Source organism: Thalia democratica, chromosome 1 (genome assembly GCF_965202585.1).
Source record: "Thalia democratica chromosome 1, ktThaDemo2.hap1.1, whole genome shotgun sequence".
Taxonomy (NCBI): Eukaryota; Metazoa; Chordata; class Thaliacea; order Salpida; family Salpidae; genus Thalia; species Thalia democratica.
In genome coordinates, this window is record NC_139165.1 from 42309077 (window position 1) to 42381165 (window position 72089).

The 72089-nt window shown below is 28.7% G+C and overlaps 3 protein-coding genes across 6 annotated transcripts in view; all 3 read right to left on the reverse strand.

Moving 5' to 3' along the window:
• Positions 1–794, reverse strand: part of LOC145849243 (uncharacterized) — a 2357-nt gene extending 1563 nt beyond the window's left edge. The window contains exons 1-4 of the mRNA XM_082954382.1: positions 747–794; positions 452–574; positions 246–332; positions 9–160 (exon numbers count right to left, since the gene is read on the reverse strand). Of these exons, the coding sequence (XP_082810508.1) occupies positions 9–160; positions 246–332; positions 452–545 (333 nt within the window). The 5' untranslated portion in view covers positions 546–574; positions 747–794. The remainder of the gene's footprint in view (positions 1–8; positions 161–245; positions 333–451; positions 575–746) is intronic.
• Positions 795–17275: 16481 nt separating this feature from the next.
• On the reverse strand, positions 17276–52682 carry LOC145849235 (uncharacterized). 4 transcript variants are annotated; one of them, XM_082954376.1, is made up of 24 exons: positions 52530–52682; positions 52217–52274; positions 51656–51823; positions 51272–51450; positions 50701–50774; positions 49072–49212; positions 48008–48116; positions 47462–47529; positions 46886–46983; positions 44169–44329; positions 43458–43506; positions 40440–40565; positions 38319–38951; positions 37875–37991; positions 37587–37691; positions 36400–36505; positions 34585–36207; positions 33016–33075; positions 31848–31984; positions 31554–31653; positions 26129–26246; positions 25222–25295; positions 18249–18363; positions 17276–17900 (listed from the first exon to the last, which is right to left on the reverse strand). In XM_082954376.1, the coding sequence occupies exons 1-24, from the start codon at positions 52622–52624 to the stop codon at positions 17810–17812; spliced, it is 4605 nt and encodes a 1534-aa protein (XP_082810502.1). In that variant the 5' UTR covers positions 52625–52682; the 3' UTR covers positions 17276–17809. The 4 variants fall into 4 exon arrangements, with proteins under 4 accessions (XP_082810502.1, XP_082810498.1, XP_082810501.1 ...); XM_082954372.1 differs by having other exon boundaries at positions 38160–38951; XM_082954373.1 differs by having other exon boundaries at positions 17277–17900; positions 34585–36204; positions 38160–38951.
• A 564-nt stretch (positions 52683–53246) lies between these two features.
• On the reverse strand, positions 53247–54905 carry LOC145843030 (di-N-acetylchitobiase-like). The gene has a single exon (XM_082950503.1). The coding sequence runs from the start codon at positions 54898–54900 to the stop codon at positions 53767–53769; it is 1134 nt and encodes a 377-aa protein (XP_082806629.1). The 5' UTR covers positions 54901–54905; the 3' UTR covers positions 53247–53766.
• Positions 54906–72089: the final 17184 nt, after the last annotated feature.

Here is a 72089-nt window from a genome sequence, read left to right on the forward strand (position 1 = left end):
GCTCTAACCTGAACGCGAGATTCCGGAAGATTTATTTTCAAAGCGACCTCTTCTCTCATGAAAATATCCGGATACCTCGTTTTAGCGAACAACTTCTCGAGAATGTCCAGCTGAGATCTGGTGAAAGTTGTCCTTTCTCTGCGTTGTTTTCTCGAGTTTCCTGAAAAACAAAAACAGTAATAAAAAATATTCCAATGCTTATGAGAAAACATGATGTTCAAGTATTTTTCAAACAAGCAACTCACCGTAAACATGTTGTGGCATGAACGCCATTGTTTTAGCCGCTTGAGCATGCATTCCAGGAAACCTTTGGAAGTAGCAGGCAGGGTCGTCTGAAGAAAATAAAAATTAAACAACTATGCACTAAACAAATAACAACTTTTAAAACAAATAAAACCTTATAATTTCTTAAAATCAACATGAAATTAAGACAAATTAAACAACAACTCACTGTGGTAAGGCACGAGAGGATGGGTGAGCGAGATGTCGGGGTGGTTGAGCGAGAGACCGGTGTATCCGTTCATTGCGGGTTTCAAATATGACATTTTGTTGAAAAAAATTCCTGAAGGCAAAGCTGTCGAAAGTAGTTGTTGTAAATTAAACTTGCTACTTGTTTTACGTCAACAATAATTGTTCTAAAAAAATATTTTTAACAATTTTAAATTTTTTCATATATTTTTCTGTGAATAAAAATAGAAAACAAGAACATTAAAAAAAAAAATAAAATAAATTTTAAAAACACTCACCTTTTTCAAATAGTCCACGTGTGCTACGTTTGCTAGTGTTTAAGTGTAATTAAATAAATTACCTGAAAAAATATTTAAATTATCAACTTGTTCTTTTGAGCTACTTATCAACATAAACAAAACTTAGTAATGATAAAATTCATCTACTGCTGACTATTATATACCAGCAAGAACAATAATGAGAAACAAACAAACAAAATATACGGATGCTTTTTCTAATAAAGAAAATGTTGCAACAATACAAAAAATTGAGCAACCTTTTCATTAGATAGCAAAAGTTAGTTTGTGACGTTTCCACGTTTATTGTCTTTCCTTTGTTAACCATTGTAAAGAAAGTTCTATTCAATGTAAACAACAAAGCAAAAATCAGACAGTGAAGTAAAACTTTTTAGAAATTTTTGTTTCAAACTTCCGCCTAATTTGCGACAAAATGCATTTTAGTATTTCGCTGTCTCATTTTTTTTAGTTTAGATTATTGCTTTTTTGTTTCCTTAATTTGTTTATAACTTTATTTAATTATTTGTAATACTATTTAAATTAATAGCTAGTATAACGTTGTAAAAATTAATAAGCTACTAATTAATATTGAATTATTTTTCTTAGTTTACTTTAGATCAACTTTAATTGTTTTCTATAGTTGTTACTTCTTTGTCGTATTAAAAAAACAGTTTAGTTTATAAAAATCTAAAAGAAAATTAAAACTGCAAAACTTGCATCATGATGTTCAAGAAAAATCTAAATGACTCTAACAGTGATACTAATTAATGGTGGCTTATAACAATGAACAAATGTGACAGTTTTTTGAATGCACATTAAACCGATCGATTAGCGAGTATTTAGAAATTATACTTTGAACTGCGTCGTACTTTGGAGTCTGTCATAAAATGGCACTTTACCCGAGTTAATCTTGCTTAATTTGCAAAAAATAAAGCACGATTCTTAAAAGTTTTGGGCCGAACTGACGGTGTTTGTTTTTGCACTAGATTATGATTATCTCGTTCTGTGTGTTTTGGTTAAAATACTTCCAAAAAAAGTTTTTTATGTTGTATGTAGAAAAATATTTACCAACAGCTAGTTTAAAAGCTGCTTGCTTGATGAAAATTTAATACACAGAATGCCACTTAATGCGAGAACTATGCGAGAACAAAATGAACAAAAGCTTAAATTAAGACTATTACAAGTTAATGCTTTTAAAGCTCTAAGAAAAGTTTGCTTTCTAAACTGTTGATCTCGCATTAATAAAGATTTTCTGATGCTTGAGCTAGCAAATCTTTTAAGTCCGCAAAGTCAATGGAAGATAATAGCTTAAAGACAGTTCGCATTGAAGCGGACATATTTACTTTGCTGGGGATTTAAAAAAGATTTCTTTGGCTTATATTTAGCTAAATCTAAAGCTAATGGCTTAGTAGTAAAGCATGTTCTGTAGTATTATAATTCAATGAACTGCATTTTTTCATTGTATAACTTTAAAGCTCGATAGTTTTACTTGTATACGTCATTTCAAGTTGAATGTTGTAAAACGAAAACACTAACAAAAACCGCAGTATGATATTTTACAGGTAAAAAGCACAGTTTTTCAAAATACTTCGTGTTTAAGAGTTTCATCTACACCTGCGCGCTCGCATTGAAGTAGCAAACGGCAAACGGTTAATTCCCTGCTGTTCCCTTTGTGCTGTAACAAGGCCAAAGCCAGGCAACACCTGGCCAGTTTCTAACTTTTATGTTGCAAATAGCAGAGGTTTCTGTCTTCGCTTCATAAACGGCCAAATACTTAAACGCATACAAGTTCGAATTCTTGTTTGTCTAATTTGTTCACATCTCGAAAGCTTCAACCCGTTTTTCTGTTTACACCTGCCTCAAAGGCTACCTTGAACGTGCCAATTTTTTAGTTTCAACAGCTATTTGCTGACCTAAGAACCTAATTTTACACGAAAACTTCAACGAGCTAGTCTAAAGTATCAATAACAAAACACGAAAAACCAACTTTTTTTCAAAGCTTGACCCGAAAATACTCAGCTTTGTTATTCCACTTCCTAAATAAAATAAATCGAAAACAACAAGTTTTGAGTTGATGAGAAAAGAGCCTTTTCACACTGACAATCAGCCTTGTTTTACAGACAATATTTCCGCACACAATGCCACCCAGCAGCGTTCGCGTGTCGCTTCCTCTTTAACTTGCCCAGGGTCGACCTTCTACCGACAAACGAACAAGTTAGGTGAAGGCCAGTCTGCTGGTGAAAACGAAACGCAACTCCAAGAATAGAGTCGGCGCCACGCATAAGGGCGAAGCGTTAATTAGGAAGCAACAAAAACGACCACACATGGAGCGGTAGCAGCGGCACGCGAATATACTTTTGAGTCTTTTTAAAGTGATTTTTTGCCGCTGTGACGTAATAATGCTTCGTTTGATATGTCATAAAAACTAATAAAAGTACGCTTTTTAGCATTTTAAGCTTGTTACTGACATAAAAATAGTTTTATTATCTTATTTGCAGCACCATGTAGAATTGGCAGTTTGAAAAAAAAAACTTTTTCAGCGAGCAAGAATTAAAAGGGTGGATTTTAGTAAATTAGGGAAAAAAAAAAACTTGATTTTGAAAACAAAAAAAATTTGTTGCGAAAAACGTGCGAAGACTGTAAAATAAAAATGATAAAGAAAAAGTTGGCAAATAAAAAATTTAAGCAAACACGTTCGCTCTACTTTACATGAATAAACCAGGGAATATTTGTCGAAAGAATAAACAAATGTTTGTTTCGTGTATTCCACTTCAAAGAGGCCGCTTCACGCGTTTCTACTTTCATTCTGGCATTTCCCACCCTCAAGGTTGAAAGAACAAGAAATATAAATTATGCAACGAGACCATCGGCTTTTTTTCCTTTATAAAAGGTCACGGAAACTTTCGAACTTTTTTTTAATATTCTTTTGAGTTATTTGAGGTAATAAAGCTTTGATATACATTGAGACTTTGGTGCAAAAGTTTATATCTTAAAGATTTATACCATTTAGTTAATCATAATATAGACGTGCTAAAATGGCGCTTTCGCGTTTAAGCGTAAAGTTTTCAAGTATATCGTTATCCAAAAACACATCTGTATTTATAACGTTAGGATTTAATATGTTCTATTTTAAGTTCTAAAAATTAAACAAAAAAATTTGTCAACTTATATTTGATAAAGTACTTAATACACTTTACCAAGCGTGATTTAAAAGCAATAGCTTGTTTGCTAAATAATTAACTTCATATAGACTTTTAAATAAACAAAATATATTATATTTTCCATGCAAATGTCATCATAATCGAATAAACAATATTTGTATTATATAATTATTAATAAACACTTTTTTGTAAAGTAGCAATATATTTTGTTTGCTAAAATATAAGCTTCGTGAAGTTCGTTGGCCTTTATAAATTAAAAAAATTAATTGTATTTTTATAAAAATCATGTAAAATAAAGTAAATTTTTTAAATATTTCATGACTGTCAACTGGAAAAAAAAATTAAAATGCTCTAGCTCGTTAATTTATTATAATTATGAAAGTAAATTTCGTATCGTTCAAGTAGTTTAATCATTTAAGTTGTAAACAAGATAACGAAAACTTTTTAACATACTACAGTAGTTATTAGCCAACAAAAAATATCAATATTTGTACTAGACAGTAAGATAAATTATTTTGTAAAAAAAACGTTATTAGTTTAGATTTAAAAACCTACGTATCTTATTCAAAAAAACGACTTGCTCACGATATTTCTATCTTGAGAGTTGACTGTTTCGTAGCACTAAAATAACATATCAACAAGCTTGTTCAAGCACTAACTTTCACTGCATCAACACTAAACTGACTTTATAAGCTCGTGCTAATCTGGACTGTGCTTGAGACTCTGAGGTGTCTCATGCGCTGCGAATCTTCTAATAAACATGTCTCGCAACGTGCTCTCTACTTTTATGTGACACATTCTCTCGCAGACAGCCTGGGAATCTCTTTGTCGCCGTTGGTGGATGAGAAGCGAGTGATATCGCAAGTAAGTTTTTGAATTTGGAAAGGGTTTTTGACGTTATTTTTTTAGATGGTCATTTGGCTGACTAAATATAAAGCTATAGAATAAAGTGACAAAAACATAAAAACAGTTATTGAAACATCAACATGAAAATTAATAAGAGAAGAAGATACAAATTAAACTAATAGCTTTTATATGCTATAGGCAGTATATACACTTAAAGTATTTGAACGCTGAAAGGTCTTTTTCCCCACTCAGACCATTTTTATGAGCGTCATTTTATTTCTTGTATTTGTTACATAGATTAATTACTTTCTTGAACAATAAACTACCTAGTATACTTACTTTTTAAAATTTATAAAGATTTAAAACAGACAAATGAAGACTTTGGCATCGAGGTACTCGAACTGTTATGATAAAACATCAACTTTTTTCATTTACAAAATATTTTCAATTAGTATCTTTACAACAAAAACTTATAAACTTTCAAAATCAAAAAACGCATCAAAAACTTCTCGCTGAGCAGAATTCATACCGAACAAAAAACGTTTAATGGCGTGTCTGGTTTTTCGCCGACGCAAGCGGAAGGCAATGTGCCAGGACCGTCTGCCTGGACACTCGAGAAGGGATCTAAACTACGTCACGGCATCAAATTACACGTCCACCTACGTCACACTGCTTCGATGTTCGCACCGATACGATAAAAGTTAAACGCCCCCGCGCGAAATCCCGTTGCTAAGCAAACAACGGGTCGCCACGCGCCGGTGGGCTGTCGGCTTACGGGGGCTGATTCGCCGGGAAATTAATTCGATCGCGGGACCTTGGTTGTCATCACCATGGCAACGTGCTTTCCTTGCCGCCCCTTTTCACGGTGGCCCCGCCAAGCATTGACGTCACGGGGTAGATAGTCGCGGTGAGGGGAAACCGAAAAGATTTTGCAGAGTCTGCTCTGCTGAAGATGAAGTTGCGCTGAAAGGTAAATTGACATTGAAGCTGTGATGCAGACGAATTTGCATGTTGAAAGCGAACTGTAAGTAGCTGCAGTCAATTATGCAGCTTTTAAGCAAATTTTATAAAAAGTATTTAAATAAAAGTTTAAAAGAAGCTTTGAATTAGAAATATTTGATGCACTTTTAGTGCTTTTGGAAAACTTGTATTTATAATCAAAGTTTTTAGATTGATAATTTTGATTTAGTTGCTTAAAGTAATCAAAATTGTAAAAGCTGATAGATAAGAAAAATTCACATAAAAGTTTTTACATTGTAAATGTATAAAAAAATATTTTTACAAATTTTAAGCCGGAAAATCATAAAAAGAAAGAATTAAGTAGGCCAATTAGTAATTATTTTGTTTCCAAACGTAGTTTGTAATAAGAAAAAATTAGTCTAGTCTAATTTGACAGGTATTTATCTAATTAAACATCATAACTTCATTTTGAAGTAAATTATTCATTCGAAAACACTTGTTCAAGTACTATAAAAATTCACAAGTTATTAAAAAAAATTCCACTTGGCTAGAAGACAGGTTCTTAAACGAAAAAAAATAAAAGACTCCAAAAAAATAAATTACTTTAAATAAGCAAAGTTTTCAACAAAACTTTGAAACAGCTGAATGTCGTAAAACCTCCAAAGCAGCAAATAATCTTTAATAACTTCATACGCTAACAAATTACTACACAATCTTTTTCGCATTTTATTTTTGACAAACAAAATTATCTATTCGCGCGCTACCTTTGATCGACGCCGGCTCATTATAAAAAGTCTCATAATATTTTTGTGTGGAAAACTTCCAACACTTAGTTTGTTTTTTCACTTTCGCCCCACCGAAACAGCTAACTTGTAACAAGATAGTGTTTGCTGTACAAACAGCCGGCCAAAACCATGCTCATTTAAATACACAAGCAAACAGTTTGCCCGGTTGCAGTTCTCATGGTTTTCCTGAAATCGTTGAAAAGTGTAACCGATCTGTGTGCCAAGAAACAAAATCACACGGCTGGAAAGAATTATAATCATGACAGCAAACAAACCGTAAGCAATTATCTCGATTTCGAACGGTGAGGGATGGTACAGTGTTCGCGAAACAAATGCAAATGTTTAAATTTAAACTGATTTTTAGCAACTGCAGCATCCAAACTCGATTATGCGAGTTTACTAAATACCGCTAATTCGATCTTACGGCGAATCTGCGATTTTTCACGCTCTTAATTCGCTCAGCAGCTAACTACCGTCGTATTTCGCGGTGGTCCGAACCTCAAATGAAATTAATTGCAAATCGCCGTGACCGCTCTCAATCAAAATTTTTATTTCATCTCGTGATAATTTACGGAAACTAGCCGCCCTCCTTGGCAACCAGCTGTTGCTAGCAACCGCCCCGTCGCTTTCTGGTTGCGAGCGATGACGCGGTTGTCAGGTTTCTGGTTGCCTGGCGACCGTGGCGGGGTTTTTGAAGTCTGGCGAGTCCCGCGTGCTGATTGGTTGTTGGGAGATAAGATTTTATCAGGCCCCGATTAACCGGCATTACAACCCATCGGTTGTTTGAAGTTGTGTTTTGTAAGCAATCAATGAAAAGTATTGTCTCTAAAATTCAAGTTTTGACTGTTTCAAAAAATAGTTCGTGGATTATAATAAGATATAATTTGAAATTGTGCTTCTTTAGAAAAAAACTTGCTCAAACTTATTTTTAGAGCTATTGAAAAATATTAATAACAGTTTTACATTTCCATAAGAGCTGCAATAACAGTTTACAAATGAAGTTTTATTTTGAAGAGCTATAACTAAGTTTTATGTATGCAGCTTAGAACTTCATAATGCAAAACACATTAACTTACCATAAAAAACAACTTTTCTTACACTACAATGCAAAACTAAAAACTCATTTAAATGCAAATTTTACGGTATATATACATACATATATACGAATATTGACGTAACTTTATCTTTTTTCACTTAAATTGGAAATTGAGGGTACAATTTCAGGATTAAAACCATTTTACTTTCAGAGCAGTTTTTGTTTTCTGCGATTGTACAATTTATACCAATTTACGAAGACAATGGACTGAGATTCTGTGATATGATATCTGTAATAACAAGAAAAATGGATTTCGACCAATTTAAAAATTCTTTTGAAAACTTGGTAAAGTTTAAAGTAAAAAGATGATACGTAAAAATCTATATGGCTAATGTTACTGATAAGTTTAATAAAAAAAGAAAACAAATAGTGTTTTTAAACCATCAACAAAATTATTAAATTTATTTACATATACCATAAAATAATTGATTTTGAATACTAAGTAGTTTAATAGTTTAATGTTTTTTAGATTTATTCCAAAAAATCTGTTAAGTTCTTGAAAAATTATGCATACACTAACTGCGTTTAAAACAAATAGTCAACAAAAAAAAAAACTATTTCCTAACCATCTATATTTCAGCTGCACTTAAATTAGCATTAAACGTTAATAACGCTGATAATTACAATGCGCTTGACCTGAAGTCAAAATTGTAATCAAGCCGTAGATGCCTGCAGCCAATTTATAGGAAAATATGAATTTTTTTACGATTTTCTCTCCACTTTTGCGTCTTGTAGTAATCAAGTTTTGTTTGTAAGTGGTTTTGTAGTAACTAAAGCTGTCTTCTATATTTAGAGTTTTCAGAAATTCTTCACTTGAGTATTGTCGCTTAGTTGGCTAGTACTGAAACATGAATTCGAGTGGTAAAGCATTTAAAAAATTAAAAAGTTAGTTTGGTAGAAACCTTTTAAGTTTGCAATAAGTTTTAAGCACACATTTGTAAGATAACTTAGTATTGTGTTCTTACATAAATCCGTGTAAGATATTGTACTACAAAGAATTCGTAACATTAAATTAAGCTTGTGTTCTTACAAATGCTAAATCTAAACTGCTGTTTTACCAAAACGTTCGAAATTTATCATAAGCTTGCAATAAACGTTTATTCTATTTAGTTTAAATTTTGTAACTATATTTTAGAAACTTTAAAACTAATAAACTTTATTTCAAACTTATTGTAAAAATTAATACAGCATTTAAGGTAAACAACTAAAAAAAAACCTAAAAAACAGAACAAATTAAAAATTGACCACAGACTGTTTGAAATAGCTCTTTCACGAAATGAACTTAGAGGCCGTTACAAAACATACAGCATTATTGTTTGAAGCCAACGTCTGTTCGATTCACACTTGAAAGCAAACGCATGTTTTAAGCTCACACCTGTAGTAATCACATTTCCGCGTTTTATTTCTAATCGTCGCAATTTCAAGCAGACGCTTGCTTGTTTTTCAGTTTAACGCGCACCTAAAAGCCCCGCAAACTGAGTGTGTGTTCCAACATATAGCTCTAAATTAACACCGTGAAATTTGTCTTTGATAAATTATTGAAGGCATCAGCTGGCCACCTCCGTGTTTAGTAACACCAAAACATTCGTCTCAACTTGATTAAAACCAGTTTCAAACAGCGTTCGTTTGCAGAAAGTGTTCTAGGAGGATTTTTAGAAGTGTGAAAACTTCTTTATTCCTTTGAATTTAAATATATACATCTGAAAATTGTATAAAGTTGTTATATATATTTATGTATAAATATTTGTCTACGCAAAAATTTGAAATAATTTTTAAATACAAAAAGTTGTAAAACTATACTTTTGTCAACACAGAAATATATTGAATAAGTAGAGCTATATTTTTGTATCCAAAAAAATCTCTTAATTAAATGTGTCGTTGAATTCAAAAAAGTCAACTAGAAATCTCTTAAACGCTTCCGAAGCTCGAATAAACGATCGCTGTTCAAACTACCGGTAATTTAGAGTCCCGCAGAGCAAGTTTGCAGCTATAAATACTGCTTAAGCGCTATTTCGGAGGTTAAAAACGTTATCAGTCAACTTAATGAGTGTATTAGCTGTTTATAACCTCGAATTGATATAAGTTTTGCTGAAGCGACGCAATTAATTTAAATTGAAGAACATACTTGTTTTTGAAATACATAGTAAATTTACTTTTATAAAAACGTAAGACCAGTAGTGTTTTCTAAACAGTAGTTTAGTAGCTATCCGCTGAGTAAAACTTCTACTCGTAGCTATTGAGTTGACTAGGACAACTTTGTTTAATATTTATTGGGTTCAAAAACTCATTGACTTGCAAAAACTTTACTAATGCTAGCATGGCTAGCATTTTCTATTCAAACAACAAGTAACTAAAATTCTTTATTAAAACTGTGCTGGCTTCGTGTGAAAGTCAGGGTACTTCAGGGTGTACGGCCCTTGAACTTGACGGGAAAACAATAAGGTTGTCAAGTGCTAGCTGTTGTTAGCTGTCATTATTCTAAAAAAAAAACACGGATTTACTACTGCAATTTAAAGATGTTGTAGTAAAGAAAATAATAAAAATTTTAAAGTCGGCTGTTTGCTGTTTTCTCGAGGGTAGATAAGGCTTGGACATCAAAAAACTATATTGCTGACAGTTTTTAGAATAAAAAATACTTAAATACTATTATTTATTTGTTCATAAATTGTGGTTTTTTTGTAAAATAAACTAAAAACTTAACTATATAAAGGTAAATACGGCATAATCAATTTCATACTTTATTAAAGTCAATTACAAGTAACAAAATGTTTAACTTGGATTGTAAGTTAAATTTTTCTTTTAAGTTTAAACACTAAAATTTTACAAACTTCTCTAGAATCTTGTAAAACTTAAACTTTTAGTTCGCTAATTTTAATGTTGACAAAATAAGTAAAAAAAAGCGTTTCATGCAAACAAAGGTATCGATCACAACTTGTAGTTTTTGAGTATATTTTGGTTTTTAATTTTCAACATCATAAGCTTTAATCTGTTTATTGTTTAAAAAACATAACATCTTTTTTATTTCAAAGCTGCTTTGATTAATTAATTCAGCGTGATAAACCTAACAAGAAGCCCACAACTCAACTTTTTTCTAATTAATCAGACAGCCGTAAAACCGGCAAAGTGTTTACAGTAAATTGCCTTTCATGATTTGACACGTCGCTATATAAAGCGCTTTAATTTTAGCACAATGTAGTAGTCATAACCGTTTGTTAGGACTCGAACGCAGTAGGGGGGCTTGAAAGTTGGAAACAGTGAACAATTGAAGTCAAAAGGATTAAAATGGCCATTAATTTTCAGTCATATACTTCTATTGATAGACCGAAACTTTCATTGAGTTTTGTGTTGCTTGCGTCAAGATTTGTATGCAGAAAAAACGTCTTTTTAAGCTGCAAAAATACTCAAAACTAAACATCTTAAATAGTGTTAAGCTGTAAATACGTACATTATTTATCTAACAGTATGGATTTTTAAGTTTCAAAATATAAAAATTCAAACTATTTTGTGACTTGTTTGAGAAAACTATTTGCTATGAATTTTACAACACGAAACTCTTACTCAATTTTTACAGTAGCTTTCTTTTGTAGCTACTTGAAACAATTATGAAAATGTCAGATTTAAAAGTTGCATCGCACGCGACTATATCCACTTAAAACTATTAAAAAATGCTCGCAACTTAAAAGTGGATCTTTTAAAGGTTATTTCGCGGACCAATTATAAAAAGTAAAACTTCAAACAAGCTTCATCTATTATGACTACTCAAAAACAAGGCTCCTTATACATCACTTCATGAGTGTGTCATTTTACAAATCATTTAATTGCAACTATTCTTTGTACAAATTATAAGTTCCTGATGTTTCGAACCATATTATTATAATTTTTTCCAAACGTTATATTTTTTGAACTGACTTTATGTAATCGGCTTTTAATTTAAAGTTAACATAAAAAGTCCAAAGCGCTTGTTTTGGTTGCTTAGCAACGTGTAACTACTAGCAACGCCACCAGTCTGCGGGTCACAGCCAGCACAACTATCAATCAACGTCTCTCGAAAGTGACAAGATTCTTGTTTTTGTGACAAGCATGTTTATTGAGTAATCGCACTTTTGGGACTACACCAGTCTATTTTTGTTTACGGTTAAATAAAGTTAATTAAACGAAGTATGGTATCGGTTCCAGAGTCGTACGTAATTATTTCCAGTCATTTTAAATTAGTTCTCATTAAGTTTAAAAAAAGATTTTTGGTAAAAATGAAAAAGATCATTACCAAACTAATTAGAAAAAACACAATTATACTCGCTCTAAAGTTAAAGTTGTTAAGATTAAAGATATTTTAAAAAATAATAGATAACTTATTTTTCGTGAAAAAATAGCAGGTTATGAAAAATAAGTTATTCTATATAATAATGTAAAGTCAAAAATATCAGTTAAAATAAATCATAAAAAATCTGCTAGTATATCAAGCAATTCTAAAAAAAAGTACAACAAAACTTAAATGAAAGCTATCTTGACAATGACTAGTTTAAAAAATTCAATTAATTTAAAATTAAAATACTAAAAATATTAAATTCTGCTTAAAAATTTGGCCCTAACTAAAATTTTAAATCTAATAATTTCTATAAATATTCAAAGCAGTAACATAAAACATGTTTATGATAACTATTAACAAAAATTAAGCTAACATACATTTTATACCTTGTGATTTTTACAATGTACACCATATTTTGTAAACCATTACTGATAGCTTTGAAATCAACTTGTAACAATTTTTTTTAAACTAAACTATATTTACAAAAATTTGCATCCTCACTATCTTAGCAAATCAAGCAAAGCAACTTTAAAAAAAAACTCACATCAACGAGTACTGGAAAGCAACGAACACACATAGCATGAGAATCGCAGCAGATGCCGCCGTAATGAGCAGCGCAGGCGGCAGGAGATCTGTTAAATCTCGTTGAGAGGATTAAGAGGTTGAGCATCGTTGAATGCATGGGAGATACTTCGGTTGGCGCGCAACGGTGACCCCTGAGATGTGACGCGCGGAATCCCGTTAAAATTGGATTCGAAGCGCAAGATAGCTTTGTCCAGGGATCGCGCGGTTGGAGTAAACAACAAAGGATTGGATTACACGCTCGCAAAAAATTCCATGTTTTTAGTCTCAGTGTTGAAAATCAATGCGCTCTTGGTTTTCATATTCAGCAGAGTTTTCGGGCAAATTAAGTTTTCTTTGAGTACAAAACAAAATCTTATTTTGAATACGTCACTTCGAAATGCGCTTCCTTTAACTTTACTGGCTCATGAATGAAATGATTTATTCAAAACAGTTGGGCTAAATTAGCAGTGTGACTTTAATCCTTTTTATTGATATCTGGTAAAATCCGCAGTGACGCTAAAAAGCTTTTAGGGTGTAAAATCAATTTTACATTTTCAAAACTAAAAACTTTTCAGCTGAAACTGAAATTAAGCTTTGTGAACCAGTAAGATCTCTTAACATATTTAACTAATCAAGTCTTATTTGTTCTAAGTGCGGAAATAACAATTAAATCTTTAATATAAGTTTGAAAAAAATGACTTTTTAGATTAGCTAGTATGTAACTTTGTCTTGTAAAAGTTTTAATTTACTTTAAAAGTGCAAGTATTTTGAAAATTTTCAACTATTACCAACTAAACACAAAAACATGAAAAGTTTTTAGTACTAGTGATATTTTAATAAGAACACTTTGATATTTTTTGCTGAATTGTTTGTTTGAATTGCTAAAATTAAAAGATAAGCTGTGTCATTGTTAAATGTTATATAAAATACTTATTTTTTATTTATTTTGTAAACTAGTTTATTCACTAAGCATAACTTGTGATTTTCAAAAGTTTAAAACATAACTTTTAATAAAGATTAAACTATCCTTGCGACAGTTTTATAGTATTCAAGCATTTAGACAAAATAAGTGCGGTATAAGTTCAATTATAAGCTCGATTTTAGCTAAATACAAATAAAAACGAATAAAAAACTTTATAAGACAAATAATCTAGAAAGAAATAAAACAGCAAACCATGCGTTCTACAACAACAAAAAAAATCTAGCATGAAAGCTAACAGATAGCTCATAAACAAATGAACACATTTTATTATGTGCCACTACTACTTTAGAAACTAACAGCATGACTAGAAAAAGCATATATTCAAGAATAAAAACTATAATAAATTTGCCTGGTGCTAAAAGAAGAAGAAAAACTTAATCTTCAGGGCAAGAGTAATCCGCTCAACCTCACAACTGCCAATGTTTAATTCAGCCAACTCAGTTTGTCATGTTCTACTGAGTTTAGTTTAAACAAAAATAGTTTGGGCAAGTATCGTTTATTGTTTATTTGATAACCCAAAAGTGTCGCACTAGATAGTTTTGAAAGTTCGATTTTACGTGGTCTTTATCATACACGAATTTAGTAGTGTTTACAGTCATAAGATTACGCTTTAAGTAAACTTATATAAAAACTAGGATTACACAAATGTTAAAAGTAGTTTAGCTTTGAAATTTCTTTTACATAAAAGGAAAACTGTTAATATTACTGCCTGTTAAAGTTTTAGCCATTTTGTTTGAAAGATATCAAGTTGTACATTTTTTGCTTCTGTGAATCTAGAAAGAACGTTTTAACTATTTTCTTAATATAAAACTTGTTACACTTACATAAAATAACATTGTGGAACTTTAATATGGTTTATTCAATGATTTTTTGAATTTTGCAGACGACCTGTGTACATGATTGATACCATGAATATATTAGTACAACAGTTTTCTCAAAATTATTCTTAAAGCACTAAAATTAGTATAGCTTGAACTATTAAATCATAAGTCTGGACGCTAAAACAAAAAAAAATCAGCATTTTCATTTGAATACTTTGTAATAAGCAAAACAGATAATTTTTATCTAGTTAGTTTAAATTTTAAAACCTTATGATTTTAGTATTTTTTTTTATTAATGCAAGCCTTACGAAAAAAAATTGCAGGCCGTTTAAAAACTTTAGCATGTTGAAATTTATTAAACTTTAAGGTAAACTATATTTTGTACATTAACTCAATAAACTTAAATATCACTCTATGTCAAAACGTTAAAGCAATTAAAAACTTATCTATATGCGAAGAATTTTAAGTGATATAATATTTCGATACCCATTGTTAAAGCTAAATGATAACTTGTAAAATTTGTTTTATAAACATTATCATTCAGCCACGAAATCTTTTAATTGAAAATTAATTAAAAAACTTTTGTATATTGAATATAAATCAAATACATATTAAAGAAATTACATTTGTTATACTTTAATAAACTAAATTGGCAACTATTTTAATTTAATGGTGGTTAGCAATGGTGAATTGATTATACAAAAATTTTAGGTTTGTCATCTTTACTTTCAAGGTTTGTTTTTGTGTTTACAGTATTTTCCTCGACAGAACCTCATATATTTTATTGAGGTGGTAAACATCATGAGTGACATACGTTGAATATATTCAACTAATTGTTTTAAAAAGGGGTTAAAAGTGTCAATCTTGCTTAACAGTGCAAGGCACTAAACAGAACAAAGTATCTGGTATTTACATACTTGTGCCATTTCTACCGTTTTAAAAATAATCATTTTATAAATAAATCCGTGTAACTGGCGTTTTCAAACACTTTAACATGATTAATTTCTATATTTATGTGTATGTGACATTTAACTGTCAAAATTTGTTTAAAATGCATTAAATACCGACAAAAATTAGACCGCAAGTGCAAATAAAACACTTTTAATCCTTTATTTTGTGTCCAGCTACCAGTTTGCAAGTTAAAACAAGCTGTTTTTCGATATTTCTAAGTATAACGTACTTAGCTAAAGCCATATTTATAAAACTTCTATTTAACCGCAGAGTTCTACCATAAATAAGTTTTAAGATGAAGAAACAACAAAAGTTTGTAATTAATCAAAATTACCTTAACTGTCCGCAGGTGAAGTGTTGGTAACATAAACATGCGCTTGTCGTGTTTACAAAACTTTTATTTTTTTATTTTTTGAGTTGGTTTAAAATGTAACTTTTTTAATTTTTCTTTGAGTTATTACTCATGATAAATGCTTTAAGCACGCTGTAAGATAGTTGAAAAACAGCGTAAGGATAGTTATTGTTAGATAAAACAAGCAAAAAAAGTTTGGGACACAGTTTTTAGTAAAATTGCAAGATTTAAAATATAAAATTTATAAAGTGCTGTTATCAAAATAACTCTGAAGAAACTAAAATCATGACTAATAGACTAGTCTTTTTATGTATTTTTATCAATTTAAAAAATAAAAAAGATTTAACAGTATGAAACAGTGCATATTTCATGGTCATTATAAATAAGATATATCAGTCCGATACGATATAGTTTTTTGTATTTTGAAAACAAAACTGGTTTTTGAAATTAAATACAAAACTCTGTGTGCACACAAATACAAATTGTATTTAAAGCCTTTAATTTTACACTGTTTACGGTTTGTTTTACCGAAAATTAAAAATATATATACATAATTCAATTAATAAATTGGGCAAAACAGAGCAGGTTGCAGAACAAAAGGCCTGGCTGTCAAATGAAGTACAAATATAGCGCAATTATCACGAAATTTCAGTTGTATCTGTCAATCACCTTGTAATTATGTCTCTTGTTAGGAAAAACTCACTGCGAATTCTCCTCTGAAAACATTGTAGTTACATTTCCACAACAAACAGTTTAAACTTTAAAAGTTGCTGTTTAATTTTTGTTCCGAGTAACAATTTTATTTAAAACTAAAGGGCTTGTTTACAATATATGTTTATGTACGTTTTAATTTCTCATTGTGTTAATTTAAAACCACACAAATAAAACTTTATATTTGAAATTTTCCTTATAAATTAAAATTGAAAACTACTCACAAATTTACATTAAATTTAACAATCAAACCTAGGGGTGGGCAGCGTTTTAAGTCAGCGGGCCAGATGTGGAAAAGCTTAATCTTTGGCGAGCAGGATCATTTTAATTTAATTTACGAAAATTGCTTAACTATCCAATTAATTTCGAAAAAAAAAATTAACTCTAAGTGAATTTTTTACCATGTTTTAAATTTTAATAAATAATAGTATAAGTTAGAAAAACTTGTTTATCTGGCCAGGTTAAAATGTTTACCAGCCTTAGTTTTACCTTTTGTCGGCACACTCCTAGTCTAACCTGATAATTACCTGGATGCGTTTCTCCTGTGTGATTTTTTTTTAATTCACAAAAGTTACTCAACTGTTCAATTGATTTCGGAAAAATTATTAATTCTATGCGACTCTATTTTTACTATGATTTAAATCTCTCGTAAACTGTAACTAAGTTTTTCTTTGCTCTTTGTTTTTAATTTCATAGTACCTAGTGTAAGTTTAAAAGATGGTTTATCGGAATGGGTTTTATGTTTTCGCGGGATGTATATTACCTACTCCTAATCTAAATAAATATAATGTTTATTTACTACTATGAAAATCAATAAACAACTTTAAATCATCTTTTAAATCTTCAAATAAGCATAATGTTAACCTCATTTTACAAAAAATGTAATACATATTTTTAATAATTTTATTTAAAAGAAGAAGAGCAATTTTTTTTTTGCTTCAATTTTATTTTCATATATGACTTTTATCCATGATAAATGCAAACGATTATTAAAAGTATAGAAAAAGAACAAAATAAATTTTAAATAGGAAGTACTTTTAATGTTTTAAAACTAAATTTGCTCAAAAATATTATTTTCTAAAAGTCACCGGGCATAGTTTTACTTAAAAAGAAATTAGTGAACAATTACTACTAAGTTCAATAAAACGGACAGATACGAAAAATAGAACTTTACAAAAACTCACACAAAAATACAAGGTCTAAAAACAAGAAAAATGTATAAAAAATTGCACGGTAAGGCTTATTATAAAATCAAATTGAAAATAGAAAAGCCAGTCATACGTTGCGGAAACTTCGTAGCTTGTGAACGGACTACATAAAATTTATTTAAGTTCTTCAATAAAAACTTAAATAAATATTTACTGCTCTTTTATTCTCTACTACTTAAATAAAACTGAAAAATTAAAAACATATCTATGTACTAAAAATGGATAAAAATATTAAAAGTTTATAACTATGTGGGCAAGTATTTCTGGCTTTTGAATTGAAAGCAGCTGATTGGCTCGTTGGCTGATCACGTGGTGTGACCTAATTACATGATGACGCAGTTCTCCTTTCCCGCCTCCATGTCCATTATGTCCTGGTTGATCATTCCCTGGATGTGTTCTTCCAATTCTGCAGCTCTGATAATATTGACAAAATTAATAAAAACAAATAGCTACTTTAAAATTTCAGCGTATGCCTAATACTTTAATGTTTTTAACAAACTCGCTCTTTTTAAATTCGCTTAAAACGTGATACTAGTTATGAAAATAGGTATAAGAAGTATGTTATATGTGAACTACTCTGGATTGGTCAAAATTTCCGAAGAATAATTAAATTACTATAATTTTTAGTTAAAAAAATATTAAAAGAAAAAAACCTGAATCTCAAACAAGTATAAAAAAAACTAAATTAAATATCAAGACTAATCTAACCAAAATTATTTTTTTTATTAAAAGCGCAATTAAATCGATATTATAGAAACTGACTCTTCCTCCTTCTCGTCGATCCGGTGTATTATTTCGTTCTTCTCGTTGACAAGCGCGATCTTCTTCATGATGAGCTCCTCCTCCTTCTGCTTCATCGCGTCGCTTTTCATGTGCTCTGTGTGTATTGAGGTACGATAATAAAAAGTATTTGAAAAAATTTTGACGAAATGATGTAAAATAAAAAAACGGAATACAATTACCATTTGTTACAGGTTTTTGCTGTTCTAAGTCAATTTCATTATTGCAGCAAGATGACTAAATGGAATTAAAATTAATCTCACAAGTGATACTGTTATTAAAAAAAAATTATTATACATAAACAAAAGATTTATTCAACAAAATCATATATAATGTGACTTTTTCGACCTACTTTACTCACTTGAAAAAATAAAAAAACAAAAATTTAAAAAATATATAGTCACTAAGCAATCTAAACAAAATTACAAGCGTTCAATAGTGTGTATGTTATGAAACAACATTTTATATTTTCAATGACTTCACGGAATTGACGCTAGTCATAAACTGGAATATCACCCAATAAATCTAAAGAAGTTTTAATGTAAGTGTCAAAATATAAATGACGCAAATAAACAGTACCAGTACCTGTAAAATGAAGTATCATTTAATTAAATTGTTTGTTTTCCTGTGGCTTTGAAGTATAAACTCAATTAATATAATTAATGTGCATAAAAGTTACAGTTTTTTTGTTCTATATAAAAGTTTTTAGACCTTTAATATTATAAAAACTCACTCTATGACGAAATGTTACTTTTTAAACATCAATTAAAACCACACCTCAAGATATATAAACTTTTTAGCAAATATTCTAACAAATTTCAAACTCCTTACTTTTGTCGAACTATAATAAAGATATGACTAAACATACTAAAAATCAACCTTTAAAAACTTATTGGAATACCAAGACACTTTTAGTCGTAATTTAAAGCACGAAAACATTTAAACCTGTACAAAATTGAGAGATTTTCTAATTAACCATAGCAACTTAAAAGTACTAAAACCCTCTATCGTTCAAAGAAAGCCGCGTGCAAACCAAATCTTTCTGAAATTCAAAGCAAAACACAAAGTTCCGGTGTAATTACAAAATATGAATTAATTGCAAATCAACATATTGCAGGTGCTTACGGTGACCACCCTGTGTTGCGACTAGCAGCTGTTTAATCGATTACTTATAATTGACCTTGATCGTCAATATCAACCCCACTAATCAAATGTGCTTCCGCGTCTAGTCACTAGTTTCAAAAGTCGCGCATTTTTGATGCAATTCGTTTTGTAATAAAAACTGAAATACTGAGTTGCATTTGTTTAGCATAGACATTACAGTTTATTTTTAATCAGAGCAAAGGTGTCATATCGGTTGTTGTGAATGAAATAAAAAGAAGAAAGTAAATATAAGCTAATATAGGTATAATGTAAGTATAAGTTTATAAAGAATTTAAGTTTTTTTTTTTGTGAAAAAAAATATTTTTATATCAGAAATAATAATTTTGTTTTGAAGCAACAAAATCAAACCTTTCAAAACTGCTAACAATTATTAAAAATTGTAAAAGTTATTGATTTATGCTAAAAAGAGCTAATTTATAAAATCAAAAAAATATTGAACATTTTTTTATTAATTACGATTTTACATTAAATATAACTAGTTACGGACTTTTAAAAAAAATTTATTTCACGGTTAAAAGTTAATTTTCCGTCTAACAACCATTGCAAAATTTAGTTAATTTAACTTTAACCTAGCCAATACATTATGCGATCTATCTCTTTAATGCAGCAGTAGAATCTGAACATTTATGATTGAACAGGCAAAAATGTCCATTTATCCAACTAAAACACACAATGTAAAATGAAATAAAAGATTGTGAATCGAAATAGCAGGTGTATGGTTAAGGCCACCCAATGCAAATTGCGATATTATTGTGATTTATTAATGACATTGTCACGTAATACAGGTGCCTGCACTATCAACAACTGAGATTCACACATAAATATTCATAAAAGAGCAAAATGCATTGTTTAATTTGTTTCGCGGCCAAAAACTTGAAATAGCTTAGTTATAAACTTGTACACTTCTGTTTAAATTTTAACTTTGCATTCAAGTGGGCAAATAAGACTTATTTGCGTCAGAAAATGCATTAAAAACTGAACATCCACATATATTATGTTTTCGCACAACATTGTTATCTTATTCTGGTACAGCTAACCAAAACAAAACTCAAAATGACATAAAGGTTATTAAATTGCACTTATCTGATCACAAATGTTTTGTCAGAGTGTTTTTTAATTTAATTTGTTCAATTTAATACACCATGTTTCGTTATCTTCGCACAACGACGCTTTTAAACGTCAACAAACTTATTAAAACGCGGTTATCTGATCAAAAATGTTTTGTTAACGCGGGTAAGTAACATTTTGTTTAATTAACTCTTGAACTTTGCTAACATTTTAGTATTTTCACTCTCACAGAGAGTTTAATTAACTTTTGAATGGTAATATTTACGCCGTCAAAACTGTCATGTAAGCAGTGGTAATAAGTGTTACCGATTGTTATTCTGAAAACAAAAAAACTTAGTTTGCGAAATAACATCGGTAGCAAGCACGCTTTAATTATTTATTTTATTGTTTCAGCAGATTAAAACAACTTTTTCAGCGAGCGTATTTGTTGTGACTACCGGCAAATATAAGTTAAGCAAATTAATTAAGCTTCGTGTTTATTTGAAAACACGTTTTTAAATAAACCAACGAAACTGACCGGTTATTTTTAGACTTTTTTTGCTAACTTCGAATAAAAAGTAGCGGTCTGCATTAAATTTACAATTAAAACGACAGGCCGCTGCAGAATAACAATTAAATTGATTGAAATTAACATTAATATCGTCTGCGCGAGCGCGACCGGAAACCTATGAAAGCGAAAAAAAAAAACTGCAATTAAAAATTTCAAAGTCGCCAAACCTTCAACTATTTTTGGCCGAACAAAAAGTTGAAGGTAGCGAAATAAATCGGGGTTTCCGATCGCAACTGCCATCGAACGCGGAAGGAACCCCACACGCGCAAGCTGCGCAGGTGGCTACTACAGTTTGTTTTCAATTCCTCTTATAACATCTGTCGCACTTGTTAGATTGCGCAGGTCGCCACAACAAAGCGATCAAAAAAAGCTTTAACGGCAACTGAATTTTTGCGCACAAAAACTACTACTGTGTGCAGTTTTTCTCGAGCGGCGCACTGAAAGGTCTGATCACCAATCAAAGATGACGTTTCATCGCGTCGGCGCTTCAATCATCGAGAAACAATACATATTCACAACACATGGAGAGACATGATGTAATTTAATTAACTTGGCATTCCAGTGTCTCAAATTGCCACCGCAACGAAAACCCAACTTGAATTTCCAACCAAATACATCTCGAATCTCCAGTTCAGACTTGCAGGCGTCTGACAGTGGAAATTTCTCAATCGTTCTGAATGGCGAACTTGAATCGGGTGAAGTGCAGTTTCAATGGAGGCAGCAGCACAAGTAGGCAAGAGTGACCACTCAAAAAAACTGCAACTTTGCGCACCGAACATTTTCTCAAAGCTGCAACAGCACAGAGATGTTTTCACTTGAAAGACAAGTGCTTTGGAAGCGAGCGATTTTCCACCGAATTGTTCTCAATGCGGATTGACATTTAAACAATCTTCAAGTTAAATTTTGTTTGTTATTTTCAATGGAAACCATCTCAGTGATTAGACTTGTCGAGCTGTCATGACAAATTTGTAATTATTGGATGATCCGAGCCGCTCCGTCAAACATTGTGACGCAACAGCAGTCGATTGTGACGTAAACAACAAATTATTGGATGAGAAGTTGAACAATTGACTTTCGCGTAACTCGCAAATCGTGTGTATGAGGTTTGTTGGAAATAACAAATCATCGATGTAAAAATTACCTTGAGAAAAGTAAAAAAAATTGAATAATAATCAAAAAAATAGTTCAGTGATATTAAGTTTTTTTAATAAAACTTGCTTGATTTAGCTTTATGGTGGTAAATTTGCATGCGAAATGAAAAAATTCCGTGCAAAATTGAAACGTTACAAAGTTTTGAAGGAAATTTGAAAGAGATTAGTCACGCGCTTAATCTGCTAATTACAAATTTTGTTTACCGTTTGATTAATCGCACGGCCCAAATAAAAAGTTCAAATGACCCAACACCTTTTGTTTTTCCTTTCCTTGAAATTTTTGAATTTTTTCCTTTGCAGAGTGGGTTCAGAAATTGGTCGAAACACAATGCGAGAACAAAGCATTTAACAGATAAAAATCTTAAACAGAAAATCTAGATGAATTTGTTGTTAAAATGTTTCCCAAAACACCTTTGTCTTAAGAAATTACGAAAAACCAAGGCATACTTTAGTATATGTTCATAAATATTCCGTTACAACTTAAAGTAAAAGTTGACAGCTTGACTACTACGTTTGGACAAAATTTACTATTTTATACTAAAGTACAACCGAAAAAAAAAACAATCATCTAAAAACTTAGTTTAAACTTTACAACTCATTGAGGCAAACTTAAGCGCGAGTATATTCTCACACCGAATCTACCTTTCCGTGTGGATTTCCTTCAACAAACAACAAGTGAGTAGGAAAAATAACCTGAAAATCTGTCGAGAAACCAAAGTGGAAAACACTGAAACTTTCACACACACATGTGATGGGAATTTTCAAAGAAGAGTCCCACGGTGTTGCAGCGGATTATCCTCGGTTTTGTTTTGAGAACATCTCCACTGATCCCGCTAAGCTCCTCTAAACATAACTCGCTAATTGCCGCTCCAATCCAAACAAGACTCTCAATTCAAGTGAATTCAGAACAGTTACTTTTCACTCGCAATGTTAATAGTTTTAATTAAGATATTCATGTTTGTTTTTTTGTTTTATTTTATAATTTTTAGAGACAGATCAGAAAAGTAAATTTTCAAGGTACTGAACTGTGCCTTTAAAACACTGAACTAAGTTTTCTTACTGAGCTACGAGGAAATTGCTAAAAAAATACAAGCACAAACAAAAAATAATACTATACTTCCTTATTATTTTACAGACATCGTATTTTACATCATAATAATAATTAAAAATTTTCAAATAATAAGGATGACAATGTAAAAATAAACTAAAAAATTTAATAAATATTTTGTACACATCCTAAGCACGCTAATTTATGTTTCAAAAACACAAAAATTTTAACTTTGATGCCAAAAAGCCTGTACTTCGCAGGGGGTTATTGTGTGTAAAAATATTGACACTTTTCCAAGCCAGTCTTTCGAAGATATGTACAAAACAAAGGATTAATTGCTCGTTTGAGGCCGGAATTACGAACTAAAAAGTGTGTTGCCTGAGCTTAGTAAACTATGGTTTCTGTAATTCCATCAAATCCATTGTGTTTTAAATCGTAATGCTGATGATTTGACATAAAGATTAAACAGTGAATTTCGTGTTTTACAACGATTATCATTCTAATAATAGACTCACAAAAGACGCTTGTACCATTTACTAGAAGGTTTATTGAAGTACAAAAAGGTTTGGTTTTTAATTGCGACTAAATTCAAAACACAGTAAAGCCTAAAGAGTCTAAAAACCAAGCTTGACAAAAAACTAATATTTTTCAAGATTTTCAGAGGTTTATTAAAAATGACGCGTTGTGTTTCTTGCGTTTAAAAATGACGTGTTATGTAAACAAACTCAATTAACACGAGTTTTTCGATTACTATTGATTTTATATAAATTTCTACGTAGAGTCAAGTAAGCATGTAACAATGCATAGCACGAAGTAACGCAATAAAACTTTTCAGATTTCTATCAAGTGGATAATACAAAAGTCAAATTTAGTATTTAGCCAACAACTTGTGCCTGTCTCCAAAACTTTGCTTTCAAAAGCCGTTATTGTTGGCAGCTTTTTTATTTATCAAAGCAATAAAAGATCTGAGGAATTAAGCTGGGTAAAACGATTAACTTTTTCTTAATAAATAGCAGAAGACAACAATTACATCTTTTTTCTTGTAAGCGACAGCTGCTAGCAACTATTTTACTACTTAATTGATTTAGTGGATTAGGGGATTTGTAAACTTTTTGATCAGCTGTATCTGAACTTTAGCATCTGGATTTTTTGTCAGCAACAAAGACATGATTTATCACATTTTGAGATCAAAGAAAAAAACTTTTATTCTTAACAAAGGCCACTCTCATTCCGTTTACAGAAAACCTGTGAAAAAAAAACTGAACAGCGTTTTGAGAAGGCCCACCTTTTCATAATTTTTCAAGGGGGCTAGCGTATCAAATCGGGTCTGAAAGTATAGCGACGCTGTGTTGCAGATGCTATTGATAAGCGGTGTTTAGTCAACACGACTGTAACACCTGCCGCGCTGTAACAAGTCGTGTTTCATCTCGAGAAAATTTCCTTTGAAACAAAACAACAAAAGTCACTTCTAAACCCGCACAAAAACAAATTTCTCAGGGATGAATTTTTTTGGTGATTTTTTTTTTTGAAAATAAAAGCGTGACCGTTTTAAATTAAAACAACCATCAGCAGCAGTTTTGTAAAGTTTCAACATTCGGCAGGGTCAAGGCGGGCTGCGCGGGCGGCGAAATGAAGAAGCTGATTTTAATTGGTTTGCAGCAGATAAACAGATGTAGATGGCAGCGATACGAGCTAGTACCAAATGCAAGTAGAACAATCGAGCGCTAATTACACAAGGGTTTTGTACGTGTTGTTATAATACACAAGTCGTGACAAAAACAGAACAGAAGATTTATTGATGTGTGTTAAACATGGCTGAATTTATCGAGCTGTATTTTTTTCAGTTTTTTATAAACGGTTTATAGTTAAATTAAAAAAAAAAATCAACTTTTCATAGCTTGAAATCTTAGGTACTGAAGAAATTATTTGTAGAAATAGGAAATATATGAAACTTATAATCAAAACTAATCAAACCTTCGATGTTGGCAAACTTGTTGACTTTTCTTTCGATTTCTTCTATTTCATTGATAACTCGCTGTTCATCGTGGCTGTAAATTTAGTTGTCATTTAATATAAAGAAAATACATATAAACCAATTTGTTTTGTTTAACTTGTTTCCGTGGAGTAAGGCAAAAACTGGCTTTTATTTAACTTATAACAATACACTTATTTACAGTGTTAAAAAGTAAAATAGTAAAAGCCTAATAGTCTAGTATACATTTTAATCAGTAAATAACACAGCTTTCAGAAGTGGTCACAAAATTTGCATCGTTAAAAATTTACAAAACCATAAATTCAAATTTTCGGAAACTTCTATTAATTACAACCCATTAAAACTTTAAATAACTGTATACACTACATATTTATACCACACAGCTTTTAAAAACCAATTAAGAATTAAGTTACTAAAGTACTTCGGGGTAAAATAACTTTCATGCGGGTTTTGTTTTGAATAATCTAAGATTAAAATCCCTACAAATCTTAGGAAGCTACAGCTTTGAAAGATAAATGAAAGTTAGGTTTTTAGCACTTACAGTAATGATTAATTATCAATTTATTGTATAAGGTTGGCAATGTGGTTTAAATACATTTGTTTTGAATTTTAATATACAAAACTTATAACAATAATTTCAAGTTTTTGAAAATCTTGAGTTTCCTCCATTTTATAATCTAAACTTTGTAATTAAAAACATAATGACGAACTTAAATCTTTAAGAGATTAAATGATAGAAGGCTTCATTGTTTATTAAAAAAAAACTTATCAAACATATCTAGGCTAAACAACAACAAACAAACTCTTATATAAATCAACAACATGCATTTGTTCACATAAAAGCCCTATTACAACACATAAAACAATAAATTTCAAATGGTAACTGACGCCAAGCAAAGCTGATCCTGCTGTATGACCAGCCTGTTTTTCTTGTTGACTATCTGGATCCACTCCCTCGCCAGATCTTCCTCGCGCTGCTTCATCGCCTGATTGTTCCTTCCGAACACTGTTGATGAGGTTTAAGGTAAAAATAAATTTTTTGAAGTCTATGTTGATCTAGGTTGGTTCGGTGAAACAATTTTTTTATAAGTTTATCGACGTGTAATATTTTTATGTTTTATAAATAAATGTAAGTAAAGTTTGATGGAAAAAAAAATGGTTAAAATTCTAATTTTCTTCAAACAAAACGAATGTTATATGTTTAGTACTTATAACTCTTTACTAATAAGTTCTTAGACTTTTTTGAGGAAAAACCAATTTTGTTATGATTACTCAAGAGCACTAACAGCGATTAAAAATAAGAAAATTAATTGATTTCACGGTTAATAAACTTTGCAATCAGAACAAGAAATCTTATAAAAAGTAATCTTGCTTTTATATATATGAACCTTAGGTTAGTTATTGCTAATGAAGAAAATAAAAGTTCTTTGTTTTAAAATAAGAATAAACATCTTAGTAAGTACAAATTGTGAAGGACAAAATATAAATCATTGTGTTTAAGTAATTTCAAATTTATTAATAAAATTGTCAAGTGTAATGTTCTTACCATACATAACACAAGTTTAAATATTTATCTAATTAAATGTTTCTTATGCAAGTACTATTTTTTAATGACAACATAATTCAAATTATAAAATAGTTTTAAAAGTCGTTAAGTTTATTATTTGTTCAAAAAAATATTACCAAGTACTGTAATTCTTCAAAAACAAAGTCAAACAGTAATAATTCCAGATTAGGCGGGCCGGTCTGTCAACAAAAGTTTAAATGGGAAAGAACCCCGAGAAAATATTCAATTGAAATTCCAACAAAAGATCAAGTTGATCCCGCATAATCGCCGAGATCACCGCCGATTGTGACGTAACAAGGCCACTCGATACTTTGTGACGTCATAAAGCCGACGTGTTAAAACTACCTGTTAGTGAAGCGGTAAGAAATTTTTTTAAACAATTTCTTTAAAACATCATTTTCACATACACATTTGCGCAGGTAGAATCTCGATTTTTAATTAGAGGAAATCAAGCTTAATTGCAACCAGTTCGATGAGAAAGTTGGAAGAAAATCAAATTAAAGATCTCCGATTGCAAGCGGAGCGTGTAAGAATTTAATATCAATTTGTAAATTAACTTGTCAGAGTAATTGAGTCAGCAGTTGCAAAAATCAACAGAAAACAATAATACCGGACGAGAAAACCGGCGATACTTCTGATCAAAGAAGCCTCGTTTGTTCAGCCTCGGTCAACTTAGAAAGCAATTAAAAACAAACGAGGTAGACGTTCAAAAACTAAGGGTTGGAAGTCGAAAACTACAAAGAGAAAGTCGTGACGTTATCTGGACGCCGGTAGATCGAGATTAAGTTATTATCCGTTCGAATACATCAAACCGTTGTTGTTGTAAGGATTTCAAAAGCAGATAAAAAATGTGAGCTTTTATTTTCAAAAATGCAAAGCCTATTGCGAGATTGAGAAGCGAGCCGTTTAATTAGGATTAAAATATTTAAAATTATTAAATATTTAATTAAAGAGATTATTCACAAACTTATATTTGAAATTAAATCGCGTTATGAACATATACATGATCACCACAATACTACTTTAAAGTGTATTTTTTCAGCTGCCAATAAAATTTAATAAATTTAAAAACTGACAGTCATAAACAGTTTTAAAAAAATTATTTAAATCGTCCAAAAAAAAATATGAAAAAAACTATACAAGCTATTTCATGAATACCTTTTTACAACCGTTTGCAAAAAACTGACATCATAAATAATCTTACATCAGTCATTTTTAATTTCAGTCTAAATAAAGCACATAAAGTCTGCTCATTTTTGATTGAAGCCTTGTTATTAACACGAGGGCTGTTTGTTGTGGAAGCTTGTAATTTATATTGAGTCTGCTTCAAATAGACTGTGAGGTTTACCAACCAACTTACAACGAGTCAATCAGTTTTAATTTGAATGTGTATGCGTGCGGTGGTCAGTTTGGTTTGAATTGAAATGTTTGATTTGTTGTAAAAAAAATAAATTTTTTGAACCCAGCAAAGGTTTTTGGTTAGCCACAATGACAAATTTAGTAGTAAAACCAATGCGTTTGTATATTAGTATACATGTTTTTAGTTCGTAACTGTATTTACAAAACAGATCAGTTTGTAAAAGTAACTTAATAACTTACTTACAAAGTAAAAACATAAGATTTAAGCTTTTTGAATAACGCCACATTCGCAGAATAACGTTTAGCTATTATTTCCAAAACACACTTTTAAAACTAACAAATTCTAATTGTTAATTAGTATTTTGCGGCTTTCAAAAGCGAACACTTTGACACTGAAGGTTGCTATTTTTACACTCGTGAAATATACAAACACCGATACAGAAGTGTTTTGTGTTGGCACTATTGAGTGGCACTTACTGTCGCCCGCGTGTCTGCACGTTGAAACCCATCAACGGCCCTCAATGCTAACAACTACTTGCACGAATAACTGAAGCAAATAAAAAAATTGTACACAGTCTTTCTCTTGAAGCTTCAACCAGACTATCAAAGCATCAAAGCTCAACATTTTAAACTGCTTAAAAAAGCCCTTTAGAGTTTAAATCAGCTGTTAGTTAAATTTAAAGCACGAGCCGCTCGAATGTACCAAGTTCAAATGGATTACAACGCGCACAGATAACTTATCTGCGGGATGAGAACTGAACTACATTCGTAATCCACCGTCGAATCCACTTTCAACTGCAAACGCGACGAGATAATATTTCTAAGCCAGGCATTAGCGCGGGGCCGGGCGTTAGAAAAACGAGCGGATCCGGCGAAAAGGCGCGAAAATCCGGGGCTGCAAGGGGATGATGCCGTGGCAACCATCTACTTTGGGGGGAGATGAGCATAAGGGTCGCGTGTGATAATCCCGCACATTGAAATCCCACCATACTGATGCGAGTGCAGGGGATTATAGAGGGCGGCACATAAGGCAGATATGCACAAGCAAATAGGATTAGTTGTTGTGAGCATTATACATCTCTCTCTCTGTATAATATATGCGCAGTGCGAAGCTTTCGCGATGAATGAAAACTGAAAAGGATTAGCGCTTTCAAAGCGTAACGCAGAAGCTTTCCAACCTTTTTGAGTTTTTCGTTTTGCACACGCCATCGATATGTATGGATTTTTAAGCATATTTTGTTGCAGCGCATTGGGGGTTGAAGTAATGTAAACTTCTGCCAGCTCAAGGAAACGTTTTTTTTTTTTCACTGAAAGAGTTTTTGTAAAATTTTCTAATGGTAAACAATTTACAGTTTTATGAAATTATTAAAGAATCCATTTACTGGCGATACTTATACTTATAAAATACTAATATTTATTTATCTATATATAGCAATGGTAAACTTCATAAAAAAAACTTCAAGAGGTAACTTCGTAGAAAACACTCTATACAGTGCAAATAAGTATTTAGAGACAGAGCACTTGAGAACGAGTTTCAACTATAAAAAGTATTACGGCACCGAGTTATAAATAAACATTTAATATAAAATTTCCAACAATACACACAAGCCAATTACGCTCAGGGCGGCAGTTGCAAGCCAGCCCCGTAACCGGCTTAAGCCCGGCCCCGAAGCACAAATATGAAAGAAATCGAAAGTGGATTAACACGACCACATAACCGACGCTATGGGTGGTCTCCATGACGTAACACAGAAGTATTGTGACGTCACGTTTGTTAAGGGTTGTGGTGGCGAATCGGATTATAAAAATAGACTGGTAATTAATGGACGTGAAAAACGAAAATTTTCTTATACATATGCTCCAAACCCTGCCCGAAAGCTGTCCGGCAGTTCATAGAAAGTCGATTGAATGGAAAAGTATGAATGAAACCCGTTAAGGATTAAAGCTAGTAATTTTGATTGTTTGGAAAAAAATTATGATTTTCAATAAAGTAAGTTATTTATCATAGCTGAAAAGTAGAACTAAACGGGCGTGACAAGGTAAAAAATTTAAAGGCAAAAAAAAACTAAATTGGTGCTTAAAATAAATTTCAAACAATTTGCAACTCGAAGCACAAAAGAAAACACTCACAAAAGTCAACGCACTGATGTGTGTGGTGAAAAAATTTGAAAATTGCGACAGGCAATTTGGGTCGAAATTGCGCGTCGTATAGCCGAAAAGTGGGGGCCATTTAGGGATTTGGTTGGCGAGATGGCAAATTGAAAAATTCTGCACGAAAGTCACGACACCGTGGGCACGCAAGCCGTAAATTGCAGCGAAAACAATTGTTTGCGACGTGATGGGGATTATAGGGCAGTGGCAATTTGCAGTTACTGTTACGAAAATGATAAAGTTTGTTTGTTTGAAAGCGTGGTGAGGTAATGGCAAATCATGCTTTTTGTGAAAAGTGCTGAGATATTGTAAGTTGAGATTTTTCAATGTTTTTTAGTTGAAATACAATGGCTTTTTGTTGCGCAGTTTTTATGTTAGAAAACATACAAGTAAAGTTTTATTTGAATATTTGATTTTGTTTCAATAAAGCTGCTTACACAAAACTTGACCAGCAAACACTTCTCGCCGTACAATAGGAAAATAACATATAAAACATTAAAAGCTTGTTTTATATCGTTGAATTATATATATACATACATATTTTATTAGTGTTTATTAGTATGGAGTATGTAGGTTATCAATTTTCAATGTTTTTACATATTTGTTTTTCTGTTCATACTTTATTTTACTTTTATTTTCTTATAAATGTCATTACTTGTAAAACTTAAAAACGTCTAATTCAAAACTAAAAAATTAATAAGTATTACTTAAGAGTATACTTACTTATAGATAACTATATAACAGCTATTTCAAACTCTTAAAATATTAACTTAACTAATAGAGAGCTTTAAAAGCGTGAGGTAAAATTACAAAGCAGATTGCGTAGATTAAGTAATAAGCGGTTATATACTTTCTTAGCTTAACTTATACGTTATAAATTAGATTTAAAACAGCTTATAAATACAAAACGCATTAAAAAGCTTTATGCCTGGCTTTTGAAGAAAAAATCTTTCTATGATTGTACGCCACTTAGCGGTTAATAAATTTTACGCCAAGTTTGTATTTAATGTTATTATATTAAAAATAAAAAATCAAACTTGCAATTTAGCTGTTTGACAAAGAATTAAATAATAATCAAAGTTTTTTAAATATCCTTGAGTAAGTTTTAAAAAATAAATCTGTTATGAAGAAGATTCGAAAAAAAGTTTCCTTAATTCTAGATAAAAAAAAAACTAAGCTAGCTCAACAAAAAACTATCTTAAAGATCTTTAACAGAAGTAATAAACTGAAACAAACTTTTTGGTTGTTTTATTTGCTGCAGTTCCATTTGAACCTCGGCAGACCTTTCTTCTATTTCTTGAAGTTCGTTGTCTAACTTCTGTTGCTGGGCTTCCAACTGTAAATTATTAATACTTGATAAATATGTAAAAACTAACCAAATGATTATTCAAAAAATTCACAACTAACAACACAAAAGAATATCAGCCGTTTGACAAACAGGGTCTTTTATAAAAATAAACTGAAATTTAGTACCATAAAACTTTAAAGACATATAAAAACGGTATCTTCAACAAAATATTATTCACGCACAGCAGCAACGGGAGTGATGTCGATGTTGGCCTCGTCCTCCATGATTTCCTCCGCGTTCTCGATACCCATGATCCTGCTCAGCCTCTTCACCAGGTTGGCGTCAGCTTGCGACAGCGGCCTCGATTTACGGACGCTTCCTGTCACAACCGAACATCAGTTATCGGGTGTTGTAAACAAGCGTGGCAGTGTTGATGGTTTTTATTATTTTACGTATAATAAAAAACTGTTAAAAGGCCATAATAAACTAGTTTTAATTATGCATTTAATATTTTGTATTCCGTAGAAAAATAACTAATTTACGTATTTGTTTATTTTTTAAGTCCACATTAGGGTGCATCTGTTGCCCTAATGTTGCCCTAACCTTAGAAATTCGCTTAGTAAAATTTTTTGACGTTGGAAAATCACATAAATAGACAGCACAAAAAAATAGCTTCCTAGCTTTAAGCCTGTTGGAGCAAACTACTTTTGAAAATAGTTTTAAAAAAATTAGAAATTAAAAAATTTAAAAAAATAAAAAGTAACTTAGTTTTTTTGTTATTTTTGCATAAAATTTTTAATTTATTTTACAATTTTGTTTATACAAAATTTTCTAAATATTGCAAGGAACATTTCCTAACCGTTTAAGGAAACTATCTCAAAAAATGTAGGAGAAAATATTTTTTTAGTGAAATAGTCATCTTTCCTCTTTTTAAATATACCGATATAAAGCAAAATGTTCAAAAGTAGTTTGCTCCAACAGGCTTAGAGCTAAGAAAATATTTTTTTGTGCTTTTTTATGTGATTTCCAAACGTCAAAAAACTTTACTAAGCGAAATTCTAAAATTTTCATTTTCGAGGGACAACATATGCTCCCTAGTACACATAAATGTGCCTTTACTTTTTATTTGCAATGTAAATTTTTGAAAATGGTAATAAATATCTAAATATGATTAATTATTATTTCAATGTTTATAAACACTACAAAATAATTATTTTTTAGAAGCATTATTTACAAAATTTTCCAAATAAAACATAAACTCAAAAAATCCATGCCAAAATCAAGTTTGACTAAAACTGTAAAAATAGATTGAAAAACACTTTTCAGTATTAAAACAAAGCAAAAAAAAAGCTTTCTTTTAAGCATTTAAATAGTTAAACTAAGTTGATAAGTAAATGAAAATAATCTTACTCATTCTTGGAAGTTTGTCTTCAAATTCAGTATGGACCGGATGATTTCTCATCACAACTTCTGTACCATGCAAAATAATATCAATTAAACGAAACAGCAAAAAATTAAATTAAAAAACTTATTGCATGATTTGTAGTTATTATTGCTCAAACTGAAAATAAAAATGATAAATAAGAATTTTTTTAAGTATCATGTGATGTTAAGACATATAATAAATAAGTTTAAAACTAAACAGTCATTATATTTAAAAACATAAATAAACTTTAACTTTACTTTAAATTTACACAGTATATTAATAAATGGCAAATACAGTTTTTTATTTAATCAAACAATGTAAACGAAATACTATAAATCTAAGAATACAAAAATCATATAAAATTCTGAAACATGCATTTTAAAATTTAACTACTTTTGTTTAATTTTCATACTAATTTACTGAAATTTCAAAAACAGCTTTAAACATTATGATTGCTAAAACAGTGCGTATTTTCTTTTGAAAAGTTATAAGTTTTTATTGATGATGATAAATCTCGGAGGAATATAGTCTAAAGTGGAAAATTACTTTTCTACTTAATTCTAATGTTTAACTCTTTTTATTTTCAAAATAATATTTAATTTTTTTTAAAAACATGTAAACAGCCACACCAAAACTGACCAATTTAGTATTCAAACTTAATTAAAAATTGAAAATCTCAGTTTTATTTGTTATAAATACAATGGAAACTAATACAGGGGAGGAAATACGCTTAAACAGCAAGAGCGAGAACAATTAGCAACTGAAACAGAGTTAAGAGCTTGCTTGACGGCAAAACACAACAAGTTGTAAAGCCATACAGCTGTAAGGCTTAACGTTTTATTTAAAAAAAATTACAAAAAAGCCCTCAATTCTTATACAGGTGCAAAGTGTGTCGGATCGATTTTGTTTATATGAAAAGTGAAAGGGGGTCTGTTTCAGCGGGGTTTGGTCAACAAAAGCGAAATCGATTACCGACCCGCTTCCATGCTTAATGTGGTTAATACGAATAGTCTGCTTGCTATAATTAGTCTGAAAAGTTGCTCTTTTCACAGCTTGTCAATCACTCACACACACACACACAGTGAGAGGTGTTAGTTTTTTGTTGCCGTCGATAATCGCGCTTCCTCGTTTCAGATTGCAATCTAATTAAACTTGAAATCGAGCGGCGAGATTACCATCGTAATTTACGGTGTTGTAAACAAATTTGATTTCGATAGTGTTAATTTTGATCATGCACAAGTTGCTATGCAAACTTATCGCCATCAATAAGAAGCATTGTTAGCAGTTTTAGATTATTTTTCCAGTAAACAAGCGAATTTCAAAGTAAGTGATTAATAAAACACTAAATTGCACACATTTCTTAAATCAACAGATTCAAAAAAGTACTTAAAAACTAATTCAAAAATGCTTAAAAGTTTCCCGATCAAATAAACTTTTAATTTGACTACTAAATTCATGCAGTAAATGTTTCACAAATCACTTCATGCACCGCAAATTGTATGCGAACCAATGAGAAAGCAGCACACAAACTAATTTCTACTCAAATTCAAAACCTTCTTCTTCGGGTATGGCGAGCTGCTGCGGAGCTCTCTTCTTCCTCCGCATCTTCACCTGGATCTTCTTGTCCTCCACGTTGAACTCCTGCACCTCCCCGTCCGAATCGTCCTTCAGGTCGATCATGTCCTTCGTCACCTTGTACGCAGCTTCTCCCGACTGCAAGGCGTCTGCCGCTTCAACCTTTGGAGCTTCTTCTGCTGCTGGTTCTTCCCTGGTTGGCGAGGCTTCCGCTTCAACCGTTCCTTCTTCTGTTGCTTCAACTGGCGTGCTGCTACCTGCAGACGAGCATACAGCTTCTTGTACTTCTTTTATTGGTACTGCTTCACAAACTGCTTGCTGTTCTGCTATTGAAGCCGGTTCTGCTTCGCTTGGTACCGTTTCAGTTTCAACTGTTAATTTTGATAGGTCGCTTGCATCATCCACGCTTGCATCAGTGTTTTCAACTTTTTCCTCTATTTCAACTATTTCTTTTTCTTCTATGATTGTTATATTGCATTCAGCTTCCGATTGAGGTTCGTCTGCTTGTTCAGAGTTTACAGAGCTTCTGTTGCTTACACCGGCTTGCATTGCTGTATGGTCATCGTCAGTTTCCACTGTTGTGTTCTCTAACGGTTTTTCGGACGGTTCTTCCTTGAAAGTAACAATTTCTTTAGCAGTTTCAATGTTTAAACTATCCAACACGTCATTATTTTGTGCTTCTGTATTCTCGTCGGCAATTTCTGTATCTGAGTCGTCAGCTTTTGCATCTGATGTAACCCAAGGTTCTTGTTTAGCAACTTCAGTACCTTCAACGCTCGCATTTTCATCCAAGCTTTCAATTTCGTTTCCACAGATTTCAACGACATCACCACTCGCCCTTTCTGATAAATTTTCCGATGAAGCTTCGCTGGCAAGATTATCATGTTCTTCGGTGTAAACGATTTCGCAAGGAGCTTCTGCTCGAAGCGAAGTCTCTGAAAGCTCCTCGTTCAAATCCGGTTCTGCTTCATCTGTTTGGTTCACAGACAGGACTTTATCTGCGAGCTCGGTCAGAGAGGAGTTTATGCTGAACACTTCCAGTATGGAATTGCTCCGGTTCAGATCTCGATTTACCGTCAAGTGTTCAACCGATTCGGTTTTTTGCACTGTTGAATCATCCACGTTTTCTTCTACGACGTCGTTTTCAACAAGAGAATGCGCCGAAGACTTGTTGGAGACGCTCTCGAGAATGTTCAAGGCGTTCTTTTGCACGTAGTGAGCTTCAAGTATTTCCTCGATCTGATCGTTGGAAACCGAGTTCCTGTTGCTTTTCTCATCAACCTCTGACGCGGTGGCTTGCGAATCCGACTCGAACTCTTTGCACACCGCCTCCATTTCGCTTATGACGTCATCGCAAGTTAATATTTCCGATGATTTCTCATCACTGACAATCGCATCAGAAGCACTTAATTCAACTTGCGTGTCGAGCAAAGTTTCGACGCTGTTTTCAATTTCCAAATCTTGGCTGGGAATTGCAACGTGGTCGGGTGACGTTTCACTTTTGAATGGGTTTTCATGAGTGTCGTTGATTTCAGTTCCTTTCGATTGGCTCTTTACTGAACTTTCGTCGTCAGAAATGTCATCCATATAGGATGTAGCTGCTTTAACATGCTCAGTTTGACTTTTACACAAAAAATGCGAAAACGTAAAGAACACTTTTACAAACACGTTTATATCACTTTAAGTGTTACGCCAGTACATAAATACTCTTTTTGATGTGTAACAACATTTAGACGCTATATAATGAAACAAAAAGTAAAAAAAAACATACAAGTATTAACTTAACAACTTACTAGACTCAATTTTATTATCTGTAAAATCTTCTTTTTCAATGGATTTCCTTGTTTGTGAAATCAACATGTGCGCTCTTTCTCTTATTTTTCTTTTTCTTTCCAGTTCCTAATTATTAAGTTATATTAATTTTACTACTGAGGTTAATACAAAAGCTTTATGATTGCAATTCTGTTTACTTTTTACAAAATTTTTTATAACACAAGTTTAATATTTCATAAAATTTTAAAATACATATATACCAAAAAATATTTAAAAAGATCATATAAAAAATTAGCTTTCAAAATTTATTTCAGGTAATAGGTCAGACATTATTAAGGTAAGAAATAATAAAAAATTATCATAACTTTAAAATGTCTTTTAAAAACAAAAACATATTCACTACAATAGAAACAAAAACCTATAAGTTGGTGAAGCGAAAAATTTCTTAAATAAGTAACTTCATCTATCGACCAAAATGTTCGAAACCGTTACAAAACTTTAAACTGCTAAGAAAAAGTTGTTTCTTTTATGTCGTGTTTTTAATGAGACTAGTGTCAGGAATAATTTTATAAAAACAGTTCACAGAAATTTACACAAAGTTTTCACGAAATAAAATTATCATATCTTAAGTTTTCTTGACTTTGACAGCCAAAATTTATCTGACGCTAATTGCCCGTAACAACCATCAAAGCGATTCTCAACTTCAAAACGTACCAAGCAGACCACCTATTTAAATAAATTAAAGAGAAAATATTTGAAATGTTCCTTGAAAACAATGTGCTTATTTTGGGAGCTATCGCGATGAAGGTGGCTTATCTGACGACTCTTTGCTTTGGCAGGGCCTTCAAAAGACCCGCGTTGCTTTTCCCGCGCAAACTCGAGTCGCGCGCACCGCGTCTCAGCAAACAAATTATGCGCTGTTGATTGCGACACTTCAGTGCACTTTCGCCGACTAATTGGTCACGTGATGTGCGAGCGAAAGCATCCGTGCCCAACTGTAAACATTCCGCGCAGATAAAAATGTATCCATTGTTTCAATTGTAAACATTACTGTTGTTTATGGTGAATTCGCGTTAGTAAATGTTTCTAAGCTTAAAAAAAATACTACTATATATTTCATTTTTCAATATGCTAACGTTTACTTTGTTAGGCGAAACTTATAACAAAAAAATATATATAATCAAATTTAGATTTTAAAACTTTTTACCTCATCATCTATTTCTTCATTATTTTCCTGCAAAGCGTTAGCTTTCTTAGCTTTTTCTAGAAGTTCCATTATTTTTGATTTTTTTGTTCTTTCTCTTGCTGAGTCCTATAAAAAATATTTTCTTTTTCATAATTAATTAGATTTTTTAAGTGAAATACTTGTTATAAATATTAATTATAAAGTATTTTTAAATTGGTTTTAACACTGTACATTAATGACAAAACAATGACAAAACTATCTCAAAACTTCTAATATGAGTACTTTAAAATATAGTTATCATAAACTAACAATCAAATTGTTCACAGTGTCATCAAACGAGGCATTGGAACAAGTCTCATCATTTTTTGAGTTTTCTGAAATATTTTCTGATGATTCAGCGCTATGCACAGATATGGCTTCTTCATTCTTTATAAAATAAGTTTATATAACGTTTGTATGATTTTAATTAAATTACGTAAAAAGAACGCTTAACAGCTATTTTCCACGTTTAACAATATCATTTTTATTCATTAACTTTTTTAAACAAAAGCAAAAAGTTTTTTACCAAGTATGTATTGTGAAAAAAAAACTTACATGGCCATTACGTATAATTGTGCAACTTTCTTTAACATCTAAATTCGTATCTTTATTAGAATCATTGATACAAAACGTGCTTAAATTGTTATTTTCTAAATTAGTTTCACTAGTTAAATTATTGTTTTGTTTATCATCTAACTCTTCGTATATACCAACATCTTTTTCATTAGTTTCAGAAGTTTCAACGTAAGTTTTGGTTTCTTCACCACAATCACCCAGCTCTCTGTCACACTCTAGCGGTTGTACTTCTTCATTTTTATTTATTGAAATACTTACAGATTTCAACTCCATACTGACTTCAAGCGGTTGAATTAATTTAATTTTTTCTACCGAAACTTTTTCAGGAATTTCAGGTTTTTCAGCGGGTTCCGCTAAAATTTCGGGTGGAGTGATTTTTTCAAGCAGATTTACGATATCAGGTTTTTCTTGAACTATTTCTTTATTATTGTATTCAATTTGTTCATCAACTGCTGTCGACGGAGACTCTTCAACCTGGCTCTGTGACGTCACGTTCACGGGAGAAAGTCGTTGTGACGTCACTGGCCGGTCGTCGAACGAGTCGCACTCCTCCTCACTGCACTCGTACCGGAGGAGGGCCGAGTCGAGATCGCGCTCGAATATGTCGTCACAATCGTCGTCGTCATGGTTGCCAGGCAACGTGAGATCGGAGGACTGCTGCAGGGTGGCGGCGAGGAGTGACGGGATTCTGTTTGTGACGTCATTTTGAGGTGAATTGACGTCACCAGTTTCAGGTGGTTGACACAGCGGGTTTTCACTCTCAGTTTCACTCTAAAAAAAGTTTTTTTTTTTATTAAAAACTTTTAAACTCAAAATAAATTTAAGACAGATAATGTTAAATCTAACTACTTTTTGTTAATTATTTTATTCTATATCACAAACCAACTAACATTTTTTCAAAGTTTACAAAAAAACTAGTGCTTACTATCATATTATCATAATCCATAAATTGGAATAATGTTAATTTTTCTTAATAAGTTTTTTATAGCTAATTTTTTTGTTTTGTTGTTGGTTTAGTGTTGTTTCATAGATATTTTTATCTATCTTTAAAACAAAACATGAAAAAGTTTTATATATTTATTCTCTTTGTAATTAAAATAGAATTTTTTCAATAAACAAGATAAAAAAATATATTTAAGCAACATTTACACTTTAAAAAGTAAGTTTTACAAATAACTGTCTGAGTTAAAGTTACAGTTGCTAACAATTATTTATTATCTCGTGATTATGATAAAGAAAAAATTTGTTACAAAACAAACTTACTTCACTTATTTACTTTATTATTCATTAAAAGTTAGAAAGAAATTAAGCTTACAAAAACTTACAAATTGACTGCTAAACAAAAATTCTTTTTTTTTAAGTCATAAACAATATCCAACATAAAAATATGGTAAGAACTAATAAAATGTATAAGTACAGTATCATGAAATTGTTTAAAGCTCAGAGATAATGTAAGGATGATATAAAGATAATCATTTTTTTTGCTAAATCTAATTACAGTTCAAACAAAAACTGTTTCTGAATTATTTTTGTTTATTAGATTATATTCTCAAAAAAAAAAAATTGACTTTGAGTTTTAAAAAACCTAAAAATACTATCTACAAGTAAAATATGAGCTCTTAAGTATTGATGCATTTTTACAACAAGTTTATTCTAGTATGCTTATTGATAAGTGTTTGTAGTTATCAATAGTTTTAAAGAATACTGCACAACGATCAATACATTCCCAAAGTTAAATACTGCAAACTAAGTACATTTGCATTCAGCTTTGTAGTTTTTCAAAGCTTAATTAAAAAACAACACAAACAAAATGTTTCAAATAAACACCTAACAATTTTTAAAAGGTAACATTTGAGGTAAAAAGTATATTTAGCAGGTCATAACTAACTTTTTGAAGCAGTAGGTAATGTAAAAGTAATAAAAATAGTGTTGAGTATAGCAATTAGATTACTTTATCATTTTTAACAGGTTTAAAACTTGTACACGACAAGTATTTTTAAGTGTAAATTAACATTATAAAAACTCAAATGAAAGCTTTAAACTATTTACAAACCTAAACATAACACAGAAAAAACAATTTAAAAAACAATTAATTGCATTAAAGATAACAATTTAATTATATAATTAAATTAATTATCAAGAACGAGCAGTAAAATTTAAACTAAATAGCACAAGCTATATATTTTATACTAATTTTAAAAATGACTTTAAAAGCAAAAAAATCAATCTAATTACTGTAAAGATATAACCATTACTTACCTTTTTTGTGAAGTGTTTATGTAGAACTGAAAGGAACTTTATGAGTTGCTGTTTATTTTTGAGCTGACCCACAGTTGTAGGTTGTTCGTAATCTTCTATGTCAAGCTCTTTTAACACCTTCAACGCCTGTTAGTTGCCAACAGTTAGTTTTCACACATTGGTGAAGTAACAAGTTAAAAACAAACTGTGCAATTTTTTTTATTGTAATTATATATACAGCAAATTAATTTGTATTTAAATACGAAAGTGAGTAAATAATGTATTATTTTGTAGTAAACTACAAACTTGACTGTCAAAAACATAATATAAACTAAAATTTAAAGTGAGTATAAACTAAGTTGAAAAAGACAATTCATAATAAAAATATTATCATTTAGTATATTAATCTACACTTTTGTGTGTATTTGAAGACTTGTGTGTGTATGTAAACAAACGCACATAAAACTTTGTTTAAATGCTGTTGCATCAAACTTATTGTACAAGTTTAGTTAGTGTTTTGTAAAAATTTTAACTAAAAATAAAAAGACATATTCAAGCTTAACAAATCATGTAAAAACATGTATATGGAATATTAATTATAATACAAGCAACAAAAATAAGGATCTACTTATTAACAGTGACTATAGAAGACATTGATTCATGATCAACATTTTCAAGTTTTAAATCAATAAAAGATTTTATTATCAACACTACCAACAAAATAACTTTATTGTCAAATTTGTATTTACATACGGTCAAAGTATGGTTTCAGAATGACAAGATTTGATTTCCATTGTGTAGCCGCTGGCGAACAGCAAAAAAATGTGAGGAAAAGTTACATAAAAAAGTAAACAGCATGTATGCATATTGTGTTGAAGTACACTGAATTCAAAGATTTTAAATTTGATAAAAACTTTGCTGTCAACTTGCGGACATATATTGCATTACAAATATTTCAAAATAAAACTACTCAAAACAAAATGTTTAAAATTTTTATACAGCTTAGCTGTAAAATATTTTAAATTAGAGCTTAATTAAAAATTCAATAAATTTCGTTTTAATTTTACAAATAAAATTTTAATTAGACCTAATTATTTCTTTGTTATTTATAAAGAAAAGTTAATTGTCGAAACTAGTATTTATAACATTTAGTTTGTCTGATATAGTAAAAACTTTATTTGCTAATACAATTGACACTTATTTATCAAATATTTTAATATAACTATATTGGTAATCAAGTACCAAAACTAAGTGTTTTAACAGCAACTTTCAGCAAGTAAACTTCTTATAAAATTTCTACTTATCTAATGTGTTTGACATTTTTAATTATGATTTATTAGTTTGAACTATTTACCGTTTATATAGGTTCTAACAAAAGTCTTTAATAATTTCGTTTCGATCGAAATAACAACAAATGAAAAAATTACCTCTAAGTTTACTATAAAACATGTTTAACACAATTAATGCTGATAAAACAACTTAAAATTGGATCGAAGTAGAATTTATTTAGGAATGGTATACTTACTTGAATTGTAGTACTCTTTTATTTAACACTTAATCAGTGAGTTTTTCTTTAAAACTGAAAACATATAAATCTTAAAAAGTATGAGTTACAAGACTATTAAGGTGAATAAAAATATAACTATTAAAAAATGTTAAACTATCCAAAGAGAAACTATTTATCACTTTGAGTTTTTTTTTTAGAACTAACTAATAAACACTAAGTTATTAATCTTAAAACTAAGTGCAATCTTACTGGTCTAGTTTCAAGATAAAATATTTATAAAAACACTGCACACAAAAAACAATTAATTTAAGTTATAACTTAACACTCTAGAGATTTAGCAACAAAAAAAGAAGCAGAATATTTCAAAATAAGCTATAAAAACTAAACATTTACACAACATTACAACACTATTAGTTTGATATTTTGCTTATCTAGAAATACCAATTGTGTTGAGACAGTGAATTGTACAAAAAGATCAATAAGAAACATGTCATAATATTTACAAATCATCATATATTTAAAACTAAATCTACTTGCTTTGATGTATCAATTTTGTTACAAAAATATTTTTTAAATTTAGAATTAAATTTTAGCTATAAGACAAAAGAAACTTCTAAGCCAAAAAACTGTATTTTAACTTCAATTTAAAGCATACTTTATAAAAAATATTTCTATATACTCTAAAGCATAATCTTTCAAACTTTTAGTAAAGTTATTTGAGTTATTTAATTTTAACAACTATTAACTTAATAAATTTCAAAAATATATATTTACCTTACACTTATTAAAAAAATAGACTACACAGATAAAAGTTGTTGAAAAAATTAACCTTTAAAAAGTGGATAAAAACAAACAACCGTGAAAAAATCAAAGATTAAATCAAAGAACTGTGGTGACCTTTTTATTAACAGCTAAACAAAGTGCAACAAAACATCTTTGCAGCATTTTGACAAAATAATTTGTTTACAAAAATCATTTGTTACTTTTTTTGTTAAAATGATTAAAAAACACGAAAAGCTTTTTTTTGTTAAAATGATTATAAAAAAAAGATCTTTAAAACACTTTGTTTGCTTTTTGATAAAAAACAGAGTCAATTTTAAGTGTTTTTGAAGTGCATTAAACTTAATTAAAAACTAAGAGCTATTTAAATCAGCAATTGAGAAAATTTATACACAGTCGGCAAACCTAATGAGAAAATTAATTTAAAACAATGCTTTTGTTTTTAAATTTTCTAAATATATATTTCTAATGTGCTCATTAAACACAAACTACTCATTTCGTGTAGCTTATACTTTATTTTTTAATTAACAGTTGTAGAACCGACTTAATTAGCACATATTGCATGTAAAACTATATTCTAATCACACTTAATTAGTACACTTTTTCTCTCTTTTAAACTTATTATTTTAAAAACAATTAAATTTTTTCAATTAAGAATAATACGAACACTAAAAACCGTTATACTCTGACATCAAAATTTCATAAAATATGCGCAGATCAAAATTAGTTAACAAAAAAATAATAATGCTAACCTTTCTTGTGTTTCCTATTCCATCCAATTTTCTTAATTCAGAATAATCTCTGTAAAAAAACAAGTAATAATTGAAAAAAACAAGCAACTTTGAACTAGATAATGTTTAATTATCGTGTTTGTCTAATTAAAACATCACTAAATACATACTGAAATAGCACGTGAGCTAATATTATTTCCTCAATTCTGAAAAATATTGCAACTAAAAACTATTTTTAACTTAAAATAATTTTTTAACAATTAAATAGTAGAGGAAAAATAACAAGTGTAGAAGTTTTCAATAGTTTATAAAATTTAAATTACAAAGGTTTTTTAAAAGCAAAGGCTATTATTTTATAGTTTAGGTTTGAAATAAAAAATATATAATATGAAAATATATAATAATGTAGACTAAATCACATATTTTTTAAAAGAAAGTTTGTTATCTATAAAATACTTCATAAATAATACCTTTTATCAATTTACGCCAACACTCATAAAAAAATTAATACAACATTCTTTAAAAACATATTTTGAACATAAATGTGAATATTTTTCATCCCTGGTTTGTCAAAACAAAATAAAAACCCTCACACTGTATAGACATTAACTTAAAAATACAACAATAATTTGATGAGTAAATGTTAGAATTCATCTTTAAAAAAGCTAGTTAAAATATCAAAGTAATCTTGCAACAAATCAAAATATCAATTAAAAACAAATAACAACAAACAATTTTTCGGGATGAAAATGGTGCAGTAGCGCGCACAGGGCGAGGCCATTTCTCCACGAAGTAGTGAAATTTGTCACTTTGACACCCGGGTGCTTGCTGGTGACATTTTGACACCACATCAGCAGTTTTGTCGTTTCTTCGCTGTGTGAAGGCGAGGTGATCTGGTTTCAACTTATATTTTTTTTATCATTCTTATTACAACAGTTAATAATATTTTTTTAGTATTAGACAGTTCAATTTAAATTTACACCGATAGAAGGTTTAACTTGTTGTGAGTATAAAGATACAGGCTGGAGAACATTTTCTGTTACAAGTAAGTCTAATATAGCATATTTAAAAAATATATACCTACTTATTTACCGCTGTTCAAAATTTGAAACAACTTAGATTTAATAGGCAAAAAGAAAGAAAAACTGGCTTCTTAGGAAGAGGCAAACTAAAACGACAAAAAAGACTACTATATTTAAAAATTATATTCTTCTACAGTTATAAACCGATTCTTTCTAAACTTTCTGAGTATAATCTTTACTACATTAAAAACCATGCAGTCTTTTCGATTTTTAATAACTTTTTTTTATTAATGCAAATAAATCATTTTTACTTTTCTGTGTAATTTTAGTTCAAAAATTTTTATTTTTTATATAACTTGATACTGTAATGATAATTTTTTTTCAATATTTTCTGAAAATTTGAGGTCGTTACAATAAAAAACCAATAAATAGATGCTTACTTATTATTTCTGAGAATATTGGTCCTTATATTTTTTTTGTCAAATAGGTTTGTATGAGAAATGTTTCACACAACTGACTATATCTCAAAAGTTAAATACTACTTGTACTGTATAAAAAGTTATAATTTGTACTTAACCATTAAAATAAGGGCCAATGATCAAAATAGAAATTACATTTGTACATAATATAAAAAATTTATTAGAGAATATTTTTTGTTCAAAGTTATTATATTTTTCCAAACGTTTAAAATGATTGAATTGAAACTAAACAATTTCAAATGAAAAACAATAAAGCAAAGTAATTGTTTTCATTTGCACAGCTGCATAAACTCCTACTATTGCTTTTATAGAAAAACAATACTTTAAACTTAAGTCCTTGTAGTATTTACTTTCAATTTAGGAAACCACAATAGCTTTATTTCTATAATCAAATTTTCCAATAAAATTCTAAAAACATAGAGAATATATATACCGAAACAGTTACAAAGCCAGTATTTTACTTTATAAGTAAAACAAAAACAGAGCTTTATAATTTGCTATAATATTTCTTTATGCAATAAATCAAATTAGTTAGTTTTTTTTTATATTATTTATAAAATTATAGCTTATTTATCTTGACTATGTTAGTTTTTTAAATACTAATACACAATCAATTATGAAACGCATTTCTTATACGTGGCATATATTGAAAACATAATACCAATATTTAAAAAAAGTTTTTTTCTTCTTTTTGATTAAAACATGATTGTATCAATAAACAAAAATACTTATATCGTTGAAATGTTTTAAGTAATAAATTTCTAGATATAGCATAAATACATCAGAACTATAAATAATCATTATTCACTTAATTCTTATAAAAAATGAGTTTTTATAATGTAACTTAAACACTTGTGTTTAAGTTAATCTCACGGAACAATAATAGAATACAACACGAAAATCTCAGTATTTTTATTATTTATAATCATGATATTTAGAAATATACTTAAGAAGAAAAAAAAAGTTGAAAAAGTAAAAACACAGTTGTACTATTACTATAAAAACTATCAAAACAATGATGTGAAAAATTACTTAGTTTTTTATATGTACGAATTAAGTTTTTCATAACAGGAAAATAAAACAATAAATGACAAGTTTGTCACAAGGCAAGATGGACCAATACAATAGTTGCAGAATTATAAGCATAACAGCAATAAAAAGTGTTTCAAAACAAACTTCAAACAGGAAATTCTACGAAAACATCTCTACTAATGTGGTTTTAAACTCTCATATCATACATTTTTATTAGTTTTTTAGAACAACTTTTAGAATTTGATTGTTTTTTTTTTGTTAAATAAGCATAGGAAATTAGACTTTGATACACGGGTGTTTTTGCTAATGCAAGGGGTTTTTAATATTATTTTTAATAACTTTTCATTGTTTATTTAAACATTTTTAAACCCAACTTATGATTTAAAACTTACTTTAAAAATTTAACAGTGTTAAAAGAAATTAGATTATTTCCTAGCCTTAAAACTTTAGTTTTATTTTAAACTTATGTGATTTTTAATGATTTTTATTTAAGAAATTTGAAATGGATATTAAACTATTTTGAAACTATTTTTAAACAGTTTCCTGATTCTATAAAAACACTAAACGTTGTATTTTTCTACAAATTACTTAAGCTATTTATTATCTGCAAGAAGTACAAAGTTCATAGCAAAGTTTAAAAACAACTTGGAAAAACCATTCAACCAGATATTTCTACTGAATGGTTGAAGCTGCATTCTTACATAACTTTTCAAATAAGACAATAATCTTCATTTATTTGTTTCAAGTGAGAAGTTTTGTAAGTGGTTTTAAACTTTAAGCTTTGTGTAGGGTTTAGTAAAATACAACTTAATGAAAAAAAAATTATACTCATCAAGTTTAATTGTAACTGTAATTCAAAATAAACTAATTGAAAATATTACTGTTTATTTAAAATACAAATTGTTTTTTTACTCACCTTTGAAGTTGGTGTGGAAAATAAATTGGGATTGAATGAAGCGGTTGAAACTGAACTGGTATTTGTATCGCTCTCAGTAGCTCCGTCAGTTTCAGAAACTGTGAAAAATTAATGTTGAACAAATAAAAACTAGTAGGAACAAGCTGAGCTTTTTTCGAGTTTCCTTGTAAACTTTAACTTTTCGAAACAAGATTCTTAACCAATGAAAATTACATTGAACACTGCACAACAAATAAAAATTAGCTGTTGTGAAAAATACCAACTTTCAATAGCAGTTGACTTGGTGCAAACAATTAATTAACCTTTATAATTAATTTGATTTCGCATAAAGGTGAGTTTTGAAAACTAATTGCATATAATTTAAATTGAACTATTTATTTGTTCAAGTTAATTTTCTATATTAAAATACAACTTACTTTGCAGGAAACAAAAAAACATTCAAAAAATTTTAATTAGGAAGAGATACACCGCAATATACTTGTTATACTGAACACGACTTCAAAGTACATTGTAAAGTTACTACACATTTTTGTTTTATTTTAAACAAAACTTTTAGTTGTAGTTCAAAAAACTAACCAATAGGAGTACTGGTATCATCTTTACTCAAAGCAAGTGGTGACTGCTTAACAGGTGATGATTTTGACCTGCAAATTTTTTATTTTTAAACATTATAGTCATTTTATTATAAGTTAACGAACAAGTTGAACTTTCAAAAGTAAGCTCATATTTGTATAAGATAAATTGTTTCAATCTGCATACGTGCAGTTGTGAGAAACTAAACTGTAACAAGTGCTTATCAATTATTCAAAAGAACACTTTTTACCATCAACTTCTAACTTGATAAGTACGTACATTCAATTGATTTCAGTTTTTATAGTTTTCGTGATCAATACTTAAACGTGCTCTTTTGGTTAGTTTTTAATTGATTAAAGGTGGTAATTAATAGTCAATTCGTCTCTAATTACCGTAAAATACATGTTAATGTTGGTAGGAAAATATGAGAATAATACAACCTAAAAAAACTAAAGCGTTAACAATTATCATTAAAACATCATAAGCATGTTATAATAACTTTGCAAAAAAATTCACAAAAGTTATCCGTTTTTAAATATTAAAACTAACAGAACAGGTAACGTTGCCCTCCTCAAGTCTTCTCTATCGAAATTATTCGGAGTTCTTTTGTTGAAGCCGTCAGTTTCAGCTACTTCATCTTCTTGAATGTTCGATAGTTCTGAGATAAAAAAATTTTAAATTTTCAAATCTAATAAACTTTTCCAACCTAGTTGTTTACTGATATTATTTCATAACTATCAGTTTACTTTTTCATGAAACCTTTTTTTATGACTTTTTATTGACACTTAATTGCCTTCACTTAAAGTTAACTACAACATTTAATAAAATAAGAGAATATAAACAAGCAAAAAAATTTTAACTTTTAATTATAGTATAAGAATTCCTTTTTTTTATAACCAGTGCAAGTTTACAAACAAACTATTTATCAAAGCTTAGGTAAAAACATTTTTTGTAATTCGTTCAAATGACAACCATAAATAGTTAGATGTCAATACAAAACACATGTTTATGCTAGTAAGTTATCACGCAAAAACTTTTATATTTTCAGACTTATTTTCACCAGGTACTTTCTGATGGCGGAAATAATAGTCACCGATTTGAATTTAAGAAAAGGCAATTGACGTTTTTATTGACGATGGAAATTTTACAGCCTTTTCTTACCCCGTTATTAAGTGGCTGTAAGCTGTAAAATTCCCATGCACTTGGCGAGTATAATTTAAAATTATCTATGACAAAAAGTAAGACGTGCTATTTCATTTTAACTATGCGATTCTACATCTTGTATACATAATTTAATCTAATTTAGAAACTAAAACAAAACTTTTTAAAACAAAAGCAAAAAGTTATATAAATTTTAGTATGTACTTTTTTAATTAGTAGTAAACTATATTAAGTATTATTTTGGTTAATTATAAATATATAATTTCAATAAAAAGCTAAGTAATAATCAAATTTTGAAAATATATACCATCAGGTATTAACTAAAAACATATACTCATATTACGATCACATGAAAAACGGTTTAAATTCAAAACATTACATTAAAAACTGTGAAAATTATTTTTACGCTTACAGTTTTTAGTATAATACCATATATCAATAACTCAACCGACTGTTAGAACTCGCTATGGACGAAGGCCTGTCCTCGCCGAACGAATTGGTCAACAGTTCAAACTGATTGGTCATTTGTGCCATGTCCTGCTGAAACTGCTTGCTGTTGCCTGATTCTATCGTGCTTGTACGTGATAACGAGTCTGCAAGTATTGTGAATATTGTAGAAAAAAAGTTATAAGTTTACAGCAAAAAGCAACGTTTTAATTTTTTTAATTAGTTTAGGTGTTCGTTTTAATTTGAAAGGCTTATATAAAAAAAATAAACTTTATAATGCAGTTGAAATTTTAAAATATAGATAACTTAATAACTTTTAATGCTCGGTTATTGCAAACTCTGATGTTTCATAATTGTGATTTGATTAGTACCCATGATTAATGCGTACTGTAAAAATAATTTCAGCTTATAGTTTTAACTAAGTGTACTTGCAATTTATAAGTCTAGTAGTGAAATCAATTTAAACCAAAAATTATACTTAAACCCAATGCCAAATACAATGATATGAGCTGAAATAAAACACATTTAAGTTATTCATATTATCTAGCAAATAGTATTAAAACTATATTAAACTAAAATAGAATAATACAATTTAAAATATTTCCAAGAACTTTTCTTAGGTTTTTACAAAAAATAAAATTGCTTACATACAAAAAACTTAAATAGAAAATTTAAAAACAAATTTAGTTGTAATCTTAATCAAAATTTTAAATATTTGTAAATTATAAGCAAAACTACACTACTGTTTCGATGAATGTACGTTTTGTGTTGATGGCATGTTGAAAGCAATTATTAATTATAGTCGCAGTAAAAAATACTAAACATACATTTTACTATAGTAAAGTACACCTTCGCACAAACACGCTAAATAACTTAACACAAAATACCACTAAAAACTGGTGAAGCAAATCGACTCAGCTGCTTAATACGCAACGCGTTGACGTGTTTATACAATTTGCAAACGTCAAATGCTTTGGATAAAAACCAAAATTACTCGGTAAACAACACAACAAGTTAATAAAAACTCATTAACAGCCGATGGACATTTCAAAACACAACTTAGCTACTTGAAAACAATCAAATATAGCTCAATGCTTTTTAAATAAGTCTACTGCAGAATGATTTAATGATAAGTGTAAAAAATTGTTTAAATTTAATAAATCATAGTATACAGATGTAACATATATTAAGCCGCAACATTGAACTTGGGACAAATCTAAGCAAAGTTGAGTGCATAATACCATTGTTATGCGATTGGAAGCACATCAATGGCGTTGTTATGTGAATGTGCGCTATTCATTCGCGTGTATAAAGTATTTCATTGACAACTAATTCAAAGGTGTAAATAAAACTCATGGAAAAACGTGTTTACCATACTGTTTATTATTTCTTGCGTAATAATGAATTTCAAAGAAAGAAATTCTCAACTCAACAAGCAAACACTTATAAAAAAAATATAAACCGAACAAAATGTAAAATAAGTGTCAATTTTTTCATTTATCCAGTTAAAAAATCATTAAATGAAATATTTAAACTATACCATTTCGTATAAAAATTTTCGTAAAAGTGCATCAACACAAACGAGCAACGTAATACATTATAACATTATATCAATTTTTAAACAAATAGTTTACCATCGTAATCTGTGATATTTCCCAGCATCATTGTGTTGGCGCTTGTAGTACTTCCAACTTCTGACATCGCATCACTACAAAAAGTATATATATAAGCTAATTTGACTTTTAAAAAATATTTATTTATTTTTTCGAGACTTGAAAGAATAAATATATTATTTCTCCTCCAGTAGTTTAAATCTCTATATTTGTTTTCTAAAAATAAAATCATAAAAAATATTTAAAAAATAATAATAAAAATAACTTAACTTTTAAAAGAAGTGTATTTAAACAAAAATCCATTTAAGTTTGTTTGAAGCAATGTTTTGCTGAAACAGTGAAAAAACAACATGAATATCAAAAACTACGTGACTACTTTTAAATTACTTAATCAGATACAAGATAAACAGAATGTGTTCTTAACATTACTTAGGCATGATAAATCTATTTATATCACTGTGCGTTTGAAAAAACATTTTACCTTCAAGAACAATAACACAACCTTTTTTGGTCAAAAAAAAAACTTATCAAGAAAGTCAGAAACAGCACATTTTCGAACATAAGTCAAGTATTACATAGAATATAAACTGACCCGGGTCTGGGTTTCCCCTCGTAAGTGGAGGTAGTGTACACGGTGACGGTTGCCGACTTCAGCCTCTTCGTCAGCGGCTTCATCTTCAACACGAGCTTCTGCGACGGGATGTCCCTGACTAACGTGGAAAAATCAATCCTGGACGTTGCGATCGCTTTGCGCTTTCCCGATTGCGTTTCCTAACAAAGAAGCATGTGTGAGTCGCCATTAAAAAAATGCAACTAAAACAGAATTTTCCACTTTACATAAGCTAATATAACAAATTATTGCAACTATATTTAGCAAAAAAAAGTATTTTTTATTTATAACGATATAAAAACATCAAGATAACTACAAATTTTGCGATAATTTTTTTTTTTTTAATAATACAATTATTATTCTAACATTATCCAGTACGAGGATCCAGTCTTTCTTTTCAAACATTCTACCGTTCCTGGCAACCCTGCTGGGTTTCTCTTTGAACAGGGTGATCAGCACACCGATGAAATCATCGCTCGTCCAGTTGACCATTCCCTTGCACGTGTCCGTCATGCTTGGGTGCCAGCTTCGCGCCTGAATAATTAGGTTGAGTTTTTACACAAAGTTAAGGTTCTTTGTAACTTAAACACTTGGTGCATGATTGATTAGAAGTTTTTTTACAGACTTAATGTATTTTTTGGATTTGATCTTAGTTTCTACAGTCTTAAACGTATTGTGAGTTACTTTTTTACGTAACAAACCTAAATTTTCTGTAATTTGATTTTATATAGTGTTCAAATGATTTCAAAAGTTAGTTTACTTACAGAAAGCTTGTAGACGTTTTTTAAACATTTTTCTTTATAATGCTGTACTTACAACATTACTTTCTCACGTAAACGATTAGGTTTTTTTTTTTTAATTACTTAGGCAATCAAAATATTAACAGTATTTGATTAATTGTTTTTTATTGATTTTAACAAATCTCACCAGAGTAGTTTCTTTTCTCTTTCTTCTGTTGAGTGATACGCATATTTTGTATGGCTGCCTGAAAATCGATTGTAAAATTTATTAGGCATTGTTAAAAGAGGTTTTCTATTTGATTAAAGATTTTTTCAAAGAAAGACTTTCAATTGATCAAAGTATTTCTTTAGTTAAGAGAAAAGTTAATTATAACAATAAAATGTATCAGTCAATACTATTGGCATATGCCCTTAATTGAAATTATCAACTCTCTCCTTTAAAAGTATGACAACTTTAGCATAGTTATTTATAAAACTTTGTTGGTAAAAATAAAACAAACCATTTATCTGTTCCGACGACTTCTGTTTTGTCGAGGTTGACAGTGAACTTGTACTTGTAAGCATCCTTGCTTTTGTTTTTGATTGAACGAAACATTTGTGTTCATGGGAAGTGAGTGTATTTGTTAAAAGTTAAAAAGGCATGCAATTGACTAGCTGCTGAGTATTTTTATTATTAACTTTTATAGGGTTTTATAAACAGTAGTATAAATTTCAAATATTTTTATCAAATATTTTAAAGCATATTAAGAGTTTGATTTACATTTTTTCAACTTGAAAATTATTTTTTAAAACAAATAAAAAGTTTATCTAACCATCAACTTTACATATAAAATAAGTAGGATGAAATATTCCAGATCATTAAATGAATAATTTCTAAAAACTTGCTTTTTGTAGAACAGCAGCACAGTAATAAAAAACGATTGCAATTTTAAAATCAACTTACAACATAATACAACCGTTTATAAATAAAAGAAAAAATAAATTTGAACTTGTGTGAAGAAAACAAAGATAACAAAATATAAGTGTTGTACCTTAATAACAACTTGTCATAAAAAGTTTATATTAAAGTACCAAAATAATATTTGAAATTTAATAATACTAACTTAAATTTTAATATGGTTTTCTTGAAAATTGCAATTAATCAAATAATCTCTGAAGCATGATTGGTATATCATAATTGTAACTTGGAATGAATATAAATAACATCATTAGTGGTGAAAGGCATTAAAAGTTTCATTAAGTTGTACAAATTTTATATATTTAGAAGCAGAATAATACATGAATTATGAGTATTTTTTTATAAACTTTATAAAAATGTTATACTATTTGTGATTAAAAGTTTAAAATTTCATACAATTCAAGAAAAATATATTTGTAATAATAATTTTTTAGATTGTAATAAATATTGAAACGAAAATTTCATTGAAATATATTGAAATCATAATAAATTACTACAATGCAACACAGATAGCACTAAGTTATTTAGTTATTAACAATGAGCTAATGAAATTTTTTAATATTATATTAATAAAAAACTAGTAGTAAATTACTATAAGCAGAGTTTGAATAACTGATTGATAAAATTAAAGCAAAGTTTTCAATGTATTTTTAAAAATTAGCTTTTAGGTTTTTCTAATTGCATAGATTAAGCACTAAAACAAGGCAAGCTACAACAGTGTACCTAATAAAACATAAAACTGAATCAAAAATTTTAAATTATAAGTAAAGCAGTAATAATTATGCTAAACCTTTTAGCTTAATCATAGCTCTGGTAATGTCATTCCAGAACATGTCATTCCCATTCTGAATGAGTTGGTTTTCAGAGTTGTAGTTCAAAGCACCTGCTTGCCACATGCTGAATCCTTTTATTCCCAAACTTATACCAACATCATACTTCAACCACAAGGTCCTGCTGTTGTCAAACCAAATCTGATGGTAGGCTCCGTCCATCTTCACAGTGAAATAGACTGACTGGGAATGTTCATTTAGCATTACTGGCACAGTGTTGTTCAACAAAATCTCCCAAATGTTGTTTTGACCTCTCTGGAGGTGACCCGCGCCTAGTATGAGGCAAATTTCATGGCCCGTGTTGTTTAAAAAGTACTCGCAGGTGAAGTCATAACCATACCAAGGAAGTGCTAGTACGAGTTGGTTTGGGTCAATTGAAACATTGCTGATGTATTGGTTGAGGCCTTGCTCTATCACAAACAATGGACTGTTTGCTTGAGCTTGGAATATGTCAATGTTGGCGTCATAACCCATTACTATCATGTAATCAGTGTACTTTGCAATGCCAACGTAATCAAAGCAGTAAAATGAAAGGCAGCCCGCTACGAAAGGAGAGTAGGGTATGTCAAATGTGACAATGTAGTTTGAGTTTACAGCTTTGTATGCTTCTCTTGTTTCTTCAGTCAAGTCAACAATTGCCTCCTTGATTTCTGATGTGAAAGCAGCTCCTTCAATGTCCATGTTGACCCCGTCCAAAAAGTTGGAAACAGAATCGTTGAGCCAAGACTTAATCAGCTGCTGGCGAAAGCCATACTGCTCAAGAAGCGGAAAACTTTCTGTGTTGAGGCCTGCAAGCTGCGTGACTCTGACTTGATTGGCGTGCGCGTGACAGTATATTTCAGATATGTTTTGCGTCTTGCACACAATCACGTGGGTGATTTCGGTCCAGTTGTATTTCTTCCAGTCTTCCATGGCTGCATCGCAGGAAAACACTATCAGCTCTTTTGTGTATGTTTTTGTCACTGGCTTGCACAGGTCTTCGGTTTTGCATGGGCACTTGGCATGGCATGTTGCTAAAATGGTGCAGATGATTGACAGTAAAAGAAAAGGTCTACAAGGTTCACTAACTGTTTTATTGTCCATTTTAAATAACTAAAAACAAATACATTTTAAAATTATAAAAAAGAATGTTATTAGCAAACTTACAGTATCACATTATGAAAGATAACTGTCTTTTTGATGCATTTTAATGAAATTTTTAAAACTTTTTGTTGTTAATTAATCTTGATACTTTAATGATATTCATTTTCTTGATACTTGATTTAGTTTTTTTTTGCCTTAACTTCAAAATAAAAAAACCATGATTGAATTTATAAAAACTAATATTGTGTAATGTTTTAATTATATAGCTAAAAGCTAAATTTTAAAATATTTTGTTTTTAAATGCTTTAAAAATGTGAAAAAGAAAAAAAATACTGTTATGTTAGGTGACAAAAAAAAGTTATAATGTAAATTAAATTTTCATATTATAAATATATGTATAAGACTACTAATGATAATTAAAACAAGAGCTAAAATCAAACTTAACCTATTAAATAAAATACATAACTTTTTCTATACTTTGAACAATTTTTTTTTCAAAGAGTTTGGTTATAAATTTTGTTTTAATTTTTTAGAGATTCAAATTATTATTAAGCTCTAGAGTTTAAAACATTCATATATGTATACAATACATAAAGACTTAACAATACATAAAGACTTAAATGTGGTAGTTTACATACCACATTTCAAATACTAATAAAAAATTAACAAAAAGCAACAAAAAACTTACTAACTAAATATCTATTAAAAATATATATAAACTTGAGTATTTTCTAATTTAATTGATAAAAAAAAAAAAAAACCGTATAATATAATAAATTAATAAAAATTAAACTTATCTTTTTGAACATAAGTTTAAAACTTTAAATGTAATACTTAATATCAAAAGTATATATTATGTTATGCTTTAGTGATAAGTATACTTTGAAACTTGAATAATTAAAAAATATATATATACTTCAGGGTTGCTACTCTTTCAGTCAAAAATCTGTATAGTAACCTTAAACTGTCCTGAGTCATTGTAATTTTTTTTTCCTAAAAAAAATACTTTTTCTAAATCAATAATAATTTAGTTCTTCACCAAAATTGGTTATAAACAATTGAAATTAATACAACTAAATCTCATAAAAAATTTTAAAAAAATGACAAAAAATTTTAAGAAACCTTTTTAAGAAATTATTTTAAGTTTTTATAAAAATAATAAAACTGCCCTGAGTCATCCTGAGTTTAAAAAAAACTCAAACTAGCCTGAGCTACCCTAAGTTATCCTGAGTGTGTGGCAAACCTGATACTGAAATTAAACTTTTGTAAAAAAAATGCTTGTATCATGCCTAACTAAACCAATTTAAAACTTTCTAAAATATTTTTTTTTTAATTGGAATAAAGTTTGTTATAAAGCAATAAAGAACTTATTTACAGAACTGTTTATTATATTTACTTTAATGATCATTTAGTCTTAGACAACTTTGATGTGTTTTTTGAACTAACTGTTTGTATTAAGATTAAAATCATCAAAGTCTTTAATAAAATACACTTAACTACTACACTTTTTAAATTTTATGAATATAAATTAAGCACTATATATACAAAGTATAACAGAGTTAGCTATCTTTAAAGCAAAAAAGCTGTCCTAAGTGACTAAACATCAGTTTGATTTACATCATGCAGGGTTGCCACTCTTTGAGAGACCAGAAACTTCCCTGAGTAACCTTAAACTTCCTTGAGTTTCCCTGAGTTTTTTTTTAAAGTTTATTAAAAAATTAAAATGTTAATTCTAAAAATATTAGCGGCAAGGCTAAAAAATTTCTAAATAAGCACTTGAAAATTAATGATACTAAATTTTTTGAACAAAATATTGAAACTGGATTAACTAAATCTCATTCTAGATCTAGAAAAAATTTTCCATGAGATTTTTCAAACAACCTTAAAACTTCACTGAAATTTTTAGAAAAAACCAAAAATTCCCAGAGTTTCCCTTATCATGCTAGCCAGAGCTTTTTTAGTTGAAAAATTATAACTATTAAGTCAAAAACTTAAACAGGTTACTAATTAACAACCCTAAACACTTAAAAATACCAAAATAATAACAAAAAGATTTAAAATCACTCAAATACAAGAATTTAAAATAATAAAAACTGGCCTGAGATTTTGAAAAAATTAAGGAAGTCCAAGTTTTTCAAAAATGTTAAAACCAACCTGAATAGTTTAATTATTTGGCAACTGTGTTATAAGCTAATTATTCAGATACATTCCACTTCAGAACATAACTTCAGAATCAAATTTCTATATTAAACAATCCATAAAAAACTATCAATTTTTTTTTCTATGTAAGACAACAAGCATAAAAAACAAAACTAAACAAAGTTTCTAAAATTATTATTTTAACATTTTTGTTAGACTAATAAATAGTCCCTTATATTTTAAAATGTAGCAAATGTGTTGTTTTTTGATAAATTAGTTTAGAAATCAACAAAAAAGCAGTTTTCAAATTAGCAAACTAAAATTAATCTTAAGTTTATTCTGCTTGAATACTTTAGGACTAGTTTAGAAATTGTATTTTGATAAATCCAGTTTTTAAGTTATTATACTTAAGTTAATTAAGTTATTAATACTTAACTTTCATATCTGTAACATATTTTTTGGCAGGATTTTTTTTGTAAAAATTCAATTCATTTTGCTAGAGCCATTTTTAGTCCTTGGCAAAATCAAATAAAACTTTTGAGTTATCCTTATTTCTGTTTTTACCAAATAATATTTTAACTGAATGATATTAGCAAAGTTTACAGTTTTTAATTAAAGAATAATAAAAAGGTTGTGCTTAATTATATAAGTAAGTATCATAAATTGACTATATCCATTTAAGAAACAAAGACATTTTCTGCTTTAAAAACGTAAACAATTTACTGTTTAAATTTATTTTTAGCTGTGCATTCATCATATTATACTTAGCTGTAGTTAAAATATCAGTTGTAAAATGCTTAACACTCCTTTTAAACTATAGCATTTCTTTGTGTATGTTATGCAAATATAGAAATAAGAATTACAAGTTTTTAGCTGCTGAATATTCCACCAATGCGTCGCTGGTTTGTTTAAAATTTGTAGCGCTAGAGAATATAAAAAAGTTTTAAATTTTTTCAATTTTTACAAAACCAGGGACAAAATGACGCGATAACATTAAAAAAGCAAACATATTGTTAATAAAAAATCTAAAACAACTCTAATATTTTAAACTTAGATGAACTAAGTTAACTTGAAAAATAACTAATTTAAGTAATATAACATAAAACATTTTGTTTTTAATAATTTAGTTAGTTTTTTTATAAACCACTAAGTTTTAATAATTTTTTTTAAATTACCTATAAAAAACCAAATTTACGTAAATTTTAGAATAAACAATTAAAAGAAACCTACTTTTGGGTAAAAAAATATAAAATAATCAATAGTGATTAAATTTGTATGTTAAAACTCAGAAAAAAATAAAAAAACCTAAAAACGTTATAACTTAATCAGTTTTAATAAAAACAATGGTGTTTAGTACATATTGTAAATAAAATAAACAATAAAACGTCTTTTAAACGACATATATAGATAAATTTTTTGTATGTAAATATCAAAATATTATTAAAATATGGTTTGATGAGAAGTTTATAGATAAATTAAGTATAAATAAAATTTCACGTTTTAAGAGACAAGAATACAATTTAAAATCATTTTGAATTCTACTTATAACCCTTTAATACATAAATAACAGAATATCAAATGTATGGTCAAAACAGGTTTACCAAAGGAATTAAATCAAGGTTCGTACAATCAAAAACTTTATTTTAAATTCTCATTGGTTGATAACCCGTTTAGTAATGAATTTTATTAATTCTTTGTTTTTTAAAAAATATTTTTCATTTGTATTTAAGCTGTTTTCATTGAAAACACTCAGATAAAACAAAATTTTAAATAAAAAATAACACAAAACGCTTACAAAACATCTTGATTCGAGATTTTTATCACATATAAACAAAAAATAGTAAAAAAATGTTTAAGCAAGTTTTTAATATAAACTTAAAATAATTTTTTTTTGCGAAAATAAACATAAAAGTATAGTTGAAAAAATTTTAAAATTATTGAAAAACAAAACTCTAAAAATAATCAAGAGTTAGTTTAATAAAGGAGTAAATTTTATGAGACCCATATAGTTTAGAAATAAAATGAGTGTAAGGGGTAGGCGTAGGATTCAAAAAACTTTATTAATTGTAGGTTAAAATATTAAGCTTATACTTAGGCAGAACAGTTTAAATTAAAGTAACTATTACTTTTATTTAGTTTAACTAAGTCAATTATCTTGTTTGTTTTATGTATTAACTTGTTGTGTGTATAACGTATAATTTTGTTTTGTTTTTTTGTAGTTTTTTAAATAGCAAGTATTATACTTGATTAAAAATAACGATTAAATTAATTTAAATGTTAATTTAGTTGTTTTGTTATGTTAACAAAATTGGTACATAATTAATTATGTTATCATATTTTTATTGAATTAGTATTTATGAATAAATGAATTATTCAATGCAAAAACTTTTGAAAAGTTGTTAAAATTTTAACATTAATAAACGGAAAATGTGCTGCTTTACCACAGACAACATGGACGAAAAGTTAAAGCAGTGTAAACACCTGTGTAAGGGTTCAAAGCCCACCACTTCCATATTTTTATTTATTTATATAATTGTGTAAGTAACCACATATAATTATAAAAAATAAATAAAAAGCCAATTATTATTTATCTATTACATTCAAAGAGTATCTTTAAGAAGTACGCATCCGTGTAAGATAAGGATAAATTTAAGGGCATAGGGGAGTTAAAACACTTTTTTCAGAATGTGATCTTATTTTATATAGTTTTTACTGAGCTACAAGATGCTATTTACAGATTTTAAAAATTCAAAACAATCTTTGAGATATAACCGGTCAAAGTCGGAGGCAACAATAGGTTCTTTATGGGAGGCACAACTAAAACAGCAAATAACTAGAAATCACTAAGAATATATATTCTCCTAGGTTTTTTGAGATAACTACCTCAAATTTTTAGAAAATGTTCCTTGCAATGTTTAGAAAAGTCTTTTGAAAAAATAAAATAAAATAAAAATTTTATAACAAAAAAACAAAAAATGTTTTATTTTTATATATATTTTTTAATAATTTTAATATTACTTGCACCAGTATTTTTAAATATTGCAAGGAACATTTCCTAAAAATTTGTGATAGTAATTGCAAAAATGCTTGGAGGTATATCTTTAGTGAATTCTAGTTATTTGCTGTTTTAGTTGTGCCTCCAATATGGAACCTATTGTTGCCTCAGAATTTGACCGGCTATATCTCAAAAAATATTTTGAATTTTTAAAGTCTGTAAAAAGCAACTTGTAGCTTATTAAAAACTATACAAAACAAGATCACATTGCGAAAAAAGTTTTTTAACTCCCCTATGCCCCTAAATTTATTTTTAAAAGGGGGTTACACTTTTTCTTAATGAATAACTGACCTTTAACTAACCTTTAACTAATATTTATTTCTAAAAAAAGTGTTTTAACTCCCCTATGCCCCTAAGTTTATTCTTACCTTACACGGATGCATACTTGTTAAAGATACTCTTTGAATGTAATAGATAAATATTTTGAAAAATTTGTGCGTACCTTACACGGATGCGTACTTCTTAAAGATACCCTTTAAATATAAAACATATATGTTTTAAAAATTTAGTGAGTATCTTACATGGATGCAACCCCCTGGCCTCAACTGTAATTTCCTTTTGCTTATTTAATGGAAGAATCATAGTTATATAAATAAACAAAAACATGGAAGTGATTTGCTTTTAACCCCCTATACCCTTAACAAAAAGTTCTTGTGGCAAATTAGATATCTGTTGTTCAAACAATGTTTTAGATCCAAAACAAAGTTATAAAAACAATCAGAGGCCTAAGTTACCCTGTGAACTTTATTTTATACATTTAACCTGAACTTAATTAAAACTAACTATAACTGTAAATATTATAAGCTAATACTTCAAGAAATAATAAAAATTAAATCCTAATATATACTTGTTTGCCACTCTTTGAGTCACAAAATCTTCTGGGTAACCTTAACCTTCCTGGAGTTTTTTTCAAATCCTTAAATACTTTTAATAAACTGTTTAAAAAATTTCCTGAGGTTTTCTTAAAAATCTTAAAACTGCTTTGAGTTTCCCAAAGTTTAAAAAAAATAAAAATTTCCAGAGTTTCCTTGAGATTTTCTATTATTTGAAATTTCTCTGAGCTCATTAGTGTGTGGCAATCCTATATATATTTTATTACATAAAAGCCAATGTGAATTTGATAATTATCTAGTATGATGTTGCACCAATATCTAACTGAAGTTATATTGTATTTGTTGTATTCTTAACTATAATTTTTGGCTAAAAATTTATATTTATAAGTACATAAATTGAGTTATATATCATAAATTAATAAAACTTAAATATATAATTGCTTTTATTAAACAATATAAAGCAATTAAATTATTTCAATTTTTTATATTGATTATGATATTGTAAAACATAATCAATCGAATACTTTAGTTTGTCATAAATAAATTTTATTTATGTGCACTATGTATTTAATTCTTGTTTAAAACAAAGTATACTTCAGGCTAAACATAGTTAGCATAAAACATTTATTTTTAGCCTAAAATAATGGTTAGAAAGACATTAAATTCAATATAATTTCACCTTGACATTGGTGCAACTTCATCCTAGGTAATAACTGTGAATTTTTAAACCAAAATAATGACCCCCACCACTCATAACCTTATATTAGCAGTAAAAATAAATAATCCTAATTAAATAATTATTATTAAGTTAAATTATTATTTAATAATTTTTTCTCATCCTACAGATGTATTACAGTTAAATTGTTTACAAATTTCTGAAAATAGTAAGGTTTAATATTTAAGAACAGATTTTTGAATTTTAAATTAAGTCTTTTGCTAACTTGTAACAACTTGTGGCTTTAAAATATGGTATAAGCATCAAAATTTACGGTTGGATAGTTTTATCTCTATGAAAATAGATCAGTCAATCAGCAACACATGTGTAGAATATTCAGCCCCATCGTACTTGTTTTAGTTACACAAAGTCAGTACAGGTAGAGAGATTTTATTTTTTATGTTCATAATGTAATTTTTTGATCTTTGTACTGTTAAGATAATTTAACAGCAAGTGTTGTATTATTAGAATTTTAACCTTCATTTATAAAATTTCTCAGAAATATCATTGAAATTTATTAAAAAAGTATTGTGTTATCAATTCTGTAAATAGTATTAATTTGAAATATATTTTTTAATAAAACTGTAACTTGGCTGACTTTTGACATGTATACATTTTAATTATTTTGAAAAAACAGGGTTGAATTTATATTTTTATAAAAAAACAATGAATTTAAAACCTTTTGGTTTAATGAAAGTTTTGGTCCTTTGCTCATTTTTTTATATAATTAGATTTCCTAAACTATTCAGTTGACTATCAGCAAATAGTTTCTTTCAGTAGTTCTAAAAAAATGTTCCAGGAATAAAGTATAAATTAAAAACTTGGGCATTAAGAAATCAAAAGTATTAAAAATTAGTTTTATTGTGTTCTAGTTTGTAAATATTGTATTGAATTTATCTTATGATAGCAATATATATGTGTAAATCTTAATGTATAAAGGTAAAATATTTGTATGGTTAACTACATTTTTAATATTAAATAAGGTGTTTTTTGCTAGTCTTAAAAATAAAAGTTATTAATGCTTCATTATGGCTGTCTGATAAATCTCATATGTATTTTTTCAATTATTTTACTCTTAATTTCCGTCCTACTAGTTTATAGAAATTTCAAGCTAGTTTATTTTTAATTAAAAATTAGTTCTAAGTATGTGTAAAACAAAGATTAAAAGTTTTGGTTTTTTTGAAATAATTTGACTTTTTTATTTTTAAATTTTAAAATTGTTAATTTAAAGATATTATTAAACTCACAGATTAGTTTTTACCAGGGTTTTCAAAACTTTTTATTCATGTTTCCCCCTTTCAAAAAATTAAAAAAGCTGTTGCTCCCTTCAACAATTTTGCTCTAAAAAACTTCCATTGAAAGAACCTCAATCCTTTATTTTGCGCCTCATCAGCAACTCAAGATTACCTAGTTTAAGTTTTAAATTATAACCTCATGGCCCCCTTCCCCCCTTTTGCTGCTCATTGCCTGCCAAGTGTCTGAAACCCTGTTTACTTTAGAAAAACTCAAAATTATTTAGGCTGACACAAATAAATTCAGATCTAATCAGGATAACTCAAGCTGGTTTAAAACTGTTACTTAATATGTAAAACTAAGACTTATTTTGTCTTGTTTGCACTTTTTACTATTTTGTGAAAATCAGGTTAGGTTTGATATTTTTCTAAAAACTTGAATTTAAATTCTTTTAGTTTGTTAATACTAAGAGTACTTTAAACTAACCAGTATTAGTAGTATAGCGACTATAAATATTTTGTTTTTATTGTACTAAAATTAATAGAATAAGTAAAGTTTGTTTTATGTATCTTATTAAAGCTAAGTTTGCTTCAAAAAATTGAAAAGCAAAAATTGTCATTCATTTCAGATATTTTTTACTTTCTTTGATTATATACTTAATGTATGTCATTAATAAACAAAAGCCAAATTCGCATATTTAATTGAATATTAATAGCTTGTAACAGTGGAAGTTTCATTAAACCCAAAAGCAATTTTTGATGTAGCGGGTTAAAGTATATATATATATAGGTTTATAAATGACTATTACTTATATGTAGTCTTTATGGTAGAAATTAACGCAATAACATAGAAATAAAACAATTACTACTTAAACCATATAATTAATGAAAAAACATATTTTTATTAGTGTTTAAGAAGCAGCAAGAAAAATCATTAATCTTAGCTATATATATTTTACATTTTTTATATTTGTTTTAATGATAAATTGACAGTTCTGACTTCTGAGTTATTGTTAATCATTATTTTATTAAAGCTTGTTTTTCCATATTTTTGCCAGTATAAAATAATTAAACAAATTAGACTTTTTGGAACATTTTTTAATTTTAAATAGTTTTGTGTATGGCTTAAATAATCAAAACTTTATATACAGTAATTGCTTTATATGTTTATGAATTTGAGTATTGAAATGATTCAAGGACTTGTTCTACTATTATAAACTGACCTTTTAAACATTTAGGTATATACATTTTATGAGTTTAAAGGTACTCGATTAATCATAGCTTTAAAATTTTTGGAAGGTCCAAATTTCAGTTGTCATATAATTATTACTATCAGTTTTTTTAACTTTTTGACATATAAGTAAACGTTTACTTTAATAGTTTTCCTAAAGTCTCATAAAATTATTTTAACTTCTGGTATTTTAGGCATTAAAAAAAAACTCGGGTTAGTTAAGATTTTTTTATGATTAATAACAGTTTTTCTCAAGGATCTAGAAAATGATAGCAAAATTGATGCAAATTATATAAATTTAAGCTAGTTTTGACTTCAAAACAGACACATCAAAATAATAACTCTATTTAAGATAATGTTAAATTCTTTAAAAAACTGAACTTTCCATACGCTCTAGCTACTACAGAGCTTACAAAATAGTTGACACTAAGTTTTAAGAAAATTAAATTTTAAGGTATTATAAAAAAACTTTGGTAAACTAAGACTAGTTTTCAAAGATTAAAATTTAAATTTCTTATCAGTTATGTTTTTTATTCTAAATTTTATGCTTATTTTATTTATTAAAATGTAAATATTTAGTTAAGCATCATAAAGGTCATCTTGAAGTCTTACTGTTTTTTGACAGACTTAGCTATGCGGACTCAGTTAAAATAATTATTTAAAATTTAGGCTAAATTTTACTTGAAAGGATACTTGCCAAAAGTTATTCTAATAATTATTTATTTAATAAATTAAGCCAAAAAAGTATAATATTTCGCTAGAGAATACTAGTTTGATATCATAATGCCATTTTAAGACAATATAAAACGTGTTTTCTAGACAATTTTCTTAACAATGAGGCTCTTAATTTGAACAGTAGAAGTTAAAAGATTTACTTAATATTTTTAATTTTAGTAATGTTTTGGTATAAATTACTATTTCTTCAGGGTGACATTAAAACCTGAAATCTTGTAAATTTTTTATTCATTTAGTTGTGCGGTCTTATTTTATTAAAATGTAATAAACATCTTAAAAGAGCTATAAAACTAAAAAAAGGTTAAATAAAAATCTTGATTTTAATAGTTTATTGTACACACTTTAATAGTTAAGCAAAACAAATATAACAGTTATAAAAGAACAATTTATAAAACTTGTTTTTTTAGTTATTTATTTTATGCAAATATTGAATTTTATGACTCTAGATAAATATGTCAGCAAATAAATCTATGGACCGTTGCTTCAGCAAAGTGAAGACTTCCACCGGAACCTACACTTTTCACAACGAAAAAGTACAAAAGTGTAAGGCAAAGCAGAATTGCTACGCAAAAGGCGAAATTTTAGCGCCCCTAACCAAGCACGCAGAAAGACTTAAAGTACTTGAAGGCGTTAAAGTAGACGATGCTGAATGCAAAGAGTATTTGAACGGTGAGCTTTTCCACCATGGCGTCGACTTTGAAGTGTGCGAAGGCAAGCCCGTCGGTTACAGCTCCACCGGTGAACAGATCACCGACATTGACGAGTACTTCACGTTGATAAACACCGGCGAAACGTACAAGCACTTGGACGCTCAGTTTTACCCGGTGTCGCCGTTCGAAGATTCTGGGTGGTCAATGTTGGCGAACGTAAGGTCTTATGTGGCCGACTATGAGGCGCGCTACATCTGCATGAAACCGGCTGCAGAAGCAGAAGCGATTGTCGGCCAATCAAGGATTCCGGCTTCTTTTGTGGTTTTGGGATGCCTGGCCTGCGCATTTTTTGTTTCAGCGGTTGGACTTGCTGTTGCATACTTCAAGGGGAAGAGAAGCGATAATAAGGGAGATTGTGATCAGTTAGAAGAGTGCTAGATAGATTTTACGGTATTTAGTATTGTTTATCGTCTTTTGTTAATAAACTAGTAAATTAATATAATACTGTTTTATTTAATCAATTGAGGTCACTTATCAAATAGGGTAAGTTTTCAATCTTTTATAAACTTGTATGGTGATTTTTTTCTTGTGTTTTGAATGTTCATTAAAATTAATATTTTTGATTTTAAATTATAGTTTTTAACATTATATATATTTCTGCAATTCCTTTAATAAAAGAGAAAAGAAAGGTTCGCCTTTTTGCATACTATTAAAGATGAATATAAAATATTTTTCTAAAAATGACTAAATATTTATAGACGAACAACTTCAAAATAATTATTTCTAAACTATCTGTGTTTTATACTACTCGTTAAAACTAAATCGTCGAAAGATATATAAAAAGGGATGATTAAAATGCTTGTTTTATAAAAAAAATAAATTTTCCTATATAAAATGAATGTGGGCAAAAATAGCCGAACAATTTTGGCAATTATGGTAAGGGGTAACAGTGATTTTAAAAATAACATAAAAACATAACTATTAATTTTTTTATTAAAAATGAAAGAATAAATGAAAACAGACCAATAAAAAAAAAAAAAAAAAAACTACCGCCGAGTGTAAGGGTTAGGGGCAGGGACGTAGCTAGCTCAAAAAAGTTACGAATCTGCAAAAATTAAAACATCTGAAATAACTCATGGTAACGTCCTAGCGGGAACACAGCAATTAAAACTACCTCTAATGTTATTGAATTTAATCTGAAAAAATGCAGTTATGTCAATACATCAAATATGGAATGTTGAGGTACGAGTGATAACTGTATACAAGGCAATTTAACTTGCTCCACACCCCCTATGACTCTTTATGTCTTGCCACTTGTGTAAACCAAGAAAACATTCATTAAACGGTAGGAATTTTTATAGGTAGTTTTAAATATTGGGTACTTTCAATTGCAGCAAATTTTCAAAAAAAAAGTACCAAATATTTTGATGACATCATTAACTTTACTTTGGGTAGTTTTGAAGCTTGAACTTGTAAAAAAACAAAATTGCTGTCTAAGCCTATGACAAATTCACTTTTTTAATTTTCTAAAATATGAAAATAATCATACCTCAAATAAAACAATAGAATAATACTAAACATTTCCCTATGTTAACAAAATTATAGAAACATTTTTGTTAACATAAAGTTACAATTTTAAATTCAACCACAAATTTAAAAAAATGATTTAAAAAAAATTTCTTTTATAGTTTATTGATGAATTTAATTCATAAAAAAATTTGAATAAACTATACATGAGTTATGTACTTCAATAAAAGCTACCTTTTTATAGTTTGAAATAAAGTTAACATGGTGGCCATCAAACTTAAATGCTTATGGGAATCTTGGAATATTATATAAGTCCTAGAATGACTTGAAATTTTGATCACTTATTTTGTCTAGAAAAGTAAATAAGACTTGAATTTAAAAAAATATATTAAATTTTGAAAAATTGAAAGAAATTTCAAAAAAACTTTAGGAGCCATCTTGGGTACAGGGAGGGTGTAGTTCACTTTTATTACAAGTTGATGTCACCGTATGAAATTTAATCTAAACTACAAGTATATTTATTCAGATTTTCTATACCAAAACAAATTTTTGATATAAAACATTAAAATAGGAGAGTACAGTAGGTTTTAATTGTCATCTTTTACTATTTTTTAATAATTGATAGGAATACTTCCTTAAAATTTGAGCAGGGTTGTCAAAACACCTGGAATCCATGAACTTGACATTTTAAACCTTGAACTTTTAAAATTAAAAAAATTGAAAAAAAGTTTAGTGTTTAAAAACAAAATCATCAAAAAATCTGTAATTTTTAAAATACTTCTACATGTAAAATAATAAAATTTTTATAAAATATGGTAAGTTAAAGTCATCAATAATCTACAAAAGAAAAATTTTCAAAGTCAATAGCTTAATTTGTGGTTGAACTTAAAATTGTAACTTACACAAAAAATATCAAAGTTAAAAATTATATTTCCTTAATTTTGTTAACACAGTGAAATGTTTAGAATAGGTTTTATTTCAGATACAATTATTTTTATATTTAGAAAAATAAACAAAGTGAATTTATCATAGGCCTAGACAACAAATTTTTTTTTTTACAAAGTTTAGCCTTAATAACTACCCAAAGTAAAGGTAATGAAATCATCAAAATATTGGGTACTTTTTTTTGCAAAATTGAGGCAATTAAAAGTACCCAATACTTAAAACTACCCATAAAAAGTTAAAAAGTCCTACCCTCCATTAAAAATAAGTATAAAAAATCACCATTTAATTCAAAAACACTTATACTGTTTTGAAAATCAAACATTTAACGTAGTCAATAATAACAACAAGTTATGCAAATTTTTGTAACATAAAATTGTATGTTTTTATTTTTGAAGCTACAGCTTCCTTAAGAATCAATTTTGCATTGCAGCTTTTTGACAAAATAAAGCTTTAACGCCCTAAATGTTACAACTTAGATGTATTTTATTCGTTCAATTTTTTTACGACACTAAAAATGCTAAAGAGTACATATATGTCAAAATTATCTTTGAGGAGTGCAAAATAAAGCATAATTAAATACTAAAAGCTAAGACAGCAGAGTCTTATCAAGCTGAGATAAAAGTAAGTTTTTTCGCACATAAGTATACGTTTCTGTAGATTTGCAGAAACCTACCAAGAGGGGTAACAATGATAGTAAAAAAATTAAATTAACAAAAATAAAAATATCAAATAAAAAAACAAAAGTTCAACCTGTGAGAAATGTCTTCGTGCAAAAGTGACCCATCCGACAAAAATGTCTTCCTTTAATTTTGTACGCTTTAGCAATTTGACAACTACCAATAAAATTTATCTGTTTACAAGCCAGGTTTCAAAACTACCAAAAGGTGTACTCAGTGTTCATATATTTAAAATTATTGTTAGGCCTGAGTTGTACAAGTTTTCAATAATTATTTAAAGTTTTGTGGTTTCTACGGTACGAAAATAAAAAATATAAGTTAAAAAAAAATAGTACAAAAAAGTACATACGTAGTAAAGATACTTATTTGTGCGCTGTAATTTTTTTTTAAACGTATTGATTTGACTTAACCGACTTATCATAAAGTTCAAAAACAGATATCAAATTTTTACGATTTACAATAAAAATATTATGAACTTACATAATTTTTTTCAGGTTCAGCTGTTTTTCAAATTTTTTTCAGGGTCGGCTGTAATTGTAAGGTTTTGGAATTATTTTCATTCATAACATAATGAAAATGAGATAAAGAAACAATTTAAAACTTATATTTAAGTATAACTAAATTTCTACCCTTAAGCATTTAAAAAAAAAGTTTAATGTTTACTTAAATTCCTAACTCCATTAACCAAAATATAAAAACAATGAATAATTAACCATTTTTCTTTATAACAACAAAAACAAGTAAGTACTATTCAACCTGAAGCGACTTAGATTTATGGCTGACAGGTCTTTTTTTCAAGTAAAAAGGGCTGTATTTATGACTAATAAATTACACAATACGAATAATATTTTGATTACTATTGGCCAACTAAAAATTGAAACATTTTATTAGATTTTAATAACAATTTAAAATAGTTAACATAATATTTTTATTTTTCATTTATAAATATCTTGCTATACTATTTAGCATAAGTTTTAAAATTAAGTATTTAAAATAAATTATTTATATACAGAATTGCGTTTTGCTTTATTCAAGCGTAAATTCAAAAGTTCGATTGAGTTTTTAAAAGTTGATAAAACGTTTTTTTATGGTGAAAATAAAATTATAAAATAAAATTATTATATACTTTAACAGTTAGGTTGCGCTCTGTAACCTGAACGCAGTTAGTAAATAAATTTATTAGCGATTGATAAAGTAATTTTCGGTTGTTAGATGAATTTTTTCACTTATGATTAAAATAGTATTGCTAGAAGTTGTAACATTTGTGAACTACTTTTGATTAAAAAAAATTAATTAAAGTATGTTATAAAATTTAAGTTTTTCTGTTATTTGTCCAGATTTTGTTCATATTACTGAATTTTCTATATCCATAAGTTTCTTTCAATACAGTTATGTTTAAATATTTTCTTATTGAGAATAAAAAAAGCTTACAAATTGTTTATGTAAACTAAAAGTAAATAAGTAAGCATTTCTCTTCCATTATTATAAGTTCATAAAAAGCTTTAATAGATGTAAAAGTTGTTGTAAATGATACTTAATATATATTGCTTAGCATTGGCTTTTTTTTATCTTTTGTAATACTTCACTATTTATTTAGTGTCTTATTTTTATTCAAATCCTTAACTTTTTTATTAAAAATATCTCAATTTTAACAATTAACACACGCTCTATAGTACCTATTAATAATAAAATTAAAAAACAAGTATGACTGTTGTAAATAACAACATTCGAAAATATGCTTTAAAATGTATACATAATATGTGTTATACATCGTCGACTAGATAAGTTATTAAACATCGGACTATTGGATACTAAAGTTAAGGTTTTCATAATACTTTTAAAGTCTTCTAAGTAAAGTTCACCTTAAGATACTTTCCTATAATAAATAAAAACAATTTTAAAAACACTAAATATATTTCGAGCGATTCTCAACAGTAGAGTACAAGACTAACAAGCAACAAGATTTTACAAACTTATATAGTAACCAAGTAATCAAGTAATTATAAAGTAATCTAGAGATGAATAAAAAATAAAAGCAAATAGTAACAGTTAAAATCAAATAAGACCATTTACGTTGTAATTGATATATAATAAAACCAAATATAGATAAATGAAAACAACCCTTATAAAATATTACTAAACCAAAGAAAAAAAAGTATAGTCAAAATCTTTTTGCTTACCTAAAACAGGTTTCCTTAACAAAATACAAATGGCTTCTTATTTAATCAAATCGGAAACATTACTACAAATTTAAATAATTTAAATCTATTTATTTTATATCTGTTTGCACAAGTTGGTTTATTAACTAAATGTTATGCAATAGATAAACGTTTAGAATCGTTTTGAACCTTGACCGGTATATCAACTTTTTTGTCTGCAAAGCAAAAATAATCAACACTTTTTGTTACATGCTCTTTAATTCCATTCCTCAGATGACTAGTCGTTAATCAAATATAACTTGATGTACAACAGCAGCTATATTGGTATATTACCATACTTTTGTTTAAGTTTGATACTGGATCTTTACCACCTGATGTTAAAAGTGGCTTCGAGGTGAAAACGATTCTAGGGTTTGCTGCATATTAAGCAGTTCTTATTAATTGTCTAAATTTTTTTTCTAACATCTCTGAACTTTTATTAATGAATGGAACTTTTAAATAACTGTATATTTTTACGGCTATATTGTCTTTATTCTATCCAGATATTTCAAATGTACATAAACTGTTATATTAACTAGCTCTCGTGAGTAGTCGTTTTTGTTTAATAGTAATTTAATCTGTTTAATTTCATTTAGTAGCAACTCTGGGGAACAAATTTTGTGTGCACGATGACACAAAGTTCTTATTAGACTTACTTTTCTTTTTAAACTACAATTTGTTTGAAAATTTAAATAACAACCTGTAAAAGTTTTCTTTCTGTAAACCGAAGTTAAAAATCTATTTTCTTTTTGTTTAACTAGTTCCTTCAAAAAATGTAATTTCGATCTTTAGTTCTTTTTCTATTGTGCAACTTATAGAAAAATGAGCATTATCAAAAATAAAAAAAAATATTTATTCATAATTTTTTCGCTACTAACTAAAACAAAACAACCATCAACATACCTTAGATACAATAAATTACTTTGAAAGCAGAAATTACTCTTGATTACTTTAAGATTACTTAATTACTTGGTTACTTTATAAGTTTGTAAATTCCTATTACTTGTTAGCTTTGTACTCTACTAATGAGAATTGCGCGAAACATATTTAGTGTTTTGAAATTGTGTGTCTTGTATAATTTATTGTATAATACTTGTAACTTATGTTCTAATAAATAAAAACATAAGAAACTTCACAAAAACGACAGTTTACATAAAATGTGTACATAACTAAATAATAAATACTATTAGCTATTGTATAAGTATTTACCTAGTTTTAATTATGTTTTGTATTACAGACTTTATCATTCTTG

Excerpts from the sequence above, each read along its gene's own strand:
- LOC145849235 (XM_082954372.1), bottom strand. The coding sequence starts at position 52,624 with ATGTTTCGTTCAATCAAAAACAAAAGCAAGGATGCTTACAAGTACAAG. Across the intron at positions 52,275-52,529 it reads GTCGTCGGAACAGATAAATG|GCAGCCATACAAAATATGCG; the intron begins GTTTGTTTTATT and ends ATCGATTTTCAG. Across the intron at positions 26,247-31,553 it reads GCAAATAAAACAACCAAAAA|TGTTCGGAAGGAACAATCAG; the intron begins GTTTGTTTCAGT and ends CCTCATCAACAG.
- LOC145843030 (XM_082950503.1), bottom strand. The coding sequence starts at position 54,900 with ATGGACAATAAAACAGTTAGTGAACCTTGTAGACCTTTTCTTTTACTG.